Source organism: Chenopodium quinoa, unplaced genomic scaffold (assembly GCF_001683475.1).
Source record: "Chenopodium quinoa cultivar QQ74 unplaced genomic scaffold, ASM168347v1, whole genome shotgun sequence".
Taxonomy (NCBI): Eukaryota; Viridiplantae; Streptophyta; class Magnoliopsida; order Caryophyllales; family Amaranthaceae; genus Chenopodium; species Chenopodium quinoa.
This window is the reverse complement of record NW_018744502.1, coordinates 7,612,622-7,684,710: the sequence shown is the minus strand read 5'-3', so window position 1 is coordinate 7,684,710 and position 72,089 is coordinate 7,612,622. Positions and strand designations below refer to the sequence as shown.

The following is a 72,089-nucleotide window of genomic DNA, read 5'->3' as shown; positions in this document are numbered from 1 at the left end:
ACGTCATGCGGCAAAAAGGTGGGAATTTGAAAACTTTTGGAAAAAACTTGGTGGTAAAATTTTTTAAAAAAAAACTTGAGGTGGTATTTTCAATTTTGGCAACAATAGTTGGTGGTAATTATCAAATTTTCCTTTATATATATATACTTCACTGGTTCACCCCCGGCCAACTAATTTGTAGCCTAAAAGTAAGATTATTAATTATTGGGATTCAATGAAAAGATTCTTAACTAAAATGAGAAGGCCATGATAAATGTGTAAAAGTTTGTACTAAATATACATATATTTTTCACTATATGTGCAAATTTGATTTTTAAACTGATAAATTTTAATCTTTTAGAAAAATAGAAATTGAGCACATTATGTATCAAATTTGAGTCAAATTATATATATATATATATATACAGAGCTTTTTTGGTGCAGCAGGCCACACCGTGTGGCCTGCTGCCAAATCAGTAAAGATAGCGGATTACGCAGTATAACGGGGTTATTATTCACTCGCATAACGGGGTTACTGGTTTTGTCAGGGTTACTTGTATTTTTTTTTTCAGGGGTTACTTGTATTTTTTTTTTCAGGCCTTGTATATTTTTTCAGGGGTTACTTGTATTTTTTCTTTCAGGGGTTACTTGTATGGATTATTTATTCAGGGGTTACTAGTATTTTTTTTTCAGGGGTTACTTGTATGGATTACTTATTCAAGGGTTACTTGTATTTTTTTTTTTCAGGGGTTACTTGTATTTTTTTTTTCAGGGGTTACTTGTATATTTTTTTCAGGGGTTACTTGTATTTGTTTTTTCAGATGTTTCTTGTATTTTTTTTTCAGGGGTTACTTGTATGGATTACTTATTCAGGGGTTACTTGTATTTTTTTTTTCAGGGGTTACTTGTATTTTTTTTTTTCAGGGGTTACTTGTATGGATTACTTATTCAGGGGTTACTTGTATTTTTTTTCAAGAGTTACTTGTATTTTTTTTTTCAGGGGTTACTTGTATTTTCTTTTTCAAGATTTAGTTGTATTTTTTTCAGGGGTTACTTGTTTTTTTTTTTTTTCAGGGGTTACTTGTATGGGTTAATTCAAGGGTTATTTGTATGAGTTATTTATTCAAGGGTTACTTGAATGAATTATTTATTCAGGGGTTACTTATATGAGTTACTTCAAAGGTTACTTGTATGAATTACTTATTCAAAGGTTACTTGTTACTTATTCAACGGTTACTTGTAAGCCCCATACCAAACCAGTAACACCCTACAAGTAACCCTTGAGCAAAACTAATTATAACATCACTCTACAAGCAATCCCTAACCAAACCAGTAACACCCTACAAGTAACTCTTGAGCAAAACTAGTAACACCCTACAAGTAACCCCTAACCAAACCAGTAACACCCTACAAGTAACCCCTGACCAAAACTAGTAACACCCTACAAGTAACCTGACCAAACCAGTAACACTCTCACCAAACCAGTTACACCCTACAAGTAACCCCTGACCAAACCAGTAACACCTACAAGTTCTCATAACCAAACTAGTAACACCCTACAATTTTTGACGTAGAATGTTTGATCTAAGATTCCACGAAGAAAACGAGCTCACATTTCTTTGGTTCTCATCAATTTCACTACTTTAAATGTTGTTGATGATTTTAAGGATAATTAATCACAATTTTTCACAGCAATTTAACACCCAATTTCTACAATTTCGGGCTTTAATTGCAGCAATTTGGCAAAGACGAGAGAAAAAAATGGGTGGAGTAAAGATATGATTGTTGGTGATGTGTGGTTTGGCTTGAAGAAGAAGCTAAGAAAAGAGGAGAGAGAAAATGGGTATAGTAGAGATATGGTTATTGATGATGTATGGTTTGGAGAAGAAGATAAGAAAAGAATAGAGAGAAGAGTTGTGGTATTTTTTTAAAAAATATAATAATAAAATTTGTGGCTGGCCATACACACACACCCACACCCACACACATATATATATATATCCTACTCAATTTAATAAACTTCTCATTTGACCCGATTTTTTCGATTCAGTCGTCATCGGTGATGGTCCTCCATTTATCTATACTTATTAATACTTCCATCTATACTTATTAATACTTGTAGCAATCTGCAAATTAGGGTACATAAAACACTTGACTAGTGCACGCAAGCATACAAAGCTTGTGTTAACATGGAAAGTGAACACTCCATCCAATTGTTTGATTTGGAAAGGATTGTAATAATATTGTCATGTGGTGCAATCGTTACATAATTTATATGGATCTTCCGGCTTTCATAATTTGTAGTTATATTTGAGAATGATAGTGAATACATTCTTAATTGCGTAGAAAAATAAAACTAGTTGTGGACCACATACGTGTATATATGTGCATGCATATTGTTTTAATCCTATATCAAGCCAATAATAATCTCCATTAACTTACACATACCACACATTATTACTTCTTATCAAATCTTGTTATTTGCACACAACGCGCCATGCTTTAACTATGTTGATCTTTAATTAAAAAATTTGTCTACATTGATCGATTGAGTTCTTATATTCAATATTTCAAAGAGTATGTATATAATTCAATTTTGGGTTCTATTCAATCATCATCTTAAATATATGGTAGAGATGATGTTTTAACATGATATTAAAAGTCAATGTGACATAAAAGTCACAAGTTTAAATATGGTCCCTCTCCTTCCAAAGTGAAATATATATTAAGATAGGCCTCAGATATATTGCATCCACATTTCAATTATATGAGGAGGTGTGCTATCAAATCACTAATCTGTAATTGCATGCACAAAAGCAACATAGGAATAATGCATCAAATTGTTCTAGGATATATTGATTTATTTTTGACAGGCTAAGGCCCTGTTTGATTCACCTTAATTTTGCTGAACTGAAATTATTTTTACTGAACTGAACTTATTTTTACTGAACTGAACTTAATTTTACTGAACTGAAATTATCTTTACTGAACTTAAATTATTTTTACTGAACTGAAATTATTTTTTACTGGTTTTCTATTATAATTCTTCTTTAAGAAAACTGAATTTTACTGAACTAAACTTATTTTTACTGAACTGAAATTATTTTTACTGAACTGAAATTAATTTATTGAACTGAAATTATTTTTACTGAACTGAAATTATTTTTACTGAACTGAAATTATTTTTACTTAATATTATTTTTTTAAAGTGAAGAGAACAGGGCCTAAGATATGTTAATTTGTTAACTCAAGACTTAGCATATATATTTACGATTTCTCATTCCATATAAATGTTACTTTTTTTTTTGGATGTTCTATACTTTTCCTTAGGTGTTCTAAATTAAATCAAATGTTCTAATTTAATACTCACATGTTCTAAACCATACATTAGTTAAAATTGATATCATAAATTTTAAATAACTTGTTCCAAAATTTTAAGTTATATGTTCTAAATTTTAAAACGTGTGTTCTAAGATTTTTAATTATATGTTCCAGATTTTAAAGTGTATGTTCTATTTTTTTACTCGTATGTTCTAAATTTTTACTCACAATTTCTATGTTCTATATCAGTTTGTTCTAAATTTTTAATTACATGTTCATAATCTTAAATAAGATATTCTAAATTTTACTCATATGTTTAAAATTTCATAAAGCAGATATTATAAATTTTTAATCACTTGTTCTAATTCTTAAATCAGATGTTATAAACCTATTATTCACACATATGTTCTAAATTATTACTCATATGTTCAAAATTTTAATTTGAGTCACATGTTCTAAATTTTAACTCATATGTACTGTTCTAATATTTTACTCACATATTCTAAATTTTAGCTAGATCAGTTCTCATATAAGTATAAATTCTCACATATAGACCTATTCTCATGTGAGAATCATATATAATTGAGATCATGTGAGAATCAAGGTGAATAATAGGAACTAGGAACCAATCTCAGCCTTTAATTTAATCAAGCTACATCCGACGGCTCACATCTCACCCACATTCATTAATGGCTTTTTTGTAATTTCGCGAATTTTAAAACATTTTTTCAGTTTTTTTTAACTTGTAAGACAATTTCATTTACTTTATGACTAATAATTTCATTTACTTTTACTAACTTTTCATTTACTTTATAGAAATAAAATTGGAAATCACTTTGTAAAATTAAAATATTATGAAAATGTCATTAATGACACGGGAAGCACGTTGACCGTCCGATTAACATGATCTAAGTGCTTAGATTAGTTTCTAGTTCTAGAGGAACTTCCTCCAGCCCGTCAGCCACACTCTCAAGTCAGGGTAAGAAAACACTAAGCTTTGCAAGTTTGTGAGCAACTTGATTACCCCTTTTATCAAAAGAGAAAATACAAGAAGAGCATAATCTAGCTAACTGGAGAATGACTTTTACACAAAGGTTAGCAAGCCTATAATTACTAATTTAGAAGTCATTTATCACTACAATAACGGAAATTAAAAAAGATAGAAATTAGTCTTTAATTACATTGCCCCAATCCGACCATTGATTTTTTTTTTTTTTTTTTTTTAACAAGAATAAAAAGGATTTCATTAATGAAAGATAACCAAACGGCACTTATTAACAATTCCTAGGAAAATTAGAATTCCAATACAAGTACAAATCACCTTATAACTAGATACAGCTATCTGTCGCAGATTTGATCAACGGTCGCCCTAATAAAAAAACTTCATCCAAAGCAATACAATCTGTGAGTTAGCACTAATTCAACTTGAGATCCACTAATGAATAGTTGTTTGAGTGAACTTACTCTTATTGTCTTCTAGATACTTCCGGAGATTATGAAACCCTATATCTTCAATCTTCGGTAGACAAACAAAAAAAGAAATTAACCCTAATAGAATAAACACCAGGGATCCATTATTGAAAATAATTTAAAGGTATTTTGGGGCTTATAACCAGTAAAAACACCAATGGACCCTACAAAGATTCACAAAAGAGTAGACTAGAAGAAAAGAGATGAAAGAGAAAGAGAGGAAAGGAGAAGAGTAATGGAAAACCTTCAAAAAAATCTAGCAATGTAGGCTTGAAAAACCCTCCCAAAGGGAAAACCCTAGAGGGAACCAGAAAAACCCTCCGAAGGAGAAACCCTAAAGGGTACAAAACCTTGTTATTTAGTTCCAATCTGTCCTTCTTTATTGTAGACATTATATTATTTTGTATACTACTTTATTTTCTCAAAAAAATATTCTACTTTATTTATCTTACCACCGGTGAAATAAGTGGTTGGAAATTTTCATTTAAGGCATGCGTCGCACCTAACACTATAGTTGGTAGTGTTTTGTCTACTACGCAAAGTTCACAATGCTTAGGCACTTAAGCCATTCTTTAAGGTGCTGCGAATAATTTTGCCTACAAATTATGCAATGTTACACTTACTAGTTTATTCTAGTCATTGATTGCTTGCTTAATTGCTTTAATATCTTGTTGGGTTTGGCCCAAATTTTATAAGCTCGTAATTTGGTGGAATATTTGTGCATATTTTTAAAGTTTCCAAAAAAATCAGCAAAGTTAATTTAAATCATGCACATAATTTCTCTAGAATTATCTACTTAAACGTTAGAATATTATGGATAAGAATGATGAAGGGAATTCTGAAATAATCTAACCATACCTTTCTTTCTACCTCCTCTACAACTATAAATAGTAATGATAAGCATTCAATTAAGGGATACACATACAAAAAGCCATAGTTTCACACTTAAGCGGATAAGCCTTTAATATATAGTTTAACCTCCTTACAAATCTTTACCTATTTTCCTTTTCCCTACCAATCAACCATTTCTTTTTGTACTGTTTTCTTTTGCATGTGAATTGTATAGTGAGAGTTTGATTGTACTCCTATTTTAAAAATGTGAATTATTTTTTGTGCTAGTTGTTTATGAGTTTTTTTGCCGAATTTTCCTACATTAAATATTGTGTGTCCTTTTCTTTTTTTATCATTTATCTTGGCTTATTGTAATTCGGTTAACTTTTGAAACAAGCATATTGCAATTATACTTGATACAAAAATACGTAAATATTCTCCATATATTCTGTATTTATCTTTATTTATACTTTCGGCATAAAAAATGACAAGAGTAAAAAAAAAAGTTTATATTATCTTTATGCAAAATGATATACTACAAAAGTTTTTTGATTATTATTTGCAATCCTCACTCCTGTTTTTATTTACACACTACTCATGTTTTCAACGTGATTATGAGAGTGTCAACTCCAATTATCGTGATTTTGAGAATCTGAGTGTACATTGTTAGTACAACTTCCACAATAGTGAAAATTAACATTAATCCATTCACAATGTTTTCCAGAATTCCAAAATGAACCAAAACGCCAGGGTTAGTGGTGAATCTAAAATTTTATACAAGTGGGTTCAAATGATATTTAAAATAAATTAATTACATTATAATTATTTATATGGTACTATTGAGAATAAAGCCTTGATATGATTCAAACTCAGAAATGATATCGAATGAAAAGAGTTGTAATTGTGATACCCAAGATGCAAATATCTTTGCGTCTTGCACCTCATGTCCAAGTGATTCAAGCATTGTTTTACTGCAAGTGTAGTACCTATATATAATGAAAATGTTGATGCATCAGAAACTATTTTCAAGAAAATCAAGGAAGAAGCTAGTTGCTGTCAGAATATACCCTGCATCTGAATAAATCCCAATCTTTAGATCCTTGCTATGTACATAATCTGTAAGTAGAAGGAAATGTTGTATTCTTGGGAACAAAGTTACCCTGATACATCATGAAAAAGGATAAACAATAAATGAATTTTCATTGATTAACCTTGCACAAAACAGAGACATACCTTGTTATCACGAGATACTCTGCCCAATAATCATATGACGAAATAAAAAAAAAAGTAGAAAATTCAGTAGCAAGGCAGCATTACATTACACATAAAGGAAAAGGAGGATTATATGTACTACATCACTACATGACCTACCAATGTTTAGGTATTTGTAACCAAGTTTAGAAAGATCAGTTGAAACTAATGCATCAGCTGTCACAAAAGAGTGAAATTCCATTAATAAGAAATGTTTTATTTTAAATTCATTTATAGTATTACTCCGATTATGTGGTTATCCTACATGACTATTTTTTTAGTGAATAAGGAGTACAAAATATATCCAAATTGCAAATCTCTCCGTTTTCTTTGACAATCTTTTATGTGACATTGCAGCCAAAGTGATTCCAACTATTCCATCCAAACAACAAACAATAAGAAAATGGTTGTAAGCCTAGACATATTTGACTCATGATAATATGATTAAGGAGGACTTGAGGAGAGTTGCCTTTTATTGTGACATTATGATTGATAACACAACAATGAGACATTTTATTCCAATTGCTTAGTAAAACATGATTTTGATTGAAAGTACAAGTCTTACAAGTTTAGTGGTTCAAGAAATTCTTTGTTACTCTTTTAGTTAGATCAGGTGCTTCAAGAAATTCTTTGTTACTCTTTTAGTTTTCCCAATCACAACTTATTTTCTCTTCCTTGTAACAAAGTTGTTTGGTATCCAAATAAAAAAAAAATGTTGCTACTTGGTACATTTACTATTAGAGTGGTGATAAATGATGTATACTGAAAGCATAAATCGTCCATTGTAATGTAACTCCATCCCAAACTTGTATATTCTTTATAAATTTTTATTATCTACAATCAATACTACCTTTAAATTGGACATTAATATGGATGTTATTAATGTTTTATGATGAAAAGAGCTTTTTTTCGGAAGAGCAAGCTAAGAATTAACATTAGAATGAGCTTGTGACTTTTGTTTCAAACTTGTATAAAATGGTTGTGTAAGTTGGTGTGTTCCCAATGGCCTCCATTGCAAAATATTTTAAGATGTTGCTTTTAGTGTACTCTAATTTATAAAGCTCAATAAAGAAGAAGCTAGAGTAATATAATACATCTGGCAATCCAAAATTTTCCTATACTTTTTATAAAATTTCTATTCTTATTCAGCATGAATAAAATTTTGTGCCTAACTTTATAAAATTGTTAATCCTTGTTGCTTTGATGCAATATAGTTTCTTTGTAACACTTTCGGTTTAGGTTTTAAAGCGAATCAAATAGAATCGATCCCACAATATGATTTAATTAGCGGTGTAATTACATTTTATCTTTTTCCTATCAATATGATCATTTAACCGAGATAAATCATCTCTTATTTAATTAGCGGTTTTTATTAATATCATTTATCAACTCTTTAACAAGATAAAATGTATACTACAGCCACTTCCACCACCATCACCACCCTCAATCCCGCCGGAACCCTAACCCCAACCCTTAATTCCACCGGAAAACGGTCAGCCAACCTCCGACTTCCACCAAAAACCACCGATCATCCTCCACCACCCATCCCCGACCCTCAAACCACCCACATAGTTGGGTAATCATGGCTGATTATCGGGGAAGAGGGTGAAATCGAGGGTGGGGGAAGGGAAAGGGGTGGGTTTCGAGGGAAGGGGGAGGACTAGGCGTCATTTTTTGGCACCGAGGGAGGGGTTTTAGGGGGTGGGGGAAAGGAAGGGGTGGGTTTCGAGGGAAGGGGGAGGGTTGGGCGGCAGTTTCCGGCAACGGGGGAAGGGTTTTCGGGGGTGGGGGAGGGGTTTTCGGGGGTAGGGGAAGGGAATGGGTGGGTTTCGAGGGAGGGGGAGGGTCGGGCGGCGGTTTCCGGCAGCGGGGGAGGGGTTTTCGGGGATGGGGTCGATTTTCCGGCGGGGTGGGGGTGAGGGTGGGGGTGTGGTGTTTTTCGGGCTGGGAAAGGGTGGTTTGTGGGGTTTTTTTGTTTTTTAAAACCAATTATAAGCTGACACAGGCCTTGTAACCTGCAATATTAGATTGGATGACCGGTTGGGTACAGTAGAAATTAATAGGGTATAAAGTTGGGAGTGATAGTGAATAATCAAAAGTAGGGATTATTATTGGCGGACGAGGCAAAGTTGAGATTAATGGTGGCAATTATTCCTTCCTTATTTAAGTAATTTACATACGTTTTAAGGTAATCTCATTTGCTAAAATCGTAACCTCCTATTACTTAATTAATTACCTTATATGTGATTATATGATAAACTTTATCTATGCATGTCTCCCCTAATCAAGAAGCAAACAACCAGAATCCATGCTATGTTTGGAATTTGAATGATAACATTGTTGTCTTCTATGATTACCATTCGTAGAGTGAAAAGAAAATAGGACGACCAGCTTTCATTAGTGCACTGTTGGAGATTCAATTGAAATAGAAGATAACTAGTATAATACCCGTGCGACGCACGACATATAATATTAAATAAGAGTAACTATGTAATATGAGAAATTAATCCAACTTATGACTAATAAAATTATGAAACAAAACTATCATCAACTATATAGTGTGAATGATATGTTATTGTAGAAGTGCTTTTGTTAAAACTTCTAGCTTCCTAATCATATAGGTAATCATGCAATAAATAATTGTTTTATACGAAGAAAAAACTAACACAAACAAATCAATTTAAGCTCCAAACCAACACATAGAATGTTTGAATAAAAGATAAATTATTTTACTCTAACCATAAAAATATAATAAAAGTACTTAATACCTTTCAATTTCTACCTACTTCGTCTATTTGTTGGGCATCAAAAAAAGTCCATGAATTGTATCACTACAAGGTAAAAATCGATTATAAAAAAAGTTAGAAAGTTTAACAATGTAGATTTTAAACAAAGTTAGCAAATGATGAATATTAATTTATTTATTAAATAGTGTTGAGTAATACCTTCTCATGGCAAATATTGAAATACTTCTTTGTATACTGCATTGTTTGTAGTGTTAGCAATGTTTTTCATCCTTATCGTATATTAGAACCTTCAAACCTTTCTTGTTTGTAACTCTAGAGATTGCAACATAAAGTTGACCATGACTAAAAACCGTTCTTGGAAGATATTAACCAACATGTGAGAGTGATTGACCTTGGATTTTATTTATTGTCATAGCAAAACAAACTACCAATGGAAATTGTCTACGCTGAAGCTTGATTGGCAAAGTGGTAGTATCCGATGGGCTTAGGACCATTATAGGAACGAACACTTTATGCCCAATGTTACTACTTGAAATTATTTTGGCTTCACTATACTTTCCTAGCTGAGTTATAAAACCTATATGGTTTACCTCAATATCAAATTAAAAAAAAAGTTAATAATTTATTATAATGTCAATATAATTTCCACCATAAAATTTTGAATTATATAACCTATATGGTTTACCTTATTAGTCTCACAAATCTCGTCCAGTTGCTTTCGTTCATTTAAATTTAAGAACTCATCTGATATTCAATGTCAATTTTGACTTGACAAGTGACTTATTACATGCGAATGTGAATTTTTGTCACCTTGAATGCTAATATATATATGATGAATAGTTTTGTCTCCCATAATGAATTTGATATGGAAACTTCATCTAGAAAAGTTATGATCAAGGTAATTTGATTAATACAATTATTAAATTTAATAGAAAATTACTTATCATAATATATATATATATATATATATATATATATATATATATATATATATATATATATATAAAGCTAAACTTTTAGTCAGGTCACGAAATAGCGACACTTGGCATTCTAACTTTTCGCCAAGTGTAATGCCAAGTGTCGCGCCACCTTGGATAGATTTAAATAGACTTCATATGATAAAAACCCGTTTAAGTGTCGCGCCACCTTAGCTAGATTTCATAAGATAAAAAAAATTAGGTAAGAATTCTATTTTCAATCAAACTAGGGTAGAATTTTAGAATAAGATTATTAGTTTAGAGTTATATTTTCGATAAAATACCAAATAATAAATTTATAATTAGGCCACAAGACAACATCATTTAGCGTTTTATTTTTTCTTCAAGTATCATACAATTTCTTTTGACAAACATTCAATAACATATTTCATAATTAAATCTCAATTCAATACTTCCCTACAAAAAAAAAAAAAAAATCTCAATTTAATACTATGAAATATTAAAGACAAAATTTACCTTAATTACCTAGAATTGGATCGAGTTTTTCATTGTGCAGGTTAAGGCAAATGAAATAACAATGGAAGTAAGGTACATTTAGGACATAAGCTTACTATACATAATGGCAAGAGTCAACTTATATTTGCACATATCTAGCAAAATCCATGTCTTTTAAAGAGTGCACCAATTTGGGTAGTTTTTTTTTTTTTTTTTTTTTTTTGTGTGTGTGTTTAGAAAGTCACAAAGGTAGGGTGAGAACCGATCCCGAGATCTCTAGAAATCGAGAGGTAATTAGGAATTGTTTATTAAGTAGTGTTACAATTTTTTTAGGGAAAAAATGATGCTAAAAAATGATTGTCAGTCTCTATTAAATGGATGAATTTATAATAATATGATGCTAACTTTTTTTGATCTTAGGTGTAACTTTTAATCATTTTAGGACAACAGACTTAACAATGAATCTACAATATCCATTATACCCGATTTATTTTAAAGTTTGTGACCACATTATGGAATGAAGTGTCCCATAGAATATGATTTTTTTTTACACTGTTTTATTATGTTGATAAAAACTAAAAGTAAATGAAGGGTAACATATGATCTAAAAGGTAAAAAGTATGTAATGATCATAAACCTTTGATATCTCGATTATTCCTAAACTTTTTTATTTGATCAACTTCAAATTAAATTTATGACATGGCCGGGGTAATGTGATAAGTTTGGTACACATGCATTACAATTATGTATTGAAAAGGTATTGTGTCAATTCGGACTGACGGAATATTTTGTCAGTCCGAACTGAAAAAATGTAGATTTTTTATATCCTCAATTGGTGGGATGATATCCTCTATTCAAAAAGTATTATGATATAAAAAATAAGTTTATATGATAATTTTTGTGAATTATAGTCTAATAATTTTTTTGAATAAAATTATAATTCAATTTGTACCTATGAAATATTGGTATTTATCAAAAATAAAAAAAAATAAACTAACAACTTTATCCTAAAATTCTTTTCAAATAGAATTCTAAACTAACTTTTATTTATCAAATTTAGTAAGATTGACTTTGTATTACGGACTTGATTAATTGATTAATTAGTGTTGTTTGATCACTTTAAATAAGCTTTCAACTAATTAATTCACATAGTACTCTTTCGTTAATCAAGACTAGAATTTGAATATATAATTGTTGTTTTATCACTTAAGACAAGGCGAATATTGTTTATTTCTATACAATTTATCAAAATAACATAGATTGACTTTGTAGAAAAAAAAGTTAATTTAGAATTCTATTTTCAGTTTAAAATTTAATTTTATCTTAAAAATCCAAAAACTACCCGGGCTTCACCGGGGTACAAAACTAGTATATATATATATATATATATATATATATATATATATATATATATATATATATATATATATATATATATATATGGGGGAAGGCTCTCGTGAAAATTTTTCTTATGTGAGAACACTCTTTATGTTCTAAATTTTTACTCATATGTACTAAATTTTAAATCTGATGTTCTAAACTTTTCCTTAGGTGTTCTAAATTAAATCAAATGTTCTAATTTAGTATTCACCTGTTCTAAACCATAAATTAGTTAAGTTTGATGTCATAAATTTTAAATAACTTGTTCCAAAATTTTAATTTATATGTTCTAAATTTTAAAACGTGTGTTCTAAGATTTTTATTTATATGTTCCAAATTTTAAAGCGTATGTTCTATATTTTTACACGTATGTTCTAAATTCTTTACTCACACTTTCTATATTCTATATCAGTTTGTTCTAAATTTTTATTCACAATGATCATAATCTTAAATCAGATGTTCTAAAATTTACTCATACATTTAAAATTTCATAAAGCAAATTTTATAAATTTTTAATCACTTGTTCTAATTCTTAAATCAATGTTCTAAACATATTACTCACACAAATGTTCTAAAGTATTACTCATATGTTCAGAATTTTAGTTTGAGTCACATGTTCTAAATTTTAACTCGCATGTTCTAAATTTTTACTCACATGTTCTAAATTATTAGTCACACAGATGTTCTAAATTAGTACTCACATAGATGTTCTAAATTATTACTCATATGCTCTAAATTTAAATTTGAGTCGCATGTTCTAAATTTTTACTCTTATGTTCTAAATTTGTACTCAGGTGTTCTATATATATATATATATATATATATATATATATATATATATATATATATATATATATATATATATATACATATATATATATATACATATATATATATATATTAAGCTAATTTGATTTAGGCAATCCTAACCCGACCCGATTGACCCGACCCGAATAACCCAACCCGTAACCTGAAAGTTGACTCGAAACCATTGACCTGAAAATGACCCGAACTCGACCTACCCGACCCGACCTGACCAGAACCCGACCCGAAATGGAGTTGACCCGAACATGACCCGAATTGACCTGACCCGAAATTGACCCGAAACCCAAACTTGAAATGACCCGAAACCCAAAGTGACCCGACCCAATTTTAACCCGAATTAATTAACCCGAATCGACCCAACCCGAATTGACCCGAATCCTACAATGAATAGGGTGAAATGGTGAATTACTTAGTTTAGTGCTTCTTTCTTTCCTAAGTAATAGGTACTCACAATTTTTTAAATATTTTTTTAACTTTACTTTATTTTTCCAACTATTTTTTTAAGTGAATTTATTTTTGTGACCCGACACAAACTTGACCCGAATAGACCCGACCCAAATTGACTCGATCCGAAATTGACCCGAAAATTTATCCTAAAAATTGACCCAACCCAAATTGATCCAACCCGAACAAACACGACCCGAACTTGACCCAAAGTGTTGACCCGAATTTACCCCGAAACTTGAATCGACCTGGACCGAACCCGCTTGAACCCGACCCGAATGACCAGTTTGCCAGATCTAAGTCTCTATTGCAACTCTTTCAAGGTTTAATTTGTCGTGTTGTTACTATTATGATTTGGAACCTTATCTATTTTTTTTTTTGTTAAATCTTTAAAGGAGACTTTCTCGATCGAAGCTAAGTTCTAAAACGGCTAAGGACTAAGGAGTAAACCTTCTAGATGAAGTTTCCAAATCTTGTTGCTTTAGTAGTGTGTTCCAAAGTTTTTTGAACACAATACAACGGTTGATGCAAGAACTAATAACAATGAACAAACCATAACACTATAGCACACTGCACACATATTTAACAATATGACAGGTATGTCCACAAGTTTTTTTTTTTTTTTTTTTTTGAACTGAACCTATCTAAAGTTATTGGACGTAAAATAAGTGAAGAAAAGGCACTCTTAGAATCAAACATATGTATTCATCAAGGTTGATAAAGTTGGTAATTTTTATTTCATAATGAAACAAATGAGCTTTAACATAATATGTTCATGTTCATGTTCATGTAACCCGATGAACACAACTTGCAATAAATTATTAGGAACATTTCTACGAAGTGGACGAGGAGGGAAGATTTGATTCCACACATAAAGGGAAAGACTTTGGATCAAAAGGAAGGGGACTGTGCCATACCAACTCCACAAAATTTAAAATTATTAATCAAATTTACATCTTTTTCAAGAAATTAATTATGCATACAAAAATCAAAGGCTTAATTCCTTTTAGTATCATCCAATAGATCTTCTTCAATTGTTCCTAGATAAGCCAAAATCCACATGGAAATGTGGCATCGATTAGCATGCGCATAAAAGTACGTAGTTAACATATTAAAATTAGAAGAAGATAAGTTAGTTACAAGGACTAAAGAGTCAATTTAATTAAAATGTTGCATGAATATGCTTGCGAAACCAATAAAACTATTGCAACTTGCTATAACTTAATCACCCTAAAACACGCATTAAAGAGAACTTTAAACATGTTTATGTAAGGTTAGTGGTCCAACATTAGATATTAGAGAATAATTTGGTGGTAATAAATGATAAATTATGCTCTGTATGATTAACTAAGATAAGATGTAATGTTATCTTTTAGGCGTCAATTTGTGGTAGGGTTTTTGAGACAAGATTTGATTATGAAGAGATGAATTAAGATAATGAAGTCTAATACAAACAAATAACACTAAATATTATAACAAACCTTGTAAGAACATGTTGATCAACACTAATGTAATCATCTCCACTTGATCAAACTCACTTTTGAAATTACCACCTTTTGATTGATTATAGGGGACCATAGATTCATTGATATGCTAATAAAATTAACTAAACTCTAAAATTATGACCATTTTAACTGATCGATAATTTTTTTTAATTTCTTTGTTTTGTTTGTTATCTAGACTTGACCTTTTTTAACAAAATTTATCCTCGGGTCTGCATACAGCAACATTGTATATCGTAATTTGACTGTTATATCTGTCTTTGCAGTATATCAAAAGGGTGATAAATTAAATATATAAAAAGGTGGTTAGTGTCAATTTTACCATACCTAAACTAAAAAGACACGTAGAGGTTTGCATCCTTTTGGTGAGTGTAATATTTATTTCCTTTCTTTCCCTCTGCTCTAACTTGTCATCTTTTGCACCAACAATTTGATTAGAGCTATGAGTTCAAACCTCAAATATCATACAAAGTAATAATTATCTTATACAAAGTATTATTTACTTTTGTAATTCTTTACCTCTAGCTATATGTGTACATTTGTGATCCATGAATATGTGATCATTTAGCAAGTACAACTTATAATATAAGAAAAAAAAATGATAAAATAAAAAAGTAAACCTATATGTGGAGTATTATTCAATGTTTCGTTATACACTTATATGTATTCAGAATAAGGATGTGTACACAATTAAAAGCAGTTGTAGGACTTGTATGTAAGTTGGTGTAAAATCACACATCAATCTCTTTGACATATCGAGTTTTCAACGACTAAAAATTTTGTAGATCCATAAAATTTTCAACGACTAAAAGAGCGTCAGGAAGTGAGCTTAATTGGTCATCTTGTTCCTCATTATTTCTGGACTTTTAACATTTAGGGAATAGATAGTTTAACAAAAGGTTGATTTTCATACTTATGGTATTTGTTGGCTTTTGTTAGGAAAATAATACTTCCTCTGTATTTCTTTTATTGCATCATAAGGACTTTTATGCTATTCACTTAATCTTCTTTGACCATCATTTGTGATTTATCCATTAGAAAAAACATAGTCATGTGGAATCTAGTTAGATTCGTCTCAAAATTTACTTTTCAAATATCAAATTTTTATAATTTTTACAAAAGTAAAATTGAAGATATTAATAGCTAAAGTAATGCATTGAGAACTGTGAAATCCCTCATGGTGCAATAAAAAAAGAAGTGAGGAAGTACAAGAGAAAGGGCAGAGCAAAGTTAAAGCAATGGGGTCAATTAACCCCACTAATTTTTTGTAAAAAAGAAAATATTACAAACATTTAAAAAAAAAGGTACTAAATTATACTTCCTCCGTTCTATTAATATTGCAACAAGGAGGAAATTACGCATCCCTATGCACATTTTATATGCTAAATATCTATAATTGTGTAAGGGTAAAAATTATAAAAAGTTAATATTGTGAAAGTATTTTATGCGACGAATCCAACAAGATCCCACATGACTATATTTTGCTTAACGTATAAATCATATTATATGGTCAAACAAGAGTAATAAATAGTGCAAAAATTCCATTGTTGCAATATTAACAGAACGGAGGAAGTATTGAATAATTTAATTTGGGAAATACAATATCAAAATTGGGAGAAATTTCTCAATGTAAAACATAAATATTTATATGTGTATACATGTGCTATATATAATATATAATATGTAATATATAATTTATAATATACTATAAAGTGTTTTTGGATTTTTAAGTCATTATGAAAGTTTATGTAAATGTCTTTTTTTATTAATAATTTAAGACAATAGATTCATTTACTTTTGATAAAGAATTAATTTAAGTTTGTTTGAACCCACTTTGCACCATTGTACAAGAGTGGGAATGTATACGTACTACAAGAGCTAGTTAGCTAAGGATTTGAAGAAGATTAAGAGATAAAGAGTAAGAGTGGAGAATGTGAAGCTCTATTCAGAAACAAGAAGAGTTGTTATATATACATATATATATATTCCAAGGGGTCAACTATGAGTGTATGAAAATGTCTTGTATCTTTATATATAGCATACTTGTATGTATGATCTATCTTCAAAGTCTTATATATTCTTTATGGATAATATATAGTCAAATTAACAATAACGTATGTGTTAAATGTTTACCGATAGAAAGTCTTTAATCAGTGAAAGGAGAAAGTGAAGGAGAAGAAGTAAAGAGGATGAGTGAAATTGTAGTATGTTATTATTATTGCCTCATATGACACCCTATATATATAGCTAATACTTCTATACTAAGAGTAGAATTCAATCATGCTCATATATTGCCATATAAGTTCAAAAGGGTTGGACTTATATGTGCATTGCAACATCAAATCAATGATTGGCATTCACATTGTCTTCTAACACTCCCCCTTGAATGCCCATACTTATACATAAAAAAAATATTTGTTGCCTTATTAAAAACCTTGCTAGGTAAAACCCTTTTGGGATAAAAACCATAACTAGGGAAAAAGAGTACAACGATATAGTATTATATGCTTTGGTATACTGCCTCGTTAAAAACCTTGTCAGGAAAAACCCGGTGGGATAAAAACCTGATCGAAGGGAAAAAGAGTGCAGTACATATAATACTCCCCCTGATCTCAGCATAGTTCACGAAGATGTCGCATTCCGATTTTGTGAACTAACTGTTCAAATTTCTTCGAAGGAAGTGATTTGGTGAAAAGGTCGGCAAGATTTTCACAAGACTGAATTTGCTGGATATTTATTTCCTCGTCCTTTTGCAGATCATGTGTGAAGAACAGTTTTGGGGCAATATGTTTCGTTTTATCTCCCTTAATATACCCTTCAGTTACTTGAGCGATACATGCCGTATTGTCTTCAAAGATGATGGTTGGGTCTTCTGTTATTGCGTTCATTCCACACTCCTTTTGGATATTACTGATCATCGACCTCAGCCACACACATTCCCGTCCTGCTTCATAGAGGGCTATCAACTCTGCATGATTTGATGATGTCGCGGTCAATGTCTGCTTTGTTGATTTCCATGATATTGCAGTGCCGCCATAAGTGAATACATATCCATTTTGTGACTTGGCATTTTGAGGATCTGATAAGTATCCAACGTCTGCATACCCAATGAGAGCAGCATCTTGTTTTGGTTGGTAATATAAACCAAGGTCTTGTGTCCCTCGTAGGTACCGGAGTAAGTGTCGAACTCCCTTCCAATGCCTATATGTTGGTGCATTGTTGTGCCTGGCTAACAATTTCACAGAGAAAGCTATGTCGGGTCTAGTATTGTTAGCTAAGTACATTAAGGCTCCAATTGCACTTAAGTATGGTACTTCTGGACCCAGAATCTCTTCATTTTCTTCTCGGGGTCTGAATGGATCATTTTTCATATTCAAAGAACGAACAACCATTGGGAAGTTGGTTGGGGTTGCTTTGTCCATGAAGAAACGTTTCAAAACTCTTTCTGTATAGTTTGATTGATGGACAAAAATGCCATGACTCAAGTGCTCAATTTGTAGTCCAAGGCAAAATTTAGTTTTCCCAAGGTCTTTCATCTCAAATTCTTTCATCAAGTATTTTGCAGTTTTCTCGAGTTCATTTGGGGTTCCGATGATATTTAAATCATCAACATAAACTGCAATGATAGCGAATCCTGATTGTGATCGCTTTATGAAAACACAGGGACTAACTTGGTTGTTTTTGAATCCTTCTCTCATAAGGTATTCACTCAGACGGTTGTACTACATCCTTCCAGATTGTTTCAATCCATAAAGTGACCTTTTTAGTTTTATGGAAAGCAGTTGTCTAGGCTTGTGGTTTTCTGGTAGTTTTAGTCCTTCGGGGACTTTCATGTAAATGTCTGTATCGAGTGACCCATACAAATACGCAGTCACTACATCCATTAATCGCATTTGCAGTCCTTTTGTGACTGTCAAACTTACCAGAAATCTTAATGTAGTTGCATCAACCACTGGAGAATATGTTTCTTCATAATCAATCCCTGGAATTTGAGAAAATCCTTGGGGTACAAGTCTTGCCTTGTATCTAACTATTTCATTTTTCTCGTTACGTTTTCTTACAAATACCCATTTATATCCAACGGGTTTTACACCTGCTGGTGTAAGGGTTATTTTCCCAAAAACTTCTCGTTTTTCAAGTGACTTTAACTCAGCCAGCATTGCCTCCTTCCACTTTGGCCAATCACTCCTACGTCGACATTCTTCTACAGTTCTTGGTTCAACACCATTTTCATCAGACACGATGTCGATTGCGATGGAATTTGCAAATGTTTCATTAACGATAACATCTTTCCTATTCCACTGAGTCTTTGTAGAGACGTAATTTATTGAAATTTCATTGTTATCGATATTTTGAACATCTTGTTCATTCCCCGTAGGGTTGTCTTCTTGTTCGTCCCCTTTTGGATTATCATCATTTTCTTTACTTTCATCCACATTTGGTCTTTCTTGACCTTCTGACGGGGGAACATTATTAGTCTCATTTTCTATTCCATCCAATCTTTTTAGTTTCCTTGGCTTAGAATCTTTTGAACCAAGGGGTCTTCCACGCTTTCTGCGTGCCTGAGATTCATTTTCTATGGCCTTATTACCAGTTGGGATTTCAATACGTGCAGGGGCATTTTCTGCTGGTATATGTGATTTTGTCACCTTCTTTGTGTCTACAAATGCATCGGGCAATTGATTTGCAACACTTTGTAAATGAACAATTTTCTTAACTTCTTGTTCACACATATTTGTTCGTGGGTCTAACATCAACAGTTGTGTTGCATTCCAAATGAGTTCAATTTCTTTCTTATGTGGGTCCACTTTCTCTCCCCCTAAGGCTGGGAATACTGTTTCATTAAAGTGACAGTCCGCAAATCTAGCCGTAAATAAGTCACCAGTCAATGGTTCAAGGTATTTAATTATAGAGGGGGATTCAAACCCGACATAAATTCCCATCCTTCTTTGTGGACCCATTTTTGTTCGTTGGGGTAGAGCAATGGGAACATATACAGCACAACCAAAGATTTTTAGATGTGAGATACTTGGTTCTCGACCACAAACAAGTTGTAGTGGTGAGAATTTATGATAAGCTGTAGGTCTTAATCTAATTAGCGCTGCCGCATGTATTATAGCATGTCCCCAAGCAGATGATGGCAATCTTGACCTCATTAATAATGGTCTTGCAATCAATTGTAATCTCTTAATTAGTGATTCAGCTAAACCATTTTGTGTATGAACATGAGCTACTGGGTGTTCAACATCAATTCCAATTGACATACAATAATCATTAAATGTTTGGGATGTAAATTCCCCAGCATTATCGAGCCTTATTTTCTTTATTGTATGATCTGGGAATTGTGCTCTTAATTTGATAATTTGGGCAAGTAATTTTGCAAAAGCAACATTTCTGCTTGAAAGCAGACTGACATGTGACCATCGTGTGGAAGCATCAATTAAAACCATGAAATATCGAAATGGTCCACATGCTGGATTAATTGGCCCACATATATCTCCCTGAATTCTTTCCAAGAATTTTGGAGATTCAGTAGAAATTTTGTTCATAGATGGCCTTATTATTAATTTTCCAAGTGAACATGCAGAGCATGTTAATTCATCTGATCGGGGAATTTTGACATTTCTTATTGAATGTCCAACTAAATGTGCTATTATTCTTTGCATCATCCCAGTTGCTGGATGTCCCAAACGATCATGCCATAAAATAATCTAATGTTTGTCATCTAACTTCTGGTTAGATATCATATTGATTTCCACGGGTCGTATGTTTATACGGTATAACCCCGAAGAGTATGCTGGCAATTTCTCATATATATGTTTCTTGCCATGTTTTTCTGCCGTGAGGCATATATACTCTTTTTGACCTGTCGTCATTGTTTCTAGATGATAGCCATTTTGGCGTACATCTTTAAAGCTTATGAGATTTCTTCGAGATTTACTCTAATATAAAGCATTATTGATTATTAATTTTGTTCCATTTGGAAGCATTATACAAGCATTTCCAGATCCTTCAATTAATTTAGCTGACCCGGAAATGGTGTTTACATTTGCTTGAAACAACTTTAGTTGTGAAAAATATTTTCTATCTTTTAAGATAGTATGTGTTGTTCCACTGTCCAAAAGGCATTGATATTCGGAACTAACTTCAGGTAGATCCATATCTTCATAAAATAAATTTAAGATTAGTTTAGAATAATATCATACAAACTTTTATTGATGATAAAGATTTAAAGTACATGACTAGAAATTTAAAATACAGGGAACTAAGAAAATACATTAAAACATAGCATATGTTACATTAGTAGATGGGGAACCTAAGCATTGTTGTTTTCTCCAAGAATGAAATCATTCCCAGTTTCAGCATTGTCCATGAAGAAATCGGACACATCAAGGGTAGGACATGGAGCATTTTCTTCATTAACATAATTTGCTTCTGCATTTTTCTCTTTGCCTTTTACAGAAGCCTGGTAAAGGTCTACCAAATGTTTGGCCGTACGACAAGTACGTCCCCAATGTCCTGTCATGCCACATCTGTAACATGTGTCTTTTCCTTTTGAAAGAGTTTGTTTGTGGCTTCCAGATGACTGTCCCTTCTGTTTTTCAAAATTTTTGAAATTACTGTTTCTTTGAAAATTGTTTCTACCACGTCCTCGGCCTCGTCCGCGATAATTTCCACGGCCTTTTCCACGGCCATTGTAATTTCCACGTCCACCTCTTCGTGCAGCATTTGCCTCGAGTGGATAAGAACTTGTTGCATTTGCCTCATGATGAGTGGCCAAAGACCCAGTTGGTCTGAGATTATGATTTTTCAACAAAAGATCACTATTTTGTTCCGCAACAAGCAATACACTCATTAATTCATTAAACTTCTTAAAACCTCTTTCACGATATTGTTCTTGCAACAGTATGTTGCTTGCATGAAAGGTAGTGAGTGTTTTTTCAATCATTTGTTCATCGGTGACTGGATGATCACAGTATCTCAATATAGATACTATCTCATGTATGGTTGAATTGTAATCTATTACAGATTTGAAATCCTGGAACCGTAAATTTGTCCAGTCAAATAATGCCTTAGGAAGGAGCACCCTTTTGTGGTGTCCAAATCTTTCATTAAGGCAGTCCCATAATTCTTTGGGATCTTCAACCATCATGTACTCAGTTTTAAGGCCTTCATGTAAATGATGCCTTAACAACACTAAGGCTTTTGCCTTATCTTGTTCAGTGATAGGTTTTTCAACCGTCATTGCAGAAGAGGTAGCATCAGTTGTTTGACCAGAGGGACTTTTATTTTCTTTAACAGTGTGCTCCAAGCCTTGAGCTTTCAAATTCATCATTGCGTCCACTTTCCATTCCAGAAATTTCTTTCCAGATAAATCTAAGATGCTGAACTGTCTTTTCATAAGGTCTCCCATTTTAGCTACAACAAATTTCGTGATAATTAGTTTATAATAACAAATTATATGTACAACTCACATGTTTAGTTCTTCCATATTTATAATTAAGTTAATAAGACACGTGATAATTAAATTTAATAATAATAAACCATAAAAATGTAGTCTTTTCTCCCCCTTGGTTTATTATTGTGAGTAATTATGTGATTAGGCAAAAATTAATCATGTTAGTTGCAAAAAAAACAGCAAATCGACAACAATGACAATAGTAACAATAATTATAATGATAACGGTAATATTATACAATGATGATTAATAACAAAAAACATACATAATAAAACAAAAACAAGCTTTTAATATACTAAAACGACAAAATAAGTGAGTTTTACTTATACATAATGACAAAAATTAATATTGCTACTAATAAAATTACAAGCGCCGTAATTAGAAGGAAATATTGTTTTATCTTCATTAAATCTTCCTCAAAAGTGAAGTTGTGGGTGTTTTGGGTGTTTTGGTTGCCGTCGTCGGGGAACATATCGGAGAAGAAGGGGGTGAATTTTTTTTTTTTTTTTTTTAGGTGATTTTTGGATAAAAAGTGGGAAGGGATAAGGGATTTGTGGTGAAATTGGGGGAAAAATATGTCTTTTATAGAGGTAGGTTTATCCGTTACTGTTATGTACAACTGTAAAAATATCATATAATAGTCTAACGTACTGGCATAAAATTATGGTCCATATATATATATATTTATAATTGTAAAAGGTTATCACACTGGGAATGCAAGCCATAGTAGAGCCCTAATATCTATAAAAGATCATGGGTTCGAAAACGGAAAGAAACACAAAAAGTATGTAAAAGTAAGAAAAATAATAAGTATAAAAGGCTGCATCTTTTTGTTAATCTAGTTAATAATAATATGCATGCAAAGCTACTACTTAGCAATTATAATAACTAAGATAAAAATTTACGTAAAATGAGTATGCAACATGGATCAAACAAAGAAACATCAACATGAATAAACAAAAGATGATAGTAGTAAATTCACAAGTAAGAGAACTTTCACCGTTGTTTTTGAGGTATATATAGTAAATGTTTGAGTTTCTGTTATAGAGGATCCCAAATATGGGCAACTATAGAGCATACTCCTCGAAACATTTAGAAGTAGATTGTATTATTTGTTATAAATTTTTAGAAGTAGGTATAAATATACCTGACTGAAAACTGGTGCTGATAACGTGTTAAATGTTTACCGATAGAAAGTCTTTAATCAGTGAAAGGAGAAAGTGAAGGAGAAGAAGTAAAGAGGATGAGTGAAATTGTAGTATGTTATTATTATTGCCTCATATGACACCCTATATATATAGCTAATACTTCTATACTAAGAGTAGAATTCAATCATGCTCATATATTGTCATATAAGTTCACAAGGGTTGGACTTATATGTGCATTGCAACATCAAATCAATGATTGGCATTCACATTGTCTTCTAACAGTATGCATAAAATCTTTTATGGTAGCACATATTTGGTAGTATATATTCAACAGTCTAATTTAATTTATTTGATTTTTACCTGATTTTTTTTATTAAATGGCTGTAACGCTTCTCTTAATTCCAATGATTTTCAATGCTTAACTACAAATTATGCGTACGGGTCCATCTTAGTGTATAGTATAATGAATTTACTTGTATACAATTGTGAGTTGTGAGTTGCTTGCAAACTTAAAAATTATAGCAAGTGTAGGATGATTGACAAGCTGAGTAAGCTAATAAAGCGACCAAACATGGAACAAGATAGAGCTATAAAAATAGCATTACATCTTTACAACAGAGAAAATTCCATGCACAAAAGGTCAAGTTAATAGGTCATGGACGGTGCGTGAAAAGATATAGAGGCTAGTTAGCTAGCTAGCTAGTTTATCTTTCTTAATTGACAATATTGGTTTGTGAACTGATAAAGGTCAACACATTTATTGCATGAATTGTGTAGCTGTCGTGTGAATCACATATATTTACATCTATATAAGAACACTATTTATTATATTGTATATAGATTTTATGATCTTTTAAATTAATACTCTGTAATCCATATATATATAATCAATTAAAATTCACTTTATTAAGGGTCCGTTAATGTTAATCATTCATCATCATGAATATAAAAATAAATAATGAATGATTTTTGTATTGACAAATCGTTCTTTTTTGAAGAAGAAGAATATTGACAAATCATTCTCAATCAAAAAGAATTGAAGTTATTATATTGGTGGCATCTTAATTTATACACTCAGGTATTTACTTTGCTTTATGTATCCAAAGGCAATTAACTTTGGAATTTTGTTGCATCATTTGAGAAAATTTTTGCTGCTCCTATTTACCTAAAAAGTTTTTTTTTTAATCCAATTTATTTTTAGCCTAGGCTATTCTTTTTTTTTAGAAAAAAGAAATTATTTTTTTAGTCCAATTTATTTTTAATTTAAGCTCCTATTTGCCATCGAATGGATCTTATAAATAGACCATCAAGGAGCTTAAAAATGCTCATTATGTATTTTCTTTTTTTAGTTCAATTAGTTCGATCTTTTTTTTTTTTTTTTTGGCTGTCGTGAACATAATGGGTGTAAAATAAATCTTTTTTCTTTTGTTTGGTGAAGATAAAATCCTGAATTTTATAGAAGAAAAACTTAAATAATTTAGTTATTGTGAATATAGACTAATAAAGATGGATTCCTTATGTAAAGGCTTAGATTGCCAATAAAAAAAAATAGAAAAAACGATTGCCGAAAATAAAATGTAAACTATATTTTGGTCAACCTATGATTGAACATGAACTATAGTTTTTGTTTTCCTACAAGTGTCATCTTATATAGGGCCAACAAGTTAAATGTCTACAATATTCCAACATTACTTTCTATGTAATGTAATTACTACGTATCTTTCTAATTAGAATGTGTATTTTTTAGTGTTTTCTAAAATAGTTTCAATTTAAGTTTTCTTGCAGCCTACTGCTGATCTTTTACTATGGGTACATATTACCAAGATCAAATTATATACTTATTTTATATTTTTAGACAAGCTTGATGGACCTAATTACAGAAAATTAAAACAAAAAAAAAAAAAAAAACTTATTTTGTGTCTTGTGTCTAGTGCTTAGCGATATGATCAATATAGAGAGATCAATGTTAGGCCTTCTAGAAAATTTGACCAATGCATGCATGATCCGGTCTTTATATTCTCTTTCAAAGTAGAATCGTATATTTTTAAATGAATAATTGTGAACCCGTACCATAAATGATTAAATAAAATTCAAATAGGTTTAGAAGGTTGTAAATCTTGTAATTTAAAAACTCAAAATTCTGTATTTTATCATAAAAGTCGGGCTTTTTTTTCATGTATTACTATATGAGTCATATGACCACATAGGGCAGTAATTACCATGACATATTATCTCAAATCTTGAATATTATCCCTCAATACTCCGTTATTAACTTATTTTCATAATTTGAAACGATATTTTCACTAGTAGAAAAAACATTATGGGAAGCGGTTCAAACCCCCAAATGGAAAGCGGTTCAGAACCGCATGGGTTTAGGGGGCTTGCCAATTGCACAGCAAATGGCAAGCGGTTCAGAACCGCTTCCCATTTGGGGGGAATGGCAAGCGGTTTTGGCGCCAAACCGCTTCCCATTTGTATTTTTTTTTTAATATATATAATAATTAATAATAATAATATTAGTGACCTGGCTTTGATAAGCACATATTATTATTATTAATATTATTATTAATTAATATTATTATATTAATTAATATTAATAATTAAAAATAATTAATTAAAAATATTACAAATTTTGGAATAATAATAATTCAATAACAATAAAATGCATAATAATAATAACATATATAAAACTCATAAATAATTTATAGTACTAATTACAAATAAGTAATATAATGTACATATATATGGATTTACTATAAAAATAAAAAAGATACGTACGGTTACTAAATATTAATTGTTCATAAAAAAAAAAAAACTCAATCCAAGTCATTATCCAACTAACACATATATATTATATATTCTACCTAGATGCCATCAAATGTCACAAAAAAAGCCCACATGTCGCGAATTTCATCAACTTCTTCCTTTGTCAAAGGGCCTTCCCTTTGAATCTTACAAACCTTTGAAAACAAAAAAATACCAAACATTAATAAACATTATTCATATATTACATAAAATTCAAACTAATAATTAAAAAATAATGTATATATGTTAAATATTTCAAACATCATTCTAACTTGCCCGATTAAGCATTATTCTAAGTTTTAGGACGACTTTTACCAAAAATCGCCTATTTCACTACTACTTTGCCCGGTTTCTACATTTCTTATCTAATGAGCTATTTCTTTATCATAACATGTCAATTATAACTAGTCTTAGGTGTCTAATGTTTGAAATCATAGCAAGTTAGCATTCTACTATGTTTTAGGGCGGCTTTTACCCGAAATCGCCTATTTCACTACTACTTTGCCCGTTTTCTACATTTCTTATCTAATGAGCTATTTATCTATCATAACATGTCAATTACAACTAGTCTTAGGTGTCTAATGTTTGAAATCATAGCAAATTAGCAATCTTCTAAGTTTTAGGACGGCTTTTACCAAAAATCGCCTATTTCACTACTACTTTGCCCGTTTTCTACATTTCTTATCTAATGAGATATTTATCTATCATAACATGTCAATTACAACTAGTCTTTGGTTTCTAATGTTTGAAATCATAGCAAATTAGCATTATTCTAAGTTTTAGGACGACTTTTACCCAAAATCGCCAATTTCACTACTACTTTGCCCGATTTCTACATTTCTTATCTAATGAGCTATTTCTTTATCATAAAATGTCAATTATAACTAGTCTTAGGTGTATAATGTTTGAAATCATAGCAAGTTAGCATTCTACTAAGTTTTAGGACGGCTTTTACCCGAAATCGCCTATTTCACTACTACTTTGCCCGTTTTCTACATTTCTTATCTAATGAGCTATTTATCTATCATAACATGTCAATTACAACTAGTATTAGGTGTCTAATGTTTGAAATAATAGCAAATTAGCATTCTTCTAAGTTTTAGGACGGCTTTTACCAAAAATCGCCTATTTCACTACTACTTTACCCGTTTTCTACATTTCTTATCTAATGAGCTATTTATCTATCATAACATGTCAATTATATCTAGTATTAGGTGTATAATGTTTTAAATCATAGCAAAAGATCATTTTACTCAGTTTTAAGACGGCATTTACCCAAAATCGCCTATTCCACTTCCACTTGCCCATTTTTTACATTTTTTTCCATTTGGAATTTTTTATCACAAACATTGTCCAAAATACAGTAACAATGCAAGTACGCAAAAATTACACAAAATTGCATGAACCGCTCGGTTTCTTGAACGGATGTTGCCTGGGCTGCTGCAGCAGCTGCCTTGGCAGCTGCCTGGTGGCTGCTACAGCTGCCTGTGCAGCTGCCTTGGCAGCTGCCTGGTGGCTGCTACAGCTGCCTGTGCAGCTGCCTAGGCTGCTGCTGTTGGTGCCTGGGCAGCTGCCTAGGTTGCTGCTGCGGCTGCCTGGCAGCTGTTGCAGTTTGGTGGCTGGCTGCTTGCAGCTGCCTAGCATAACCCGAGGCTGTTGCCTCGGGTGCTGTAGTTGCCTCGGGTGCTCACTTTCCCAATTTCTTCATTTATTACCTAATGAGCAATTTCTTTATCATAACATGTCAATTATAACTAGTCTTAGGTGTCTAATGTTTGAAATCATTGCAAATTAGCATTCTACTAAGTTTTAGGACGGCTTTTACCCGAAATCGCCTATTTCACTACTACGTTGCCCGATTTCTACATTTCTTATCTAATGAGCAATTTCTTTATCATAACATGTCAATTATATCTAGTCTTAGGTGTCTAATGTTTGAAATCATAGCAAGTTAGCATTCTACTAAGTTTTAGGACGGCTTTTACCCGAAATCGCCTATTTCACTACTACGTTGCCTGATTTCTACATTTCTTATCTAATGAGAAATTTCTTTATCATAACATGTCAATTATAACTAGTCTTAGGTGTCTAATGTTTGAAATCATAGCAAATTAACATTATACTTAGTTTTAGGACGACTTTTACCCGAAATCGAACCGGAAAAAAGTAAAAACAAGTACCTCCTCAATGTGTTGGGCTTCAGTGTACCTATTGACTATGTCATTCATAAACCTCATCACGTAGATGGCACAGTCAACGTCGTTGTCTTGTTGCGCACACTAAAATGACACAAAGTTAAAATAGTCATGCATAGCCAAAACTCAAGGCAATTTTATCAAATAAATCAATATATCGAGGCTTTACCTTCGCATATTTCCACGTGGGACCCGCAACTGAACGACAATTCAACTTCTTCATAACACTTCAAAAAAATAAAAAACAAATGATTTAGGAACATAGCCACTCAATCACTTAAGTGATGATACAAAACAATATATAGCAAGCGGTATGTACCTATTCAATAGGTTATTCACTTGCAACTTCCTTGGTGGCCATATACGAGCCGAGTCAAAGTAGTAGATTGTGTTATTGGAAACACAAATCACCATAAGGCTCCAATGTAGACTACATGTATATTAAAGCAAATATCATATCAATCAATTGTTATGCGTCAACATCTATACTTAACAAACAAACTAAGAGTGATATATTTACACTTACTCCTCAAAACAAGGGGCTAATAAGAACTTGTTTCTCGCACGCATTGATTCTCTAATAGCCCGCTCAAGGTAATCTATCACATCACGAGGGTTATTCAAGCATTTGGTTACGGAGGTCTGCTCGGGGCATAACCACCCAACTGCTGCTTCACCATCGGGTTTACTAGCAAGGAGCTCCTGTAGTGACCTTCAAGAAAGTAATGTGTGCAAGTAATTACTAGTTGCATTGTTTTGGTATGAAAATATCAAAAATACAATATTTTTAGAACTAGTCTTGTTAATTTACCTCATGAATGTTTGAATTATGGAAATGTTAAGCATGGAACCGGTTAGAAATTCCGTCACATCCTCTCTAGAAATGTATGCGATCGCATCCTCCTCATAGTGGAACAATGCCTTAGGCAAGTTCACTTGAATATGTGTACCCGTAGGCAACTCACTAACACAGTTGTGAAGAAAAGTACATGCTTTCGAAAGCGACCTAAGGACTTCGGCTTCTACTAGTGGAGTACATGAAGCTCTCGAACTCTTCTTCGACACTTGTCCTTGTTCCATCTTCGGAGGACCTTTTTCCTTGGATTTTTGCTTCTCCACCTTCTTTCTTTTAGCGGACTGAATTTCCATAGTAATCTAGTAGCATAAAAAACATGGTCATTGCACAAAGCACATGTTAATCTAGTTACATATAAGTAGTTACATACAAGTATTGTTTACTTACCCCTCTACCAACCTCAACCGATCACGTGGCCATTGCACAAAGCTCCCGGTCGCGTCACACAACTTAAAAAAAATCATATTCCTCTCTAGGCACCGGTAGTGGTAAGTCCTCAAACCCAGCAGCTATAGAATCGATCCCGACCGAGATGTAATGGGTGCTAGTATTAAACTTAAAATGCACCTTGTCAAAAGGTTGTGCACTACCATACCCCACCAACTGCAACTTTCCACCGGTTGTTTCCCCGGGGTGAAGAAGCTCACAAGGCGTCTCTTCCTACATATTTGGTTAGGAGTTAGGACATAAGTTAAGAAATAATAAACGAAAGCCTAACATAAGAAAAGCTGATTAGGTAGTGAAGTTCACCTTAACATTTAGGAAAGGTTCGGGCATCGGATTTGCTCTCTTCAGTGACTATGCATCCGTAGGACTTGGATCCTGCAAAAGTAAAATAATTAAACATGCAAACGACCTCATTAGACGAACTTCATATGACGTAATTCGTCCTAGTACTAAAATTACCTCTCTCTCAACTACTAGATCGTCCTCGGGGCCTCCTGGGTGACTACATGAGTCTACTAGGGTACTCGAGGGAAATGGCAAAGGCGGCAAGTTCATGTGCTTCAGAATGGCATTGAATTGACTTTGCATCTGTTCTTGCAGCTCCGCGCGTATCTCCGCCTTAATTGATTCCTTTTCCTTCTCATCAATCCAATGTGGCGAATTAACACTTGATCTGCTTTTTGATGATTTGGTGTATTCTGAACCCATCACCTTCTCCCACCCTAGTTGTTTCCCGCCAAAACCAATTACTCGCCCAGGGTGGTATGGTTTTCCCAAAGCTAAGGTGAAAGGATCATGTGCGATGCTTGGAGTCAGCTTGCCTTCAATCACTTCCGAAGTATGCTCGAGCTTTAACAACACATAAAAATTTAACAGATCTAAGTACAATGTACTTGACAAGGAAATACAATTAATAAGTAGAAAAATTTGCTTACAAGTGCATCTGCTACTACTTTCTTATCCGGTTGCATGACATACTTGCCGGTTTCCTTGTCCAACCCATGCATAGCACACCACCAGTCAATTGCACGATTAACCAAAGTTGTCACCGCGGAAGAAAGTGGTTTATCAGTTGATGACATTATGGATTTGGGGTATAGACCCGGTTTGACCCACTTTGGTCTTAACTCCACAAAGGTCTTACAACCCATATGATGGCTATACAATTTCTTTCCGGCATTGATTCTAGCTTATTCGGTTTTTTCCTACACATTCAGATATATATGTTAGCATCAGTCATTGTAAGAAACTAAATATGAGTATCCGACTCTATTGATAAATAAAACATACAAGTGCGGTCCTAGTGGAAGATTTTTCCACAAACTTCTCCCAATCATCCACCGTTATTTGTGGATATAAATCCCATGGTTTCTTATCAGGTTTCTCTTCTTCTCCATCTACAGGCACATTTTTCTTTGGTCTTCTCTTTCTTCTCTTATGGATCCATCTCGTCCTCAAGTAACTCTTTAAGTTTTTGAATCTCTCTTGTACAAAATCTTCAAAGACTTTTCTCTTGGCCGGCTCATCAGGAATATGGAACATAATCTGTAATTGGCGCAAACATCCACATTAGGCAAGAGAAAAAAAAATGAAAAAAAGGGGAAAAAAACCCGAGAATCGAGCAAGGCACCAGCCGAGGCAGCTGCAGCAGCAGCAGCTAGCCCAGGCTGCTGCCCAGGAAACTGCAGCAGGCCAGGCTGCTGCCCAGGCGCCTGCAGCAGCCCAGGCAGCAGCCCCGGGCAGCTGCCGGTTGCAGCCCTCGGGTTAGGCCCGGGGGTTGTTTTTGTAATTTTTTTTTTATATATATGAATTTAAAATAAAAGTTTGATTGCAATAAATACTTACCATAGTATCATCCCAAAATGTTTGAAGCAACCCGTGAGGTATCTCGGCAAACTCAAGTGTGATTGGTATTTGTCGAGTTAGAATGCCAACTTGACTAGAAAATTTGTCGCGCCATTGGCCAGTAGGTTGACCTAACTCATCAAACTCAAGTGCCATAGGAACGCTGGGTTTCTTGAAAGCTTTAGTTGCACCCCTACTCCTTCTGTTCACCGGTGGCTTTACCCCTCCTCCACCACCGGTTTTTTTCACTTGTCTTTGCATTTGAGTTTCACAATTTGAATCACCTACAACTTCGGTAACCACATTATCATTAATAGGTGGGGCAGTTTCATCTATACGCTCAAATTCATCAAGCTTATGTTAGAACTGGTCATAAGCTTGGTCTTCCGATTCCCCCATATTTGTCTCCTTATTAACATCATACAACTCGTCCCCAGAATCATCATCCATATCCTCATCAGAATGAAGGTTCTCATCAGGATCCATGATATGTGCACACCTACAGTAAACAAGCAAAGCATATTGTTAGTCATCAGTAATGACAATCAATTCTGAGGCACGATGAAAGACAAACACTTACCCAACTTCTTTGGTTTCATAACAAATTCACATATAATTCTCTAAACAATTCATATATTTAGTGAATATTACATGCTTATACGTTGAAAATACAAAAAAATAAAACACTTCCCTAAATAAAAACAAACTTGTTGTAGCATAAGATATTTAGTAAATAAAACATGCATTAATAAAAGTACCTCATTCGTGTATTCCCTCATTGTGGTCAGATCGAATATAAGTAGCATCATCATCTACATCAGTTGCTACATCAAGTGTAGGAGCAGTGAAAGGGGGAGAATCATCAAATGCATCATATTCTTCCTCGTCCTCAACCTCTCCAACCCTTAAAATTCTCCTTTTGCCAGACAAGACGATGGACCATCTTGGATCGGACGGGTCAGTTACATAGAACACTTGCTTAGCTTGAGATGCAAGGATGAATGGTTCAAGACTATCCCGCAAGTGGCCAAGATCTACAAGAGTGAAGTCATCATTTCTCACGTTGCGCCTATTATTATCGACCCATTTACACTTGAATAGACCAACCTTGAAGTCACGGTAATCTAGTTCCCATATTTCCTGAATTCGTCCATAGTATGATAATAGTGCGTCAACTGGTGATGTATCCTTCGCACTTGCAAACTCTCTTGATGAAGCCACAAGAGTGACACCACTATTTTGAGTCGATGAGGATTTCTGATCCCGACTTTCAGTCCAAAATGTGTACCCATTTATATCATATCCCTCAAATGAATGAACATCTTCCTTCGGACCATAAGCTAGCCACTTTATTGTATCAGACACAGTCTCATCCAATTGACGCATCACACGATCATGGAACCACTTCACAAACATATTATTATGCAACTGCATTAGTGCTCTTTCCCTTTTTGATGGATATTCAACACGCAAACTATCCATGTGCTCTTCTAAATATGGGTGAACCTCCACAATATGATGAAGCACAAATAAGTGAGCTTGCATGATTTGATCTCGAGCAGCCCAGATCCTTTTTGACCCGATTGTGCCATGACCATCAAGTCTCCCTTCATGTCGGGATGTAGGAAGCCCAATAGGTTCGGCAACGGCAACATACTCTGCCACGAAATTCCCAATCTCCTCGGACACAATTCCTTGTATCATACTGCCTTCCGGATGGGCTGGATTTCTTACTTTATCTTGCAGTGTACCCATGTGTCGTTCAAAAGGGTAGCACCACCTCATAAATACTGGACCGCACAACTTAATCTCACGAACCAAATGCAAAATCAAATGCACCATTATGTCAAAAAGTGAAGGTGGGAAAAACATCTCAAATTTGCACAAAGTTACCACAACAGTCGCCTGGAGAGCATCAAGTGTAAAGGGATCAAGAACTTTGCTGCAGATAGTATTGAAAAACCCACAGAGGCTTGTTATAACTTCTCTCACGTGCTTTGGTAAAATTCCACGAAGTGCAATCGGTAGGAAAACTTGCATCATCATGTGACAATCATGGGATTTCATACTTGTCAACTTTAATTCTCCATTTAAGGAAACAAACCTTTTCATGTTTGATGAGAACCCAGAAGGAAGCTTAATGTCATACAAACAAGCACAAAACCTCCGTTTTTCTTCCTTTGATAATGTGTAGCAAGCTAGAGGTAAATACACCTTTTGGTTTTTTCCTTTTCCATCACCTTTCTTCTTTGCGATACCCGTGGCCTTGTCCTTGCGCTTCCCCTTATGGTTTTGACCACCATCTTCGTTTCCCTTTTCCTTAACCTTCACCATCCCTACCTTAGATTGAACCCACAACTCCGGACGAACACCCCACTCTTGCAAATCTAACCGCGCATTCTTGCCATCCTTCGTTTTTCCAGGAATGTTCATAATTGTCCCCAGAATTGCATCACAAACATTCTTCTCTATATGAATCACATCGAGACATTGTCTAACATCATGTTCTTTCCAGTACTCAAGCTTCCAAAAGATTGATTCCTTTTTAAAGAGAGCGTGTGGGTCAATTGGTTTCGTTGTTTTACCAAAAACACATGGAATACCCTTCACTCTCTCATAAACCTCATTTCCACTCAATGGCCTAGGCGCAACCCCCTCCTCAACTTTCCCATCGAAGGCCTTTTTCTGCTTACGATACGGATGATCGCGCCTAAGAAATCTTCGAGTCCTCACGTACACATCTTTGCCATAGTGGTCAAGGTACACGTTCGGTGTGTCATCAATACAAATGGGACATGCTTTATGCCCTTTGTTCTTGTACCCGGACAGATTGCCATATATAGGAAAATCATTGATGGTCCACATAAGGGCAGCATGCAAAAGAAACATCTCGTTCTTATGGGCATCATAAACGGTAACACCTTCGTCCCACATCTTTCTCAAATCATCAATAAGGGGCTCAAGGTAAACATCAATGTCGTTTCCAGGTTGTCTTGGCCCCGTTATCAAAAGTGAAAGCATTATATATTTCCGTTTCATACACAACCACGGAGGCAAGTTGTAAATCACTAAAAGTACCGGCCATGTGCTGTGTTTAGTACTAAGAGTGCCAAATGGATTCATACCGTCCGTGCACAACCCAAGCCTTAAATTTCTGACTTCACCACCAAATGCCTAAACTTCATATCGATGTTCTTCCATTGTGGAGAGTCAGCAGGATGCTTCAACAAGCCATTTTTCTTTCTTCCCTCAGCATGCCATCTCAGGTTCTTGGCGTCTTTTGGAATTGAAAATAGACGCTTTAACCTTGGAATAATAGGAAGATACCACAACACCTTGGCAGGAGGTCCTTTACTACCAGCATTGCAGCTTGATCGCTTGTAACGCGACTTACCGCAACGTGGACACTCCTCCAACTCTTTATATTCATTTCGATACAGAACACAGTCATTAGGACATGCATGTATCTTTTTATACTCCAAACCAAATGGACACATTAGTTTCTTTGCATAATAATAGGAATTAGGAAGTTCATTCCCATCTGGCAACATATCACATAACGCAGTCAATAAAGAAGTGAAACTAGTGTCACTCCAGGTATCCACACTATTGACCCTTATGACATTATTACAATTGACACAAGGACAATAAAGGTAATTGACACCCGTTCTAAGCTGATACTGTGAAGCACTCTTGCAAAACTCTTGAACCCCATTAAAAAATTCCAATGTATCACGTCTACCATACATCCAACCGCGATCCATTGACGATTTAAATTACCTTTAAACATACCAACACATTTCAAACAATGATAAATGTAAAATATATTATGTAATCAAAGTACATAGCATATATATCATCCATAAATCGTAAAATGAATGCTCCCAAAAGGTCCTTATCACTCCAACCTAACCTATCCTTGAACGTCTAATCTCACTAGTGAATGTATGTCAACTTTTCAATTTTAAGGAAAATCCGGCAGCATTTCCCCCCAGTTCTCCAAGTACACGATGTAGGTAATAACTTACCTACATATGTACCCAGAGAACATGGTGAGAAAATGAGAAGCCCGGATATTCCTTAAAATCGAAAAACAGACATACATTCACTACCTAAGTGAGATTAAACGTCCAAGAACAGTCCCAACTGGGGACTATTCAAGACTTTCTCCTATTGAGAAAGACTCGAACGGGTATCTAGGAAAATGATGATTCAAGCATTCAATTATTATTTGCATTTATTTGACATTCAACAATAAACAAGTTCATTCATTTAAATAGGGCTAATAATTAAATTAACATACATACAAAATCAAAATAAGTTTACTTATATATATATATATATATATATATATATATATATATATATATATATATATATATATATATATATATATATATATATCAATCCATTATATTCATATATACATTGCAATTTATTAACCACACTTAACAAACTAAAATGTTAACTAATATATATTCTATTCATCAATTTCATTTAAAGCTACTCAAATTCAAACAATATATATATATACATATGAAACTTGGATTAACTACTTGAAACCCTAACTTGAAATTTTGGAATAACAAACAATTAATACTAATTAATACATATGAAACTAAAATTTAGCAAGAACTCACCCTAATTTGAGAGTGAGAAAGACAAAGATTGAAGATTGAAGCTAGAATGCGTGCTTGGGCTCGGTTCAACAACACCCTCAAACATGCACCACCACCAAGTACACCCACGAACACCACCAGCTAACACCGGCAGCCTCGAGCAACCACCATCAACCTCCGACCAAGCAGCAGCCGCCTCGACCCACCACCAGCAGCAGCCTCAACCCACGACCCACGCACGACCCCCAAACGCCGCAGCTTCACTTAATTAAATAGCCAAATTAAAAAAAAAATAAAAATGAATATGAATGGAGTGGTGGTGGTGGTGGCCGGAATCTGAAGAAGTGAGAAGACAGGTGAGGACGAGGGAGACAGAGAGGAGGAGTGAAGGCGGGGGAATTGAAAATTTTGGGAAGTAAATTGAATGAAACAGGGAGGAGAAGAGAGGGTGTAGTCACTGTTCATAAGCCTGCTTTTTTTTTTTAAAATGGTAAGCGGTTTAGCCATGAACCGCTTGCCAATTTAACTAATGGTAAGCGGTTCAAGGCCAAACCGCTGGCCATTAGTTAAAAGGAAAGCAGTTCGCGCCAAAACCGCTTCCCATTTCACTTCCCTCTTTTTTTTTATTAATCAAATGGGAAGCGGATTTTGTAAACCGCTTGCCTATAACTGCTTCCCATCACATTTATTCTACTAGTGTTTGGTGGTCACACAAATTTGCAATGTACAACAATTGGCATCCACATTTTAATAAGAGCTCACACATGTTTTGTATAGTTGTTTATCAGCTCACCTCAGCACATGTTGTGTTGTGTTTTCTCGCAATCAACTGGCTAGTCCATTGACAAATAATAGCCCAATCTACTTTATATCTAGTGGTCCAGTATTATAGCACATTACATAGCCCATTTGTTTATCCAATTGCCAATTGGGCCCAACAATTTCTGTTTTTCCTAGCGGTCGTTTTACAAAATTAAGTAGCTACTTCATGCTATATTTTTTTTTTGGGACAAAGTACTTCATGCTAGCTAAATAAACTTTTACACAAACATCTAAATCAAACTAGGTGATATAACAAGCTAATTACTCTTGTCCAAAAAACAAAATAAAATAAAATAAATAATGTTTGTGTTAGTGGATATGATTAGTATTCTCTCATCACTTGGTATTACACAAACTCACTGTCTTACATGGTATCAGTTGCCTAAGGGTGACTCTTTCTCTTCTCTTTTCCCCATTCGACCCTTGGCCTGCCGTAGCTTTCTAGTAGCCACCGTATCTCCTTCCGTCATCTGTGGCTGGTGATGATCAAACTCCCCCACCACCCTCTCCCGGTTTCCAACCCGCCTATGCCGTAAACAACATCAAAAATCTGATTAGCATCACCCTTGATCAAGAAGAAGGGCAATACGCCACATGGGTTGAACGCTTTCATATTCAAGCATGTGCGTACAATGTTCTTGACCATATCGATGCCTCCGTTTCTCGACCCTCAGATATTGATGATGCGACATGGACAAGGTTAGATGCAATTGTGAAGGGCTGGATTTATAGTACTATCTCTAAAGACCTTGTTCACGCCATCATGAAGCAAGGTGCAACCGCTCTTCAGTTATGGACTCGACTTGAACATTTTGCTAATATGGAAGATTATTGCAAAGAGATCAAGCTTCTTGCCGACCAATTAAGCAATGTCGACAATCCGGTCTCCGACAGAAAAATGGTTCTTCAGTTGATTTCTGGTTTGACAAAAGGGGAGTATGACACGGTTGCCGCACTGATTTCCCAAACCGAACCAACCCCAAGTTTTATCAAGGCTCGTTCTATGTTCTTGCTAGAAGAAACCCGAAAGTCAAAGCAAGAAGAGCATGGTCAACAGGCCCTCATGGCTCAACAACCACCGACTGCCGTCGCGGCACCGTCACCACCACCACCGCAACACTCCGACAGTCAGTGTGGTGGGGCTATTCGTGGAGGGCGGGGTCGTGGCAGAGGGCAGAGTAAAAATGGGAAGGGGCGTGGCAGGGGGCGAACCACAAATCCCTCCTCTTCTCACCAGCCCAACGGCCCACAGTACTTGGCCCAGCAGGCTCCTCAATGGGGCGGGCAGCCCACTTGGCAGCAACAGCAACCAGGCTAGTGGGCTTCCCCCCCCCCCTTGCCCATTCCCTACTGGCCCAATGCAGCAGTTCAAGGGGCAGCCCCAACCGTCTCTCTTGGGCCCACGACCAAATCAGCATCAAGCCTACTATGCTAGCCCAGCTCAATTCGGATATGGTCCTCTCATGACTCCCACGGAATTTGGTCAAGCATATAGCTCAATGAGCTTCCAAACTCCCGACAACGGTTGGTACATGGACACGGGGGCCACTTCTCATATGACTCGTGATTCGGGTAATTTCTCTAAACTGTTTAATTTGAGCATTCCTCAATACATTTTAGTCGATGATGGCAAATGCATTCCTATTCATGGCTACGGATCCACCACTACCCCCCCACATAACTCTTCTTTCCAACTCAAGAATGTCCTACATGTTCCTAGCATTATTAAAAACCTAATTTCTGTGAGAAAATTCACATGTGATAATTCTGTTTCTGTTGAATTTGATCCTCTTGGTTTTTGTGTGAAGGACCTTCATTCGGGGACAATTCTAGCGAGATGCAATAGTGTGGGGGACCTCTATCCTCTATCCACAATTTCCGCTTCCAACTCTCAACTCTCTCTAGCTGCAATCTCTCCTTCAACTTGGCATCATAGACTTGGACATCCCGGCACACCAGTTTTTGATTTTCTTAGGAAAAACAATCTTATCAATTGTAATAAGCATGCTAGTACTCCTTTTTGCTACTCTTGTCCTTTAGGAAAACATGTGCGACTCCCTTTTAAGTCGTCTACTATTGTAACGTTTTTCCCTTTTGATATAATTCATGCGGACTTATGGACTTCTCCTATTACTAGCAAATTGGGTCATAAATATTATTTGGTGTTGCTTGAATATGACTTCTCTCATTTTCTTTGGATTTTTCCTCTAAAATACAAATCCCAAGTCTATGACATTTTTTTGAATTTCCGCACTTATGTGAAAACACAATTTGAGAGGGACATTAAAACCTTTCAAAGTGACAATGGTCGGGAATTCGATAATTCTCCCTTTCTTACCTTTTGTGCGAAAAATGGCATGGTCTTTCGTTTCTCTTGCCCTAACACTTCCTCCCAAAATGGGAAAGCCGAAAGAATAATCCGTACCATCAACAATATGTCTCGCACAGTTCTTTTTCATGCTTCTCTTCCACCTACTTTTTGGGTTTATGCTATTCAAATGGTTTCTTACATACTCAACATTCTACCATCAAAGACCATCCAAAACAAAACTCCAACCGAGGTTTTATACCGTAGGTTTCCTACATACGACCACCTTCGTATTTTTGGATGTCTTTGCTACCCAAATTTGAGTGCCACTGCTCCTCATAAGCTAGCTCCCCGTTCTAAACCTTGTGTTTTTTTGGGGTTCCCATCCAACCATCGGGGTTATCTTTGCTATGAATTATCATCCAACAAAATCACGATTTCACGACATATCACCTTTGTAGAGGATGTTTTCCCCTTCTCTGACCTCTCAAATTTTCGTGATTCGGACTATAGCTTTTAGACTCCCAAATTCCTCCCATCATAGCCCCTATTCTCATCCAAACTCATACTGGCCCAGCTTCTCAGCCCACTAATGCCGGCCCAAACCACTATCAACCAAACCCGCCATTTTCCCCTCCAAACTCTCCTTCAATATCCCCTCTCCAATCTTCTCCTCTGGTGGGCCGCGGCTCAACCCAACAGCCCAGTCCGCCTCTTTCCCCATTGATCCAATTTGGATCAATTCCCCTTAATGCTGTTCCTACTCCTCACTCAAGCCCAATTCTAGTTCCATCACATTCTATGCATACTCGAGCTAAGAGTGGAATTTTTAAGCCTAATCCGAAGTATAATTGCTCGGCCCAAGCTATTTCTTCTATTCCTACAAATCCAAAATTAGCCAAACTAGATCCGAATTGGAATGCCGCTATGAATGAGGAATATAATGCTCTTGTAAAACAGCAAACATGGGAACTTGTTCCGAGACCGGAGGGGGTGAACATTATCCGATGCATGTGGCTTTTTAAGCACAAATACAGGGAAAATGGTGATTTGGAGAGACACAAGGCGAGACTTGTTGTGAATGGCAAGTCTCAACAGGTTGGGATTGACTGTGATGAGACTTTTAGTCCAGTGGTTAAACCGACCACTATTCGTACGGTTTTGAGTATTGCTATGGGGAGAAATTGGCCTATTCATCAACTTGATGTCAAAAATGCGTTTCTTCATGGGGATCTCAAAGAAACTGTCTTTATGCATCAACCTCCGGGTTTCGTGGACCCTCGGTTTCCTCATTATGTGTGTCGGCTCCGAAAATCTTTGTATGGTCTGAAACAGGCTCCTAGAGCGTGGTACCAACGATTTGCTAATTATCTCCTTCGGATTGGGTTTGTATGTAGCAAAAGTGATAACTCACTTTTCATTTTCCGTCATGGCCCGAATATTGCTTACTTACTTTTGTACGTTGATGACATTGTGCTTACAACTTCTTCGGAGGCTCTTAAGTCCGAGATTATTGGGCTCCTTAAATCCGAATTTGATATGTCGGACCTCGGGAAGCTTCACTATTTTTTGGGAATTTCCGTAACTCGGTCTCCTAGTGTTATGTTTCTCACTCAACAAAAGTATGCCGAAGAGATCATTATTCATGCCAACATGGGAAATTGCAAGCAGGTTTCCACCTCGGTTGACTCTAAATCCAAATTAAGTGCTCTTGATGGCAAACCGGTCGCTGACCCTTCTCTGTACCGTAGTCTTGCGGGTGCTTTGCAATACCTCACATTCACACGACCGGACATCGCATATGCCGTACAACAAATCTGTTTGTTCATGCATGACCCTCGTGAGCCACACTTCAATGCCCTCAAACGGATCATACGATACATCAAGGGCACAGCCGACCATGGCCTGCATCTTTATCGGTCTGCTCCTAGCAGCCTTGTCTCATATACGGACGTCGACTGGGGCGGCTGTCCAGACACACGGCGGTCGACCTCCGGCTACTGCGTCTATCTCGGTGATAACCTTGTGTCTTGGCCAGCAAAACGGCAACCAACCTTATCTAAGTCAAGTGCCGAAGCAGAATACCGTGTCGTCGCTAATGTTGTTGCGGAAACTTGTTGGATTCGCAACCTGATGCTCGAACTTCACTGCCCACTTCGACGGGCTACCCTTGTCTATTGTGACAACATCTCCGCTATGTATTTGTCTAGCAATCCCGTCCAACATCAACGAACAAAGCACATCGAGTTAGATATTCTATTTGTTCGTGAAAAGGTTGCCTCGGGTCAAGTAAGGGTGCTCCACGTTCCTTCATCGTACCAATACGCGGACATTTTCACGAAAGGTTTACCTCGGCAGCTCTTCTTGGATTTCAGAAACAGTCTAAGCGTTCGGCCTTCTCCCGCTACGACTGCGGAGGTGTGTTAGTGGGGATATGATTAGTATTCACTCATCACTTGGTATTCTGTAATTATTATTGTGTAACCTTATGTATTCTCCATGTTTATGTTGTAATTATTCACCTATATATATGTTGCTAATGAGAATACAATGGCGAAGAGAATTACACAAACTCACTGTCTTACAGTTTGAAATTGTACACTATTTACACACATTCATTTGATTGTCTTTTTTGTTATACTTTGCTAAGAAATATACAAACATTTAAGATAATCTTGTTAGATTCGTGTCAATATTTGTAGTTTTTTTTTAGAAAGTCTCAAGACTCTTAACATATACAAATATACTTTACAGATATAAACCCAAACTATTATAAGATACAATAAACATTTTTTTTTATAAACCCAAACTATTATAAGATACAATAAACATAATTAGATATTACGAAGTATTAAATTTGAGATATGCATTAACAAGATGTCTAAACTTCCAATGTTGCAATTAAGAACATACGCACTATTCATGATGGTCTTGGAATATATTCGACCCATTTTGTTGGAGGATTTAAATGACTTAGCCTTAGCTCGGTTCCTAGCTTTGTGGAATGATTTCTCGATATTTTAGTTTTGTATGTGTGATTTCTTGAAAAATTTGTCGATTTGGGTACTTGGGTTGGAGTACGAAATTATTGTGTCTGTTTTTTCAGATCATAATAAATCGGATTGTTCAGTCAGATCGATTTTTAACACCTCTAAGACTCTAAGTAGCATACATTCAATTGTCCCACATTTACGTTATATCACTAACAAAAACATGTTTATATTCAATAATACACTTCCGTTGTATTAACTATTGAGCTATGATGCATATTGCGCTTGTGTAGATGGAACTATGGAAGAGTCCACTACGTTTCTCTGAACAACAGATGACAAACCGACGTGTCTGAGCACTAAAATTTTTTATGTTAAACTTCACAAGATTAATAGAATAATGATGTGTTTTTTGATTTTTTAGGATATGAATATAAAGAATAACTATACGGTTAGAATTATATGTCCTCCCAATATAAGAATTAAATAAAATAATTTGGATACATGCATACAACATTTGTTACTCGATATTATATTAGTTATTCAACAGTAATACAAAGTATATATTGTTGAATACATATAATAATCTTTTATGATCCCTTCGTTTCTAAATAATTAACAGTTTGATTGACATATTTGTCAATATACGAAGTACATATACTATTGTACGACGTATATATATTTTACTTTGCAACATGATAAGAAATAAAGGCTCAACCAATTAATGAGAAGAAAAAAACAAAACATAACTTACTTTCAAAATTAATTGTCACCTTGATAATGCAACATCTATATTCAACTTTAAGTAGTTGAAACTTGCTTGAAAGGTAGCACATGTTAATACAATTGAATAATCCCACATCGACTGTCTTGATGATAAAATATTACTATAAATAACCTAGTGTACAACTTAAGAGATGAGCAGTGAGGAAAGCTGTGCCATAGTGGATGGAGGGTCCTCTACGTTTGTTTGATTTGATGATTTACTATAGACGCTTCCGAGCTCACCTTTTTATTTAATTATTGGAAATGGTAAACTTACCGCAAATTTTTTAAAAAGTTGCGATTACTATTAAATCCCATTAAACCCAACTATGACGTCATTATAGCTCTTTAATTAGACAGTTTTTTTTCACTCCGTAATTTTTATTTTTTATGAAGAAACTGTCACGTAGACAATAGTAACGTTAATGTAGCATGTTTTAGTAATAGTTAAATAGACTTCATCCGTTTTTTAATACTTGCAAATTACAACGCTTTCTTAAAATGAAAATGTCATAATACTTACAACCCATCATAAATAAAAATTATTTTGGGGAAAAACTATAATATTTCTCTTATTTAAACACATAACCCACTAAATTACACTTTTAATAATCACTCACCCCATGTGAACCCCACATACCTTAAATATCGTGAGAAAAAAAATGTTTGTTACAACTATTAAAAAACGAGGAAGTAATATATAAGGAGTGAATTTTTGTTTGATGTCAAAAGTAATTAATTATCTCAGGTAAGTGTACTGGCACAAAAAAAAAAAGTGATAGATTTTAGATAAAACATTTTTAACTATGCATATTTTCAACGATTTAATGTCCTGTTTATTACAAGATTATCAGCTTCCAAGTGATAACTCGGGTACCCTTTCGGATGTCCCGATTCCGATGGACTGTTCTCTGCCAGCATCTGTGCCTCAATCTCCTGGTTCTACAGCTTTTCCCACCTCTTCTCCGATTACTCTGGATACGGGACAAGAAACAGGCCCTGACTTTACGACTGTCTAAGAAAGGGGATCGTGCTTGGAAATGGGTGAAAGAGGTTTGCCCTTGTAAACGTGCTTCAGCTCAGGAAGCTCCTGTTGTTCATCCTTCTGTTTCGGATGCGGGATCAGTATGCTTTCCTTTTCTCAAACCCTTTAAAAAGCGTAAGTGCAACAATGGGGGTTCTACTACTCCGGGTTCTTCGCCGGAGGGGTTTGAGGGTGTGGTGGCTTCCCGGAACGAGCCACCAAATCAGCCATGAACATAGCGGCGTGGAATTGTAGGGGCCTGGGTACAGAGGACTCCCCTAAAGTTCCGTATGTCGCTTCTTTAGTCCGCTCTTATAATGTAGATATTATGTTTCTTATGGAAACTTTAGTCTCTGTAGATGTTGCTATGAATAAGTTGTCTTTAGTAGGTTGTGATGGTTTTTGTGGGGTAGATGCTGTAGGTCTTAGTGGGGGCTTGGTTGTTTTTTGGTTTGCCCCGGTTGTTGTTTTGCCTATTTATGTATCGGCTCATGTTATATTTTGCAAGGTGGTTATGCCTGGTCAAGCAATAAAATATATTATATTTGAATATGGATCGCCTCAGGTTGATTTTCGATATTTAGTTTGGGATGAAATATCTGCAATTTTACAAAAAGTACCGAATGTAGTAATTTTGGGGGATTTTAATCAAGTTGAGTACTTTAGTGATAAAGTTGGTGGATCCTCTGTTAGTGTTGGTCGTCATAACTTTATAGAATGGAAATTAGGTTCTCAGTTGATGGACATTCCTTTTTAGCACACTTCACTTGGACTAATGGTCAACTTCAGAATCCCACCTTTGAGAGACTGGATAGGGGTTATGCTACTTCCTCGTGGTTGGACATGTTTCCTGAGGCCTCTGTTTACCATCAACCAATTCTTTTTTCGGATCATGCGGCGATTATTCTTCGAGAAGTAGGGTTTTCCAATTTTAGAAAACGCCCTTATAAAATTGAGAATTGGTGTTTGGATTTGAAGGAGATTTTTTCTTTGGTCAGAGATGAATGGAAACATCCTTCTTCAGGTTCCCTTATGTTCTCTATTTCCCGTAAGATGGATGAAGTGAAACGTTGCTTGTTAAACTGGTGTGTTTCTAACAAAAGGAGATGGGGTATTGACTGGCAAGATCTTCAGATTTCTGTTACTTCAGGTTCTTTGAACTTACAGGAGGCTCAAGCACGAAGTGATTTCCTTCTAATTAGAGAAGATAATTTATCTCATGCTCAGGTGGCGTTCTTATTTTGGACAAAGGTGTAAAACTAAATGGGATGCTTTGGGTGAATCCCATTCTAGTATTCTCTTTCGTTCTGTGCAAGCTCGGCGGCGCAGGAATAAAATTATGAGCTTGAAAGATGGTGATGATAATTGGGTTTCTGATCAACATCAGATTTCTGATCTTTTGATTAATCATTTTTCTTTGCTCTATAATTGTCAGAATACATCTCCTGCTGTGGTCTCTTGTGATTGGGAGGATTTAGAGTTTCCGACCCTTTCTTTGGGGAACTATCAGTTCTTGATGCAACCTTTTTCAGCCTCAGAAATTAAGGATGCTATGTTTCATATTGGTTCGGATAAGTCTCCTGGTCCGGATGGTTTTACTTCAGGGTTCTTTAAGTCGCATTGGCAGACTGTTGGGTCAGAGGTGGTTAAGGCCATTCAGTTTTTCTTTGCGTGTGGCTATTTGCTAAAGAAGTGGAACCGAACTTTCTTGACCCTTCTTCCAAAGGTAGATCATCCTGAGTCTCCTTCTCAGTTCAGACTTATTGGTTTATGCAATGTGCTTTATAAGTGTATTGCAAAATGCTTAACTAACAGACTGCGAAGCGTGTTACCGTCCTTGATTTCTGAATCTCATAATGCCTTTGTTCCTGGGAGGTTAATGACGGATAGTTGTTTATTGGCTCATGAATTGTTATCTTACATGTCTACGACTTCTTCTAAGCTGTGTTCTGCGGCGTTAAAGCTTGACATGAATAAAGCTTATGATCGGGTCAATTGGGATTTCTTATGGGATATTTCTGCGTCGGTTTGCTTCCCTCCGTATTGGGTGCATTTGATTCAACAATGTGTTTCAACGGTTTCTTATCAGATTTTGGTTAATGGCTCTCCTTCCCTGCCTTTTGTTCCTAGATGTGGCCTACGTCAAGGAGACCCTTTATCCCCCTACCTGTTCGTTTTATGTATGGAAGTTTTCTCGCTAATGTTGCGTCGGGATGAGAAAAAGGGTTTGTTCCAAGGATTACGTGTTTCGAGAAGGGCGCCCTCTGTGTCTCATTTTTTCTTTGCGGATGATGCTTTATTATTTTTCAAGGTATCTCCTGATGCTTGTGACCAGGTTATTGTAGTGATAAATGAGTTCTGCTCTGTTTCGGTCAGATGATTAATTTACAAAAATCGTTTGTGAGGTTTAGTTCCAATACCCCAGCAGATTATCGAGACTACTTATCTGCAAGTCTACGAATGAATTCATGCTCTTCTATTGGCAACTATTTGGGTCTTCCTATGGATTTGGGTCGTGCGAAGTGCAAAGAGTTTCAGTTTATGGTTGATAAGATAGTTAGAAGACTGTCTTCCTTTGCTTCTCTCTGGCTATCGGCGGCTGCAAAGTTGGTAATAATTAATTCTGTTCTCATTGCTACTTTCAACCATGTGCTTTCTGTCTTCAAAGTTCCTGCTACTATTTGTGATCGAATTGACTCGTTGTTGTCTCGTTTTTGGTGGAAATCTAATAAAGATTCTAGGGGTCTATCTATGGTTTCCTCTTCACTATTACATCTCCCTAAAGGTTTAGGGGGCTTAGGCATTCGTCATATTCGTTCTTTTAATTTGGCTTTGTTAGCAAAGCAAGTATGGAGGTTGCGGTTTAATCCACAGCTTTTGGCTTCTCGGGTCCTTAAAGCTAAGTATCCTTCTTTACTTTCTTCCAAACCTTTGATTTCCAATCCTTCTTGGGGTTGTCGTGGTTTGTTGGAAGGCGGTAAAGCTTTATCTCATGGTCTGGCCTGGAAGATAGGGTCGGGTACCCAGGTTAGTATTTTACAGGATTGCTGGGTGACTAATATTCAGGTTGAATTCAAGGATTGTATTCCTGTGGAAGATCGTCCTTTGATGGTTTCTGATTTATTACTGCATGATACTGGGACATGGAATACGTCTTTAATTAGGCAGCTCTTTCCTGTTTCTGTTGCTTCAGTAATTCTTAGGCTTGAGCGTCCAAAGCAGCAGATTGATGATTTTGTTTACTGGAAATATACTAGGGATGGGGCTTTCTCGACTAAATCGGCATATGCTGCTCTTGTATCTCAACAAATTTCTTTTAGGTATGTGACTAATGATTCCTCTTGGTGGAAGCGTTTCTGGGGTCTTCCCATTCTCCCTAAGTGGAAAATGTTAGCCTGGAAGGTTTTACACAATGCCTTTCCAACGGCAGATGTTCTAGCTTTTAGGGGCATTCCGATTGATGCTACTTGCGTGTTTTGTCATGGATCTTCGGAATCTGTGGTTCATATATTTCGGGAGTGTCCTTTTACTTGGTGTTTGTGGAATTCTATTGCCTGTAATTCCTTTCCTTCGCCTGAGGTTCCTCTTCTTTTTTCTGATTGGTTTACTTCTATTATTACTGGTTATGCTTCTGCCAAGCATTGGCTTGATTTAGATCGTTTCTTCGGGATGTGTTGGGCTATTTGGATTACTAGGAATAATGTTCGATTTCGTTCAGCAGTCTATTCCCCCCCATTGTATTTTGGAGTTGGCTTTGGAGTGGAGTGCTAGAAGTGGTAAGGCTCGTGAAATTGCTGGTTGTTGTCCTGGTATTCCTCCTAGATTCTCGTCTTATTCTACTTGGCAGGTGTTAAGGGGTGAAGCTACTGTTTTATGTGACGTTCTGATGTGTTTTGATGGGGCCTGGGATCGAGGGAATCATAATGCTGGTACGGGCTGGTGTTTTTTGGATCTGTCTTCTTCTCGATCTCGTCGTATTGGGGGAGGAGCTCGAGCTTGTATGGCTAGTTCTGCTCTTCATTCTGAATTGTTGGCGTGTCTTTTGGACTTAAACATGCTTGGCAACGAGGTGTCGTCAGTCTCTGCCTCCTTACTGATTGTATGTCGGTTCCTAAGATGATTCAAGAGCATGCTTCTTCGGATATTTCGCTGGTCTGGACAATTCAGGAAATTAGGGATGTTATCTCTTCTTTTTCTTCTTGTCATATTCGTAAGGTTTCTAGGTCTTCGGTTGGAGAAGCTCATTCTCTTGCAGGTGCAGCAAGGCGTAGAGTTTTACTTTGTTTTATTTTTCAGTTTTTTTGTTGTAATTTAAGTTCTCTTTGTCAAAAAAAAAAAAAAAAAAAAACTAATATATCCCACATTGCCTCTCCTAATGATAAACTACTTCTTTAACTAGTTTGTTGAACAATGATATGTTTAGCCGTTTCTGAGCTCATAACTTCCATTTTCATGTAGTATGTTGTTTGGTTTACAAAAACAAAGGGTATCACCACCATCACCACACAGCCCATCTTTCCTTCTTCTCCAGCCACGACCTCACCAACACTCGCCACCCATCGTTGAAACTTCTCCACCCCTTGTCGCCGGTCGTCGCACCTCCCCCACCCCTCGCCGCCCAGTAAAACCTTCCCCCATCCCCGCAAATACTCTAAAGAAGGATTCACCATCTGGCCGGAGTTCGTCACACCTCACTCCTCTTTCTTTCTCCTCAATCGCCATTATTAGGGTTTTCAAGCTTCAACCTCACTCCAATTCTCTCTCCTCCAATTTCCCCAAATATCTAGGATTTTATCAATTCCCTCTCCGGCGGTGGCTAGTATTCTGGTAATAAGGACGGGACGCGGGAAGATGTGCGACGACTTCCTGCGAGGATGGGAATTTGTGATGACCTCCGGCGAGGGTTAGGGGAGGTGCGACCAAGTCCAGCAACTTCTGACGAAGGGTGGGGAAAATTTTTCAAGGAGGTGCAAGCTTATCGGGGGCAGGGGAGGGGCGGCGATGGCCGGGGAAGGGGCGGCGAGTTGGCTAGGTGGTGGTTGTGCAGTAGGGGTAAGGTAGAAAGGTGGTGGTTGGTGTGGATATGGTGGAGTAAGGTGGAAAAGGAAAGGGAATGGAAAAGGCTAGAGGAGGGATAATCAAAGTAGAATGATTTTGGGTAAACTTAAAAATAAAAATGGGTAAAGGGAATGATTAAAAATGACAAACATATATCAACAAAAGGAATCAGACATGTTCATTCACTTTGATTATTAACCCCAAGTCCCCAACCAAACGGTCCCTTATTGTTTTAAGTCCTATTCTATAATTGCTTGTATGAGTCAAATTATCCTTTATACCAGTATTAATTAAAGCCTTAAATTGGCCTATTACTCAATGAATCAATCAAGTGCGTAAGCAACTTAGGCTTCCAAACAAAAGCAACAAGTACGTACACTAACTTTTTACAACCAATAGTAATTTTTATTTTTGCAATGTTTTGACCCAATTAAACTATCAAAAATTTGTTCATTGACATCAAAATGAACACTTTAAAATGAAAGAATAACATCCCAAAATCTAGGATCACTTACATTTTTATGTTAGGAAGAACAATTTCCATCCCTCAACCTCTTTTTCCTTTTCCAAACCAAGAAATACCCAAGACCTCCAAGTACCAAAAACAAAACCATTCCATCACCAACAAGTATCAAAACCAAAACCCATTTCTTCAAACCACTCTTCTTATGCTTCCCAAATCTTCCCTTCGGAACCTTAACCATGTAACTCAACCCGCTTCCTCGATTAACCTGTCTAACCCCTCTAACCACATCTAAGAACATGCATTCCCTAGTACGCGATGAGTACAATGCAGCTGCACAAGTGCACTCATTTAAACAAGAATTCGCGCATCTAGTTTTGCTACTATTACTCATTGAAGTAGCATTTTTTAGTAAACTATCAGCATCTTTTAACTCAAGCATGATCCATACCTCATCTTTGCCACACTGATTTCCTGTAATAAACTCTTCATTGCATTCGTCGATTGAACTATCTTGCTTCCTTGCTAACATTCTAATACACGAACAAGTCCTAGAAAATGTGCAAATTCCATAGGCAGAGCAAGCCAGGGGAAGATCACAAGTAGTATTTAGGACTTGAAATGATGCCTCTAACTTGTCCTTGTAGGGTGAGTAGTAGTAAAGACCGAGGTTTCCAGTGTCATTATCCAAGGCTAGAAATCGCGCTGCATCTTGGTAAGGTGCAAAAATTTGAGAGAAGTTTCGGAATTTGTCATCAAAGAACTCCAACCCTCTTGAAGCTAACTCGATGTAGGTGATGTTTCTGCTTTCGGAAGGTTGGAATTCCCAGTAGGAATACTTGTAGCTGTTGCTGTTATTGTTACTGCCTGAATTCAGGTAGAGTGCAACCTTGTCATGGTGAATTTCAAATGAAAAGAACGAACTCGAAGATTTGTTAGTAGGAAATGAGGTCAAGTGAGTAGCTACACTTAGTCTCTGCCCCAAGAGTAAGATGTTTGTTGGAAAATTGAATGTTTGCCACTTTATGTTTTCTTGAGCATCAACTAGGACTAAATTTCCACTGTCAAGCAACTGCAATTTCTGCAACAAATAAAAATGATTTCAGGATTCGGTCTAGTTCTAAGGCTACAAATAAAACAGAATGTGACTTTCTAAGCTAACTGGAAATATACAGACTTGACAAAACTGACTCGTACCTGATTACCTAATCTAAATCACAAAACTAAAACTCAAGCCATACCTAATAGCTTATCGGCTATAACCTCGAATATGACCTATCTAGATTAAATCGACCCATCCATAGATTGGGTTGCATCCTCTACACCTAATTTTGCATATTGCATATTAATGTACAAATAAATTTGATATCGAGTAATCCAATACTAACAATCTAGTCGATGTTAACTCTAAACAATTCAAATTACACGAGTATAAGTGTTAGTTACCTGCACACCTTGTCCAGAAGTCCCAGTAAGCCAACCAACATCATCATTAAGCCCTTTCAACCGAAGATCACCCATTTTCGTGAACTCGAGCACACAACTATCAGATGTATAAAACTTAGAAATATGCCCTGAACTCCAAACCATAACACTACCTAGAAAAACTTGTAACGAGCACACGTACCGGCCATCCATAGCCTCAACGCTCACCGCGGTCCTGAAATTGAGCGGCATTTGATCAGTTTCCATCAAGTAAGCCCTCCCATTGAAATCTTCACTATAATCACTAGGAATTGCTAAGGTGAACGTATAACCAACTGAAACATTGTTGGACTTACAACATCCTAATATTATCAACATAAAAAATACCAAAATTATGTAACATAATGTATAGAATAATTTCATTTGTTATACTGTTATGCAGTATTTTTATGAATTTTAGTAGAAACATTTAAATGTTTTTTTTCTAGATAGATTGTTGAGGTTGGTGGGTACGTATTTTGGGGTCAAAAAATAACTAAAAGTTTGTTACTTTTTAATTTTTCTATCCTTTATTTTATCATTTTATATTTTAAAAAAGTTTTTGTCTGGTTTTGTCTAGTAATATAATTCTGCTTGTGTACAGTTTATGAAAGTTTATGTGTTTATTAATGATGTTTGTCGTACCAAAAAGAGGTTACTTTTAGCTATGGTGGGAGGCATTATCAATAGGGAGATCTTGTTGTGCTGCATATGGTAATCACAGAAGCCACTCGGCCAGCTAATTTGTCGATTTTTTTTTTAATGAACGGGTAAAAATTACTTTATGATACAACGGGATATTGTAGTCTAAATTACAATGTATAATACAGAATAGTCGTTTTCATAAAGGATTGATTATAACGTCCTCGTGTTATATTATTTGTTACATTTTGATACAATTTTAGTTTTATTAGTTAAAAAAATTATATATATAAAAAAAAAAATTCAAGTTATAAATTAATCAATAATATGAATTAAGACAAATTTAACAAGATTCAACACGATTAACATGTCATAATCATTTTTAAAACATTCTTGAAACATTACATACTCATACTAAACAACTAAACAACGCAGAATTAGTACAACATGATTTTCATTTTAACATAAGAAATATGGAGTAGATTAATTATGTGTGTGATTTTCATGCATATTTTGGGATGATTGGAAATTGGGACCCAAAATCTTGTAAATTTGTGGAGTGTTATCAAGTGTGGGCTTCTTCAAAGTATATGAATTGATGGGCATGGATATATAATGGAGTACTTTTTGTTTATTAGTGACCATGGATTATGACATATGTCTTACGCCAAAGTGACGTATAACATACTAATAACATACTCGTACTGTATCAATTTAACTGTACAAAGTCTATAGAAAGTACTTAGAAATTGATTTTTAGAAATTGATTTTGGCACACCTTTTATTGATCTGAGAAGAGTATAGAAAATTGTAATCTCACATAAGGGTGTACCAAAATCAATTAAGGGTGTGCTAAAATTATTTCCCTTCTTAGTTCCTTGTTTCATTCTAAGGTTACATTTGGGTTTTATCGTTAGTTTTAAGAAAAATACTTTCCAAATGAGTAAAATGAGAATAGTTGTCTTGGAATTATGTAAACATTTTAATAAATGAGAATAGTTGCATTAGAAATAAATAATATGAGGCTAAATATGTTAAAATATTATTGGGAGTAGATATGTAACTAAAGGAAAAAAAATGTCCAAAAAAAATATAACCATAGAAAAGAAACGGATGGTTACTAGGTCGTGTTCGGAATTAACGGTGACGGATAATTTTTAGTGGTTGAGTAGCAGATAACTGACAAAATAGCGAGTATATGCCAATTAGTTGTGAGTAAAAGTTAGCTGTTAAAGTAATGTTGATAGTACGAGTGCTTGACAAAAATTATGGTTCTACTAAAATATGTTAAAATCCATACATATTGTTTAATAAAGTAACTAAATTTTAACACATTATCCGTACCTTTGAAACACTACTATTTTTAACGTTTTAGATTAGCACAAAGTCTTATATGTGGCTGACCACACCGTGTGACAGAGGTTACTTCGTTAGTGTCATAGGGGTTACTTGGCCAGTGTTAAAGAGTTATTTCGTCAATGCTTTAGGATTACTCGATTAGTGTTATAGGGGTTACTCAATTAGTATTATACGGGTTACTTGGTCAGTTTTATATAAGTTACTTTGTTCTTTTATAAGTGGTCACACGGTATGGTTAGGCCACACACAAGACGGGTTGTTAGATTAGATATCTAAACACTACCTCTACCCTTTACCGCTATCCAATTTCTACCTCAGTCCCTAGTACTGAACAAAGCCTTTAATGTAGCTTGGACCAAACTTTAAAGAGTTAAAATCTCAACATAAGGATTATTATGACTTTATGAGTTCAAATCTTAGCAATTGGATTATAATGAGATAAGTAGCCCAAGTAAAAACATACTGAATACATTAGCAAGGCTCATTTACTTCTACCCAAAATTTTGTGCACTAAAATTCCAAACAAAATTAAAATTCAAGTTTGAACACTTCGAACTCTTTCAAGTACCCCTAAAGTAGTTCTACCATCTTCCCATAAAAACGGCACCGTATTATGCTTCAGCGATTACCTGTCTTCCGTTCCGTACTCGTGTTTCCGTACATGTGTAGAACAATGACCCATGTAAGTAGCTTTCGCTTTTCCGCAAGTCTTTTACTTTAAACTATCTTAATTTTGGTTTAATTTGTTGAATTTATCTTCCTGTTCTTGAGTCAATTAATTTCCATTAATTCAAGAATTTCATACTGAATTTGTCATTTGTTGAGATTAAAATTTGCCCCCCAAAAAAACCTATTAGATGGTTTTTGATTGTTTATGATATATCCTAATGTATTTGAGAAATTATACATTTATTAATAGACATTTATTTTTGTAAGTATAAAAATTAGTTCAAATTGACACATTTTCTATCAAATTAAGGCAAATTAGCTTATAATTTGATTGAAACTTTTGATGAAATAATTGGGTTGGGTGTCAAATTGATAATAGTATTGCATTGGGTTGAGAAATTGTTAATGCTTAAAGTCTTAAAGGAGCTTCTACTTTCTTGGAGATTAACACTTTGTTCCATCGAAACTACTATGTTAAATTTACAACCGGTTGAATGGTACAATCAAGGTCATTTTTTGCCCATTTGCTTACAAGATACTATCGTACACGAACATGAGCAAATAAATAATCTTTATAGTACCATGCACGAGGTACAATTGTAACGAGGTGAAATTGATAATATTAGCAGCAGTCAAACATCAATAATGCTGATTGACACGTGGTTGTGTGCATTCCTAAATCAATATGGAGTATTGGATACCATAGTTTTTAAAAAATGTATATATTGCTTATGTGCAACACTAAGAATGATATTTTCATCAAGTACTTGTAATAATGTAATTTGCTTATGTAATGAACACATACTAGTAATTAAGTATCTATATCTCAGTCTTTCAGTTAGAAATTCTCCCCTAAGTCATTAAAATTCGATTATATTGAGAACATGGCAAACACCAAACACTTAACAACTCGTTTGGTAGGCGCAATTTAGCAGGATGGGGCAGATTCAGGCAGGGAGATCATCTATGTTATTTGCCTAACTAACTGTCAGTATGTATGACCATGCCTTTCTGTATAATAGCAGTATATCACAAATCCTAGGCATCATTAACAAAGAAAATTGTAAATTTTACTGTCATTTTCACAAATTTATGTATGTATATGATACATGACTACTATCAATGTTTTGGATTGAAGGTCATTCTTTGGAAAACAAGTACTTTCAAATTAGACATAATAATAAAATTGGATTGATGATTATTAGCAGGTTGAGTTGAATACAAGCAATGACACTTCTATTGGCAATCAAGAAGCCCCTGTCAGCAGAAAAACAGTTCAAAGGAGAATATCAAGTTTTGGTAAAGCTGCCGTTTTGAAACATCTGGGTCTAGGTACCAGCCAGCAGCGGCGCCCTAATGCCTCAGCTATGGCTACAAATAACATCACAAGTGGTTCCTTATCTGGAACTAACGACCAGCCTTCTGTTACGACTGTGACTCGACAGGCTAGACCTTCTAGTTCGGAGATGTCAGTTTCTTGTTCAGAGCAACCTCAGCACCCTCCTGTTGGAGATGTTAATCGTGAAAATACATGTTCTTTGCCATCTGTGAGTTCTGGTTGTGATGGCTCAGGAGAGGGATACGTGAAAGAGAGTAATTATTTGCATGATGTAGAATGTTCACGCGTATTGGAGGAACACTCTTTGCCGAAAAGTTTTGGAAAGCGTGAGCAACCACAGTCCAAGAGGCCAAAATCCATCAAACATAGTCTGAAAGATGGCGGTAGTACTAGGAATAAATACTCCGAGAACATGAGTTGTGGCCCTGCTGAAGTATTCGACATCTGCCAGCCTCAAGTCAATGATTCTATGTTTCTGAGACAGCCTCGAGACTTTTTCGATGAAGCAGAAGAGCCTGAGATGGATAAGCTAGGTGAGGAGCCTAGGGAAAGAGTGCTGCGGCCTGGGATGGTCTTGTTGAAGAGTTACATCTCCGATAGTGAACAGGTGATTTACTAGACCTTGTCATACTTGAAAACTTTTTCGAAACCCCTATCTATTTAAGAACATAAATTTAAGACTGTACTAGCATTCAACACATATATTGTATGGAGTATATGTGTTACAAGTTTACAATATGTCCTTAGGCTTGACTAATACTGAAAATTTTGTGTTTTAGGCCTGAAATGAAGCATCTAAATTTCTATTAAGATTAATTATGTCAGATTGTTAAGCACAAACAGAAGTCTTAAAGGTGGAGTAAAGATTCAGTAGCTCACTAGCTAAGAACCATATCAAGCGCCATATCAGCTCAGCACTTGAAACTTCATTACATGTTCTAGTTTCAAATTCTTCCATATTGTTCATTGGGTACCCCCATATTTTTAGATGAACAGTTGAAAACCCTGTTAGCTAAGTTTCAAATTAAATCATATTGTTACTGTTAAATTATTGCAAGCACCATGTATGAATCTGCTTTCAAGGGACTGATTCTGAATGAATTATTTTACCTACAAATCTTGTGCGCGTTTTATTGTTTTGTATGTCCATTTTGGTTCCTTAGTTTTAACCCTCATTCTGTGTATTGTTCCAGGTTTCTATAGTAAGGAAATGTAGGGAACTTGGAATTGGTCGTGGGGGGTTTTATCAACCTGGTTACAAATATGGAGCAAAACTCCGAATGCATATGATGTGCCTTGGTCTTGATTGGGATCCTCAGACAAGGAAGTATCAGGAAAGAAGACGAATAGATAAGTCTAAGCCACCTCGTATTCCCCCTGAATTCCTTGAGTTGGTTGATAGAGCTATGCTAGATTCACTTGCTCTCATAAGTAAAGATTCTGATATTTCTGATGCTGAAGACATCCTTCCTCGGATGAATCCAGATATTTGCATTGTCAACTTTTACTCTGAGACAGGACGGCTTGGTCTGCATCAGGTATACGTGCAGTTATATACTGGCTCAACTATCAATTTCCCCTACTAGCACACTTGAAATAATCTCTGAACTGTCGCTGCTAGTATTATGATCTCGATGCTGTTATTCAGTGCTAACTGGCATACAGATTTTGAGATTTAAGCCATTCAATTAATTAACCGGCTACATCTGATTGGCTGTCACTTAAACATACAGAACTTGAAATGAAAGCTTTTTTTAAATTACTTGAAATTGAAATGTCTGGATTTATTATATAGCATGCAGTTAAGATGTATGGACCCCTTTTTGAAAGGGTGGAGGAACATAGGACTAATCTGTGATAAGTGCTAAGAAAAATGAAGTTGATATGTTCAGCTAAAAGGAACCATTATAGCTTTCTTAGATTCTCTTGTTTGGTATTGTCCGTCTCAAGTGTGATTTCTATAATCGTTATCTTTCATTTCTTTCAGGATCGAGATGAGAGTGCAGAGTCTCTCAACAAAGGACTACCAGTTGTTTCTTTCTCGGTGGGGGATTCAGCCGAGTTCTTGTATGGAGATCAAAGGGATCCAAGCAAGGCAGAAACTCTGATATTAGAATCAGGAGATGTCTTGATATTTGGTGGTCAATCAAGGCATGTTTTTCACGGTGTTGCCTCCATCATACCGGATACTGCTCCTCGTTTTTTATTGGAAGAAACCAAGCTTCTCCCTGGCAGGCTTAATCTGACTTTTAGACAATACTGATTGTCCTTCAGATTTGGCTTTTTGGTTGATCGCAGTTAACTCTTGTATGTATCAGTGCTCTCTTTCATAAATAAAAATGACTTGCTTTTGTGTATAGCATTGCATTTATACTTAGAAAATTTTAGTACTCAAACTAAAATAGAAACTAGATAACCTGATTTGTAACTGAAGTGATATTGACCCGAACCAAAAGTTAGGATGACTATTATTGAATCGATAATTAATTTTTCATCATCAATAGATCTGAATATGACCCGACTCAAATTGACTAAATCCAACTAACACATGTTTACCACTTATAATTGCATTTAAGTAATGTTGAGAAAATTTTCAGTACCAGTAATCATGACCCATAAGTTTCAGCCACTATAGCAATCAGATTTTATTTGGGTTTCTTCAAAAACTTAATTTCAAGTCTATGCATAAAAAGTTCAAGTGCTCAATTAATGGCAATAAGAAGGATCAAGTCTAACTTTAGGGACATTCTATTGGGCAAACCAACTTCCTTTAATGTGGGTTTATAATATAAAGGGCAAAGCTAATTTCTTCAATTTGGGCTTATAAAATGTGAAAAGCCACTCTCTTCAATTTGGGCTTATAAAAAACCACTCTCTTCAATTTGGGCTTACAAAATTGAAAAGCCACTTCCTTTATTACATACTTATTTTATTTCTTCCCTCTTTTAATCAAGGTCTTGCACTAGATGAAGTTAAATTCAATAATCATTACTTCCTTAGGATTACATTAGAATCGATTTCCATCACTTAGGTAGCAATTAATTTACTCTATAAAATAGATGAAGTTAAATTTAATAATCATTTTTAGTCATTACTTTCTCCATCTCTTTATAACTTGACCACTCTTCATTTTTAGTCCGTCTTAGCTTGAAAACTTTTTATTACTTTTTGGTAAGATGTACTCTGTAGTCTGTACTTCTTACTAATTATTTGTTACTCCATACCATTTATCTATTACCTACGAAGTATTATTTAAACCAACAATATGACCTTTCACACCTCTTCATTATAAGGCATTGCTAATCAAGAATACACGACATGTGACACCCCTCTCTTTCACCAAGAAGATGCCACATCACTAAGGAGAATTGAAACTTGTGAAATAAGAAGAATTGAACATGGGTTAAGAAGCCATATCACCTTTGCTATCTAATACTTTCATTTATTTATGCTTGTTAAATATAGTTAATGTATGGCTTGAGCAATTTTTATTTTTTTTATACAAATTAATTTCTTCAACTAAATCTATAATAAAAGTATTTAAGATTATTATAGTACAAGAAACTATAATTTGAAGTAAAGAATATATAATGTATAGACCCGAGGCATCGCCCAGGCTAAACACTTGTTATATTTTTAAACTTTGTGTAACAAAAAGTGTTCATATTAATGTGAATGTAAGAGTAGTATTTAACTATTTATTTATGTGTAGCGAAAATATGTTGATCTATGGGCAAAATTGACATCTTACACATTTAAATATGAGTAATTATATAATTGCAACTACAAGATAAGTTAACATTGTTAAAGCTTGTGGAACGACGCTAATGGAGAATCATGAATTCAAAGAGGCTCAATGAAAATTTCAAGAAGCTTAAATGGAGAAATTCAAGCTCATGGGCAACTTTAATGGAGAAACACGTTACCCCTAACTTTATGGGGTTGAACCTACCCTTTATTTCTCTCTTTTTCTTAATTAGGGTTTTTTTTTTTGTTTAATTTAATGGAATTAATGATGTTGGTGTCCTTAAATATGATTCAACAAATAATAATGCTAAAATCTAAGTTGTCACCATACTAATGTTCATCAATATTACAATAAGACCACTAGATCAACAAACCCTGTAAATTGAATAGATCAATTGGGGCTCCCTCATCAAATAATGCACTTTAGATATTGTAGTTTTGAGTTGATTTTGTTGATCTCAAACTCAAACTCATGTCTTAGGGAATTTTCACATTTACTGAACTGATTGGAGCTGAACTAAACTGAACTGATTGGAGCTGAACTAAACTAAACTGAGCTAAAATGAATATTTTATGAGAGAGGAAAATTAGGAGCTGAACTGAACTGATTGAAGCTGAACTGAAGTGAACTGAAATTAAGTAAATGTGAACAATCCCTTAATGATCCGATCCATTATTAACTTGCAAATTGTGTTTTACGTTTTCAATGGAGAAATGGAAAACCAATATTTAGTTAACCAAATCACAAGTACAAGTATAATATTAGTTATACTTATATCACTTGATTGCTTGCCCCATTACGTAATCTTTGAGTTAATTAAATATCAAATTAAACTTACATATTATTATGCTTATTAATAAACAATATACATCGTGTTATAGTATTCATTCACATCAATCTATCAATCCACGTATAATTGGCATCATAATAATGTCAAGATAAGATAGCTTCGTATATTATACTATATGTCTTAGCTATTTGGTGGAGTAGCTAGATGTCCATAAAAAAACAAAGTAACCAAAGCATATTACGATTTCTTTGGTATCAAAATTGGACATGTCTCGCAAATAACCATTTTTTTTCCCCTTAGAATAATTAGTGAATGTTATTCTAAAATTAGTCTATATTCCTTTTAAAATGAATGTATCCTTTCTAACATTAAATCATTCATTGTTCTTGCTTACAATTACTACTCATTAACAAATCTTGTTTGGTGAAAGCGGCCTTCTCATGGTGTCATCAAGTTAAAAGTTGATGGTTCATCATGCAATCATTTATCGACAACTAGTGGTGTTGTCATGAGAAATATTGATGGAATCTGTCTATGACTCTATGTCCTTTGTCACAATTTAACAACCTCATAGTAATTTGCATAGTGTTTTTGGAAAGATAAATAAAGCAATTGAATTGGAATGACCATTTATATTATGAAACAAAGTTGAAGGACATTGAATGTTAACAAGAATTGAACCGTCCTATCGATTTAGAATTTTCACAAGTTAGGATTAACCAGACCCAGATTAGTGGGCGATGAAGACTAAGGGGATCCCCACCCTTAAAAGTATCCCTTGTAGTAATTGAACTCCCAACCTGTTAGAAAGTTCATTATTTACTAGTAGTTCAACACTTTATTGGTGGGGGTTTAGCATATTATATATAATTATATTGAGTCTAGGTCAATATACCCAATCAAAATTAAAAGATATTTTCACCTAAGTTGCGCCTTAATATGTTACTTTAAAAAAGACCTAAAGTAATATAAGGGTTCGACCGGTTTGTGCAAATCCACAGGGGTTAATAGATTATGTGTGATTAGCTAACATGGAATTGGATTGCCTATGCTTTTGGTAAAGGGGCACAAATCAATTTGATGAGAATAGAAATAACTAATTGCTAATGATTGCAAATAAACAAAGTGAAACAAAAGTTCTACTAAAATACATCATATCTAATTTCACAAATATTCTAGGTCAAGACATAAACTCTATCTAATAAGTAATAACCCCAAATTTATTTGGTGGACACAACTTTGCGATCTAATAATCTCTTTGAAGGAATGAATTATGTACTTGATCACCTTAATTATTCTCAAGTATTTATGCATGAGTGGCTGTTAGGATCTTTCTCGGATAGGGGAGGCTGAATACTAAGGTTAGATAGATCATCCTTCCCCTAAAGATGTTGTTTCAAGAAATCTAAGTTAATGAATTAAGAAAATAAAATCATACTCATTAAGGAAAGTAACTTTAGCATAAAGCAAGCTAAGCTAACCAAAAAAAGGAAGAACAAAACATGCAATTTAAGTTAAGAAACATATATGCACAAGTAGTATCAAACATGATAATTAAATTAAATATTTAAACGCCTAGGGTTGTTAAGCAATTGGGTAAAGAGAATTTGTTATGTACACCTGGGTGCACAGTGTACCTAAAAGTATGTTTGCTTATTTTATTTATTATTACTCATTTAATCATCAAATGAGTATAAAATACTTTGGGACGCACTATACACCAGGTATAGAAAATTAATTTTAAGCATGTGGGCATATTATGGAGTTCTTATAAGTTGGGAATGTATTCCTCATTCTTATCCAAAACTCCCTCCACCAAATGGGATGATTTACGAAAGTATGGTTATTTTAAAACTTATTTACACTTTTGCGTCGGAATGAAACTTAATTACGAAATTACTGTCCACGTAGACTCGGATAAGTTTTTATTTTTTTCAAAGTAAAACCGCTACCTCAAGTAGCGGTTTCACCCTTCATAAATTGATTAAATGTGTCTTTACTTAGAGTACTAATGACAAACCGCTACCTCAAGTATCGGTTTTAGACTATAACCGCTACTTAAGGTAGCGGTTTGTCTCTAAAGAAAAAAATTACCCCCAAATGTATCTCCAAGCCTACATGGACTATATTTTCGTAAATAAGTTTCATTCCAATGCAAAACCGTAAATAAGTTTCTTAAAACCTATATTTTTTGTAAATCATCCCACCAAATGCCATAAAAGTAAAAAGAAAGGATATAAGTTAAACACCCTTGTATTATTCTTCTGCTAACAATTAAATATAACACCACTTGCTTTAATTATATTATAAAATCCATCCACTCTATGATTCTTACCCTATAACTTTCCTACAACTTAGTGCAAGACCTATAGTTGCAATAATTGCAAAATGGAAGGGGTATTACTTTGGCATATTGAAGATAGGTTTTGTAGAAAATACATGTAAGTGTTCTACATTGATAATAGCTAACAGAGTAAATTAGTTCTTTCTCTTGTTCGTTATCATATGGTTTTGGGATAGAACCTTTCTGGACTTATAAAATAGACTTCTTTTTTTATGATGGGTACAACCTGTGCCCGTTTCAACTTTCACTATTGTCATAACATTTATTTGTTTTACTTTAATGTTACAATGTTAACCATTAAGTCAAGACCTTATTTTACAAATTTGATATTTTTTGTTTTTTTTTTGGTGTTTAGAGAGCCACAAGGGCGGGTGATGAGAATCGATCCCAAGATCACTTGGAACCGGGAGGGGAGCTCTAACCACTTGAGTTATCCCTCACTCTCACAAATTTGATATTCTGAGTGTGCAACAATGTGAGAGTTTCGTATATACTGTACGTGTCACTCAATGGATGAAAAGGCACGTAATTCATTAATGCTCTTCATAAACTTGATGATAGCATCATACTAAGCTATGTACTAAAAGTGGAAAACAGTTTAAATATCAAGCACCAATAAGGAATTTTCCTTTTAACCTTAAGTCCCTAATATTTGCTCTATATTTGTACCAAAAATAATTACGTAGTAATTGCATTTTCTCAAAAATAAAATAAAATAAAATAAAATAATTAATTGCACACATATATATATTCCATCCATATTGAAACATTATGCTGATTTGATCGTACACGTGGCATGGCTATCTTGATGTCGACGTAAAAATGACTCCATTGTCCTCAATGAAGTTAAATCCAAATGATGAGGAATAGAAAATTCAATATATATTTTTGCAACAATTGGGACAATCATACGACTAGGAAGCTGGATGCCTGGATAAAATGCCTCTCATTTTTCATAAAAACATTGTTGGAATATGATTTGAGACGCGTAGACGTTTGTGGCTGTGTTTTCGTTTTTAGTTTGTTTGTTTTCATTTTGTTGTTTTCTTTGTCAATTAATTGAGGTTTGGCATATAAGTTAATGGATGAATTACTTGTGTTAAACATGGAAGAATTGAATGGTTCAACTTTTTTTAATTTATATTATTATTTTATTTTAATTTTTTTTATGAAAAACTTATTTTAAGAGTTTTTTAATGACAAGTCATAAAGCTTAGTTCCAATAAGAAACGAGAAAGTTATATCTGTTTACCATGGTCTGTCTGTGATGACATGAAATATCAGCTGTATAAATACTCATTTGTGGTTATTTTTTTTTTTTTTTTATCCACAAATAAGTGAAACACATAAAGAGCTAGAGTTATTGTGTTTGTCACCCATTGTGTTTTAGAATAGAAATTAGTGAGAGATTACTCTTGTAAAGACTAGGGCTGTTTACATTAAATGAACTGAGCTGAACTGAATTGAATAGAGCTAAAATGAATATTCTATAAGAGAAAAAAATTAGGTGCTGAACTAAACTGAATTGAAATGATTGGAGCTGAACTGAATTGAAATTAAGCTCAAGTTAATAGACTCTAATTGAAATCAATGCAAGGGTGGGTGTTATACTTTAAAGTAATTTGCTTATACCTTATAGGATGTTTCCACCTTCCAATTTCTATTGTCTCTTTTAAACTTTTACTATCAAGTGCGAGTATCAACTTAGGGTATGTAATGTGAACATGCCCTTAATTGTTCTTTGCTGATTAATTTAATTATCAATCATTGGCTCTAACAAACTACTAATTTTTTAATTTTATTTTATTTTTTTCTTATGTTGATACGGAGTATATGATAACCCTCTATTGGAGACTAACACCTAAGGTCTATTCTCAATCTATAACCTAACTTTAACTTATATGCATTTATCTTATCTTATAATATAAACTTATTAAAAATTTATTAAAACTTATTCTAATTTTAATTGAATTAGAGTTATTCTTTTTTGAATTAACACAATTAAAACCTTATATATTTAATTATTACATTAATTTATCTTAATTTTATATATAAAAAAAAGACATTTCAAACCTTTTTTTAGTTGGTCAAAATTACGAGTTACATTCGTAATTTAACCAAGACAGTTTTTTTCCCCTTTTTCTCTATTCCCAAATGTCCATATTACGAAACAATACCAATATCAATTGAATTAATTCCAATTTCAGATTTACATTCCTTAATTTCCTAAAATTAGAAAAAAAAAAAAAAATCAACTACGGTGAATACATTTTTTTTAATAAAACCAAAATTAAAATAAAAAATAAAAAGTCGTACACGTCATTAATTCCCTTCTATCTCACTCACTCTTCTTCCTATATAAACAGAGCACAAACCTTATAATTTCATGTCACATTTTTTTTTTAATAATCAAATTCTAATTCATATTTTTCACTCCTACTTCTTCGGAATTACACTTCACAGAAAAAGGAAAAAAAAAAAAAAACCCAAAAACCCCACAAAAAAAGATAAAATCTTTGGAAATGAGGAGGGCGTTTATGACCGCCGTTAAAAGTGGCGGTGAACGTCGTTTTATTGCCTCTCAGGCGGCAGCAACGGCAAAGGTTGACGTCAGCTCGCCGGGAAATGACGTCATATTGCCAAAGATGCCGGCTTTTGATTATTCGCCACCGCCGTACACCGGACCTTCCGCCGATGAGATCCTTAAGAAGCGCAAGGAGTTTCTTAGCCCTTCTATGTTCACCTTCTTTAATAATCCTGTAAGTTTTTTTCATTTTTAATTAATTACTAAATAATACTATTCATTAGAATTATTTTGATTAAATTGATTGTTAATAATAATTGTTTTTATTAATGCATTTGTGTTATTCTTAATTTGTATTATCAGTAATATATATAGTTTATTGTACTATGTAGTGTAAATTAAACTTCCTGAATTCTGAGAGTATAATGTTCGAGTGAATTGTTCATGTAAAATTTTTATTTGATGTAATTTTTGATGATATATTTCTTGATTATATGCTTTAATATTAATATTACTTAAATTATTGATTTTTTTTTCCTTTTATTATCAAAATATGCATTATTGTAAAATTTAAAAGGAAACAAATAACTAAGGCCTTGTTTGGCATCAGTTTTGGTTTTAAGTTTTCTGTTTTTTTTAAAACCAAAAACTGGAAACAAGAAAAAGGCGTTTCCTTTTTGTTGTCAGTTTTCAAAATTATCATAATTTTAACAAGTTTATATAATTTTTGATTCATTATGGGACACATATCATATACTTTTAGAAAACAAAAACCAAAAAACAGAAAACCATAAGGTGCCAAACGAACCCTAATATATTAGAAGAATCATATCAATCATTTGTTAATATGTACTATATTATAGAGATTATGACAGTATGCAGTAGGGTAGTGAATACACTGAATACTGTGAATTATTGATTGATTGTTGTGATTATGAAATAAAGTGTTAAAAAAAAAGAATTTAATTATAATTATTATTATTTTTTTTTGTCAAAATGAGGTATTGATTGATCAATTATTCAATCATAGGTGTTACTTAGGCTAGGTTCACTATAAGATTAATGTACACCCGTTCATGTTGAGTACGTGTTCATGTGACTGATTTTTAAATGGGAATCTCAAAGTATTAAAATATGGACTAGTAACTTATGTACATAGTACAATATGTCATAGATATTGTGGACCGGGTTTATACAAGATTTTGTATTGATTGTAAGGTGACTATGATTTTTGTTTTCCAAGTTTGTGTAAATAATATATTTTGGCACGCAATTTATTCATTAGGATTTGGGCGGATGTATCTACTATTTTTTTTAAAAATTAATATTTATGTAATTATTTTGTGTTTTTGTTGGTGGGTGTGGCAGCTGAACGTGGTAGATGGGAGGATGCAGTATCTGTATGATGACAAAGGGAGGAGATACTTGGATGCATTCGGGGGAATTGCAACCGTGTGTTGCGGTCATTGCCACCCCGACGTGGTTGAGGCCATTGTGAAACAAACACAGCGTTTACAGCACTCTACAATCTTGTACTTGAACTCTGCTGTTGCTGATTTTGCTGAGGCTTTGGCTTCTAAATTGCCGGGTGATCTCAAAGTACGTCATTTTCTTTTCAACTCTTGTTAGGTGTTACTCCACTTGTTGGTTTTATGCTTTATCTGAGTACTTATGATCATAGAAAAAGAAAGTGACTTTGTGCTTGTCCTATGTTATAGTCCATTCACTAGTTGTTACTTGTATGGGAAACATTTGTTTGTTATTGGACGTGTAAAGCATACAACAAAGAACCTGTCTCTTAGTTTGGTGGGGATTACTTATTTTTGTTGTTGGTGACTTGGTACAGTTCTTTTTGGTAACGTTTTTTGTTTTCTGATTTTTTTATTTATTTTGGATGGGGAAGGGAATGATACGAAAAAAATTGGGCAAGGAACATATCACTTGATAGAATGGCATATAGGGAGAAAAGTGCTCATAGAATCTTGGTTGATGAGTACAACAAATAGTCTTTTTTGGTTCATGTAGCCGGCCTCATCATTGGGATTAAGGCTCTGATATTGTTGTTGTATTTGGATGGTGCGAGGGGGTCATCATTGGGATTAAGGCTCTGATATTGTTGTTGTATTTGGATGGTGCGAGGGGAGGGTGGGGGGGGGGGTGGGTGGGGTGGGGTTGTGACATAGTTTGACTGCCATATTATTTTGCTTGAATTTTTGGACTCTATAATTATTCATTTATTATTTGTGTCTACTATATCATTCTAGCATTCCAATTCTTCTCATCTTATAAAAGATTAGAATGTCAGCTATTCATCCTTATCCTTATTTCCTAAAATTGCAAAGAGGTTTATGGCTTTTGTTAGAGCCTTGATTGGATAAGATGAACAAGATAGTGATAGTGACTCTTTTATTGATGTCAAAAATGGACATAATTTTCTTGCATGCTTCTACTTGACATCTTTCTTGCAAAGTAGTATCCATCTCTTTAGATATTTATAATATATAGGATGTACGAATTTTTTCTGGTTTTCCTAAGTTAGAGGGAACTCTTTCATGTTGCTTAAACTTATTTGTACACTGTATGGTTGCTTTTGTAAAGAGTTTTTTTTGGGTCTTACTCTTTAACTTATGGATTCAATTTACGTGCTGTAGGTTGTGTTTTTCACAAACTCCGGGACAGAAGCAAATGAGTTGGCTTTGATGATGGCAAGGCTATACACTGGTTGCCAGGATGTTATCTCCGTGAGAAACGCCTACCATGGAAATGCAGCTGGAACTATGGGTGCAACTGCTCAAAGCAATTGGAAGTTCAATGTCACTCAGGTATAAGGCTCCACTGCTACTTTTTTGCAGCTAAAAAGATTGCTCATGTTCAATTTACCATGAATCCTGTTTAATGTTGTTTAATGTTGAGCTGATTGCACCATGAATCCTGTTCTTGATTTTTGACTAGCTTGGATCGTAAAAGGGCTTTAGTCTTTCTTGTTCTTGGATGATCTTGATAGGACAAGCACTTTGTTATTAGATACCTGTCGGTTTTTAAGGCTGAGAAAAATACTCATAATGGATCTGCTTCACTCTTTTTTGTTGAATTCTATCGTAATATTGACAGAAGTTTGAGCTGGTATCTAGGTATAAATTAAACTCTTTGGACATTCACAGTAGAAGAGCAGAATTCTCAAACTCAATACAATAGATTGCTGTCTAGTGGAAGCATTAGTTGTGTATTTTTCTTGCTAGCTTAGCTTAAAATTGCTGGAGTGCTCAACAGTCAGTCAGTGAAGCATGTGGGAATGTAGCAGAATTTTTGTTGTGGAAGGCTTCTTTGCTTTTGAGAATGTAGCAGAATTTTCTGTATGCATTTACAAACAGAATTGTCTGACTTTATGCATTTTTTCTGTATTCTGTTTTCGAATGATATAAGCTCTGTTTCTCTTGGAAAGCAATTTAACATATTCCTAGGATTCTTCAATGGGGTAAATAGTTTGCTAATAGCTGAATCTGTTACAGAGTGGAGTCCACCATGCCATGAATCCTGATCCTTATAGGGGTCTGTTTGGAGCAGATGGAGAGATGTATGCAAAAGATGTTCAGGATATCATTCAATTTGGTACATCCGGTCATGTCGCAGCTTTCATCTGCGAAGCTATTCAGGTCGGCATTTTCTCCATAAGAATGCACATGGTGTTCTTTTGGGCACATTCATAAGTCATTCTAATTAATAATGTTATTTGTGTGGCAGGGAGTTGGAGGAATCATCGAATTGGCCCCTGGCTACCTTTCTTCTGTGCATGACATTGTAAAGAAAGCTGGAGGTCTTTTTATTGCCGATGAAGTACAAGCTGGATTTGCTCGGACTGGAAGCCACTTTTGGGGTTTTGAGTCTCATGGAGTTGTCCCTGACATTGTGACAATGGCAAAGGTTGGTGAATTCCGTTTTACTTAATTACAGCACAGTATATGTGATTTATATTGAAGAAAGTCTCGTTCTAGCCACTCAACTAATCTATTAGTAAAGTGCTGCCTAGGAAAGTTAGGCTGTTAGGCGCATGCTTAACATATCTGACTGTTATCCTAAGTTTATTGTATAGTCATGTATGCTTTCATTATACTTTGAAGGTTTGAATTATGGCAGAAGTAATTGAAAATTGAATCATTGAACTATTACATTAAGCTGTTTTTGTTGCAACTTAGAAGGAACTATGAGAGTGAGGAATACGTCAACCCCTGAATATGAGCGAGCAGATTTGGGATCTTTTGAATACCTGGAACTCTCTATCTTGGGTTGTTGTGAAAGGTTCTGAAAAAAAATTCTTTTGACATATTTCTCTGTTTGTGATTTTTCAGGGTATTGGGAATGGTATTCCCCTTGGTGCAGTAGTTACCACCCCTGAGATTGCGAATGTCTTAACTCGTCGTAGTTATTTCAATACCTTTGGTGGAAATCCTGTATGCACTTCTGCAGGACATGCTGTTCTCAAAGTGATTGAAAAGGAAAAACTTCAGGAAAATGCTCATGTTGTGGGTACCCATCTCAAGACGAGGCTCACTGCTCTGATGGACAAATATGAGTGTAGGTTTCATGCCTTGATTCTGATAGAATGAGTTTTCAAAGTTTTTCTTTTTTTATTTTTTATATCTATTTTTAAGATGTACTGATTTTTTCTACTTTGCTGTTTTTTATTGAAGTGATTGGTGATGTTAGGGGAAGAGGATTGATGCTAGGGGTAGAACTTGTTAAGGATCGTGAAAAGAAAATTCCAGCGAAGGATGAGGTCTTTCATGTGATGGACCAAATGAAAGGTAAATATTGTAGTCCTTCGTTAAGTTTTCTTTTTTACCTGAAACTTTCTCCTCGTGTGCCTTAAACCTGTGCCATAAGCTTTCTTTTGACGGAATTTATTCATTTACTTTGAAGAAATGGGAGTATTGGTCGGAAAAGGAGGATATTATGGCAATGTATTCAGAATCACACCTCCCCTCTGCTTCACCAAGGATGATGCTGGTAAATCTTGCTCACCCTTATATTATTATTGCTTGTATAACTTAATATCTTAAAATTTATGCATGAAACAGGGTTTTGTATGTGTCGTTCGCTAGTACGAAAGCTCTGATGTGCAGAAGAATGCATTCAGCTCACGACTTTTCCAGTCCATTTGCTTATTTTATTTCATTACATGATCAAAGTGAGGTTGTAGCATTTGACTTAAATTAAAGCAACACTAGTCAGGGTGTAGTCATTTATAGCACATTTTTTGTATCGCATAGTCTAATACTCGATCTACTGTCTATTAAGAAACCGGAAATTTGAGCCAACCCAACCCAACCCAAACTTGACTTGTTAAATATAACCTGGTTGAGAAACACCTGAGCAAATATAGTTGTAAATTTAGAAAGCATGCTGGTTAAAAATGCACTTTTCACGTGAAAACTCACCGGCCTGTATCTGTCCGACTAACCTGTTTGACATGACTACTTGACACTCCTTTGCATTCAAAGTCTTTGTTTACTTCGTTTATAACTGAAGTTGATTATCGTATCTCTTTGGGTTTTTTCTCAGACTACCTGGTGGACGTGATGGATTGTGTGATGGCAAAGATGTGAAGAAGTGATGCAATTAGACTCAATATCATTTGTAAAGTTCATCGCATTTGGTAATGTGTTGTGTCTATTGCTTGCTTCTTGGTAAGAAAACTAATCATCCAAATACAGCACGAAGTTCTCTTCTTCTGTGGAGGACAAATATGAACGATGATGAGCCAACACCTCGTTGTCTCTCCATTACTGTCACTTCATATGCGTGCTTAGGTTTCTGCTTGATATGAAGATGCAAACATTTCATGTCATGAAGTTCTCTTTTTTTTCTACTCAAATCTGTATCTGGTACCTCTGAACCGTACCTTAGATAGTTTTTCGGTATTATGTTTGTAATTGTTTTTGTTTTCCATGTTAGTCACTGTTGTGATAGTATTAGCCTCTTAGTAAGAAGTAAGATCACACTTCCATCAAAATTATAAAATGAAGTCTATATCTAGAAAGTAACACCATGTTTGCAATGTTAATGCAGTACTTAAAATATTTCCTGTGATGCAATTGTGTTACTAATGTTATTATGTTACATGTATAATTTATGTAACCCTCTCATGTTGTATTGTATAATATAGACTTGCACGTTTCTGTAACCTGTAAAATGGCATGAAACTAGCTTGACAGTCATAAATTGGCCATAAAAACGACTTTGTGAACTACGGAGTACAATTGTAACACTTTAAGAACGTACCACTCTCTTTTAACAGCCTCGTATTTACATTACATGAATTTGGGTATCGGATTTATTTCAATATTTCTTCAACATCAAGGATTCATGAATATTAAAGATGAATGTTATGATAGAAAAATAGTGAGAAAATTTTCTTAAAAAGAAATGATGCAAGTAAATTGGGACCGAGGTAGTAATTCTTACTGTGTTCATATATATAGCACACGATATGAGCTTTAGTGGGTTGAGATTGAGTGATTATCCAAAGGAGAGTATAACTATATAAATCTAGTACAGTTTTATCCTGAAATCAATTGATGATAGATGGATTAGTCTACTAATATGATATGTTAATTATTCTCATGCTCTATCTTGTAAATGTAGGAATGTAGGATAACTATTCTCAACTCGTAAATAGATTATTTTTCAAACAGAGAAGATATTTATACTTAAAAACAGTATTTGAATAAGTTGAAAATAAAAATATGTAAACTCAACCTATTGAATTATAATTAAAAAAATAAAATAAAAAATATATAAATAAAAAAATGGACACACAAGAAAGCATTCTTGTAGCATTGCAATGGTCTCATTGCTTCTCAAATTTTGTTGGTGAACAAAAATTATTTGACATTGGTGGAAATTTATAATTCAAATTGTTAAGTTAATTATATCTTAATTTTCGAATAAATCTCAATTTCATATCTATGAATCATAATTCTACTCAATTCTGTGTAAAGTTTAACTGTTTTAAAGTCTTTTAGAGCTTAATAAAAACTTAATTTATGGATAAATATAAACAAATGTTAATATATGTCAAGCTTCTAAAGAAAGGTTAAGGTTAAATATATAGATCTTGGACATACACTAGTACGAGCAAAAATTAATCAACCATTTTCTCTATAGTAATTCTATCATTATACTAACATCACGAAAGCGAAAATCTACAGCTAAATCATATTTAT

The 72,089-nt window shown here is 34.6% G+C and overlaps 5 protein-coding genes across 6 annotated transcripts; 3 read left to right on the top strand and 2 right to left on the bottom strand.

Annotated features, from left to right (window-relative positions):
- Window positions 1-21,499: 21,499 nt before the first annotated feature.
- LOC110698268 lies at window positions 21,500-22,597 on the bottom strand. Its single transcript, XM_021875664.1, has one exon. The coding sequence runs from the start codon at window positions 22,595-22,597 to the stop codon at window positions 21,500-21,502; it is 1,098 nt and encodes a 365-aa protein (XP_021731356.1).
- Window positions 22,598-36,865: 14,268 nt separating this feature from the next.
- On the top strand, window positions 36,866-38,697 carry LOC110698267. Its single transcript, XM_021875663.1, has 2 exons — window positions 36,866-36,913; window positions 37,828-38,697. Exons 1-2 carry the CDS (start codon window positions 36,866-36,868, stop codon window positions 38,695-38,697), a joined length of 918 nt encoding a protein of 305 aa, XP_021731355.1.
- An 11,095-nt stretch (window positions 38,698-49,792) lies between these two features.
- Window positions 49,793-52,374, bottom strand: LOC110698134 (G-type lectin S-receptor-like serine/threonine-protein kinase SD2-5). Its single transcript, XM_021875545.1, has 2 exons — window positions 51,434-52,374; window positions 49,793-51,068 (listed from the first exon to the last, which is right to left on the bottom strand). Exons 1-2 carry the CDS (start codon window positions 51,833-51,835, stop codon window positions 50,049-50,051), a joined length of 1,422 nt encoding a protein of 473 aa, XP_021731237.1. The 5' UTR covers window positions 51,836-52,374; the 3' UTR covers window positions 49,793-50,048.
- A 1,523-nt stretch (window positions 52,375-53,897) lies between these two features.
- LOC110698133 lies at window positions 53,898-57,817 on the top strand. 2 transcript variants are annotated; one of them, XM_021875544.1, is made up of 4 exons: window positions 53,898-54,134; window positions 55,330-56,067; window positions 56,654-56,998; window positions 57,448-57,817. In XM_021875544.1, exons 1-4 carry the CDS (start codon window positions 54,066-54,068, stop codon window positions 57,721-57,723), a joined length of 1,428 nt encoding a protein of 475 aa, XP_021731236.1. In that variant the 5' UTR covers window positions 53,898-54,065; the 3' UTR covers window positions 57,724-57,817. The 2 variants fall into 2 exon arrangements, with proteins under 2 accessions (XP_021731236.1, XP_021731235.1); XM_021875543.1 differs by having other exon boundaries at window positions 55,327-56,067.
- A 6,912-nt stretch (window positions 57,818-64,729) lies between these two features.
- Window positions 64,730-71,047, top strand: LOC110698132 (alanine--glyoxylate aminotransferase 2 homolog 3, mitochondrial-like). The gene is made up of 9 exons (XM_021875542.1): window positions 64,730-65,101; window positions 66,235-66,465; window positions 67,518-67,688; window positions 68,376-68,519; window positions 68,608-68,787; window positions 69,213-69,438; window positions 69,555-69,668; window positions 69,784-69,870; window positions 70,426-71,047. The coding sequence occupies exons 1-9, from the start codon at window positions 64,865-64,867 to the stop codon at window positions 70,467-70,469; spliced, it is 1,434 nt and encodes a 477-aa protein (XP_021731234.1). The 5' UTR covers window positions 64,730-64,864; the 3' UTR covers window positions 70,470-71,047.
- Window positions 71,048-72,089: the final 1,042 nt, after the last annotated feature.

Excerpts from the sequence above, each read along its gene's own strand:
- LOC110698268 (XM_021875664.1), bottom strand. The coding sequence starts at position 22,597 with ATGGGAGACCTTATGAAAAGACAGTTCAGCATCTTAGATTTATCTGGA.
- LOC110698267 (XM_021875663.1), top strand. The coding sequence starts at position 36,866 with ATGGAGTGGTGGTGGTGGTGGCCGGAATCTGAAGAAGTGAGAAGACAG. Across the intron at positions 36,914-37,827 it reads CTGAAGAAGTGAGAAGACAG|CCACCGTATCTCCTTCCGTC; the intron begins GTGAGGACGAGG and ends GCTTTCTAGTAG.
- LOC110698134 (XM_021875545.1), bottom strand. The coding sequence starts at position 51,835 with ATGAAATTATTCTATACATTATGTTACATAATTTTGGTATTTTTTATG. Across the intron at positions 51,069-51,433 it reads CTTCTGGACAAGGTGTGCAG|AAATTGCAGTTGCTTGACAG; the intron begins GTAACTAACACT and ends TATTTGTTGCAG.
- LOC110698133 (XM_021875543.1), top strand. The coding sequence starts at position 54,066 with ATGCTTCAGCGATTACCTGTCTTCCGTTCCGTACTCGTGTTTCCGTAC. Across the intron at positions 54,135-55,326 it reads TGTGTAGAACAATGACCCAT|CAGGTTGAGTTGAATACAAG; the intron begins GTAAGTAGCTTT and ends GATGATTATTAG. Across the intron at positions 56,068-56,653 it reads ACATCTCCGATAGTGAACAG|GTTTCTATAGTAAGGAAATG; the intron begins GTGATTTACTAG and ends GTATTGTTCCAG.
- LOC110698132 (XM_021875542.1), top strand. The coding sequence starts at position 64,865 with ATGAGGAGGGCGTTTATGACCGCCGTTAAAAGTGGCGGTGAACGTCGT. Across the intron at positions 66,466-67,517 it reads AATTGCCGGGTGATCTCAAA|GTTGTGTTTTTCACAAACTC; the intron begins GTACGTCATTTT and ends TACGTGCTGTAG. Across the intron at positions 69,871-70,425 it reads CTTCACCAAGGATGATGCTG|ACTACCTGGTGGACGTGATG; the intron begins GTAAATCTTGCT and ends GTTTTTTCTCAG.